Source organism: Bufo gargarizans, chromosome 3 (assembly GCF_014858855.1).
Source record: "Bufo gargarizans isolate SCDJY-AF-19 chromosome 3, ASM1485885v1, whole genome shotgun sequence".
Taxonomy (NCBI): Eukaryota; Metazoa; Chordata; class Amphibia; order Anura; family Bufonidae; genus Bufo; species Bufo gargarizans.
This window is the reverse complement of record NC_058082.1, coordinates 259,958,514-260,030,602: the sequence shown is the minus strand read 5'-3', so window position 1 is coordinate 260,030,602 and position 72,089 is coordinate 259,958,514. Positions and strand designations below refer to the sequence as shown.

Genomic DNA, 72,089 nt, shown 5'->3' with positions numbered 1-72,089 from the left:
CTGAGATGAGTCCTGTCCCGGAGATGAGTCCAGCATGAAGGAGCCCAGCACCGCCCCGCATCATCCGAATCTCCCCGACGTCAGAAAGCTAGAGCGCCGTAATCTTGCGATGCGCGAGCTAGCGCATGCGCAGTTCGTTCCCTGAGGCTGATGCTAGCACAGGGAAGGAACTCTATGCCGACACTACGTATGTGCTAGCTCGCGGATCGCAAGTTTACGGCACTTTAGCTTTGTGACGTCGGGGAGCAAGGAGGAAATGAGGAGGATGCGGGGCGGTGCTGGGCTCCTTCACGCTGGACTCCTCTCGGGGACAGTAACTTGTATACAAGGGTAAGACTGCAGCACTCATCCAAAAGGGCTTACGTGGGTGCACGTCCCAGGATGATTTTTTTCCACTCTAGAAATCTGTATAAGTCCTCAATATTTTCAGACGGCACACCAGATGATCTTTAAAAGATTGGTATTTTTTCTGTCACCGGAACTGCCTGCCGGATCTGGCAAAACGTATGCCGACTGATCAGGATCCTGGTCAGTCTTAAATGCCTGGTCAGTCATAAAAAGGCATTATAATGCCGTATTAGCCTTTCCAGTCTCATCCGGCATTTATTTATTTTTCACCTTTTCCGGCATCCCAGTATTTTGAATGCCAGCATTCACTAATACATTCCTATGGAAAAAAAATGCCAGCATTCAGACAAGTCTTCAGTTTTTTGGGGCTGGAGATATAAAACCGCAGCATGCTACGGTTTTCTTTTGCCTGATCAGTCAAAAAGACTGAACTGAAGACATCCTGATGCAAACTGAACGGATTGCTCTCCATTCAGAATGCATGAGGATAAAACTGATCAGTTCTCTTCCGGCATTGAGCCCTTTTGACGGAACTCTGTGCCGGAAAAGAAAAACGCAAGTGTGAAAGTACCCTTAGGCTGTCTAGCCCAACTTCACACTGTCTAAATCGGTAAATCTGCCCCTTTTAGCTCTTACTGTAAAACTTTAGTGAGCACAAGAAATAATTGTTTTATTCAAAGTTCTTTTTCTTATACCGCTGCTTGTATTTAAACTTAATTTGCAGGAAGGCAATATTTGATACACCAGATGAAGACCCAAACTACAACCCACTGCCAGAAGATCGTCCTGGTGGATTTGCTTGGGGAGAAGGACAACGACTTGGTGGTTAAATAAAAAGTTGCCAACAGGAGAAAGTGGCACACGGGAGAATGCACATTGCCCTGTTGCAGAGATAACTTGAAGTTCTCCAGAACAGGAAGCACTTTAAAATTCACTGACTGACACAAGGAGACATTTTCATTTTCCCACCAGTGCCTCCCAGTACAGGATTGTTTGCAATGGTACTTGAAGCTCTTGGGCCGTAAACTGGAAATATGGAAACCGATACTATTCAACCAGACCATGCAGACTTATCTGTTGCTTTTTTAACATTTGTGTGTGTTTTCTTTATTTTTGATACAGAAAAGAGATCAGTCTTTAAGGACACTGGCAATGTCCTGATTTTGGCAGTGTGCAACCACAGACTTTAAGCGCAGAGAAGCCTGTGCAAAAGCCAGTGGACTCCTTGCAAATTATGCACAAAATGGGGGGTCACGCGACAACAGCCATTCCTCTACTGTGTGACAGAACAAAAGATGCTTATTATATATACATGTGCTACAACCTTAGACCAACTTGTTCAAGCAGTGACACAAACCTGACTGTGCTGTCTGATTTCTTGGTTTGAATATCAAAATGGCAACTCATTTTGTTATTGCATTTAATTAGAATGATGGAGATCTTGGAAAAGATGGTGTATTATAATATATTTTATATGCACAATAAAGCCACTGAAGTTGTGCTTTTAACACAGCATTTTAAATGTACAGGCAACTATTAACAAAATCAAAAAGCCCCCCTAGACTAGAACAGGGATGCCCAACCTGCGCCCCTCCAGCTGTTGCCAAACTAAACACCCAGCAGGTCTGGGCAGCCTGCAACTATTAGGGCATGCTGGGAGTTGTAGTCTTGCAACAACTGGAAGGCCGTAGGTTAAGCATCCCTGGACTAGACCTTAGGCTAGATGGTCTAAAGATGTGCCGGATTTACCACAGTGGTTGATGCTGGATGATACATTTTCTGCATCATTAGACTGTCTAGTCCAAGTTTACCCCACTTATTGGCATACGTACACCGGAATCATGCGGCACTATACTGGAGCTTAAAGTCTCAATTAACTTTAAAAAAAAAAAAACTGTTGAAATGTCAGAGACCTATCAAAGAAATTGATCAGCGAGGATCTAAGGCTAGTTTCACACTAGCAGCAGGCTGTTCCGGCGAGTGAACAGCCTGCCGGATGCTTGCTGCCGCTAGCGCACGCATGCTGCCAAAGGTCCGCTCCAACCCCATTAACTGGAGTCGCCCGGAGTTTCGGCGGCAGCACGGCAAACATGCCGAGAGGCGGCTGAAATAAAACTACGACATGTCATAGTACTAGTCAAGGGGGCCAGAGCGCACCTCCGGCGGCACGCGTGCACTAGCGGCAGCATGGATCCGGCAGGCTGTTCACCTGCCGGAAAAGCCTGCTGGAGAAGGCTGCGGCTAGTGTGAAACTAGCCTTAGTGCTGAGAGAACTGCTGTTTGCTAGAGCAAGGATAGAGAAGTGCTACATAGCATGATCTATCCTCACTGCAGAGGATGGAATCAAGACTTTCTACTCAGCCAATCCCCTGCATCGAGGACAGGGAGCAAAATAGAAAGTCCTGATTCCATCTCCTGCAGGGAGGAGAGAGGACATGCTGTGAGCGCTTCTCTCTCCTTGTAGTGGCCAGTGGTGGTCTCAGCGCTAAAGCCCTCAGCGATCAAAATCAATGTTGCTGACATTAAAAGTTTTTTTTGAAAGTGCGGTGACACTTTAAGCCACGCCTCCATCTAACAAGTCCCAAAAATTCCTATAAAACCCTTCATAAATGTGATGCAAAATATGTACACCTTTTTTTTTTTTTTTTTTTTTTTTTTTTTTTTTTGTGTGAATTACACCAGAATCCTGGAACATTTTAATGATTAAATCTCCCTCTTGCATTTTTTTATGTTCAAACGTGATAGATTTCTTGTGGATTTTGGAGCAGATTCCACCCCAGTAATTTGCTACCGTGCACAGTACTGGTGAGTGGTGTTTTCTAAAATGTCCTTCGTGAATAATATCAAGTTTGCAAATTTTAGCACATGCTGCAGTTTTTCATATCCACAATGTGGCGCTCAACTTAAAACCACATCAATGAAATCCAGATAAAAAGCTGGTGTTTACTCACTTGCTTGTATGGGGGGTAGACTGTCAGGGGAAGCATATAACATGTGTCCCACAACTCCCACGCCAGATGTTTTATTCCCAAGGGTGGCTGGTGGGTAGAGGACCACACTTCTGTTTGTAGGAAATCTTTATTCGGTCAACACAATTACCGTATATCTTTCATCAGAAGTGGAAACGGTAATTATAATTTTCTGGATTTTAGTGCAGTGGTCGAGAGTCAAGTGACTCTAGCTATTTTTTTTTGTTTCTTAGGGCTCATGCATATGAACGTATTTTCTTTCCGTGTCCGTTTATTTTTTTATTTATTTTTTAGTTTTTTTGTGGACCATATGCGGAACCATTCATTTTAATGGGTCCACAAAAGAAAACTGAAGGTACTCCATATGCATTCCGTTTCCATATGTCTGTATTTCCATTCCGCAAAAAAATAGAACATGTTTCTATTATTGTCCGCTTTACGGACAAGGATAGTGCTGTTCTATTAGGGGGCCAGCTATTCCGTTCCGCAAAATACGGAATGCACACGGATGTCATCTGTATTTTTTGCGGTCTGCAAAATACATAGTCGTGTGCATGAGCCCCTTATACTTGGATGCATGACTCCTAAGACAACTGTTGGAACTGGAGTTGGGGGCTCTTTTGCTGCTGACTGTTATCACTACGAATGCTTGTTTGCAATTATCAGCCAGTGTAATACACCCTTAAGTGTCCCTTTACATGGCCAATATCAGTCCTGATCTCTGCCTGCTTGTTGGATACGTTTACATGCAAATATTATCTGGCCTGTAAGGGGACAAATGAACGTTACTGTGATCATTCCTATAGAGCAAGGATCAGCAACCTTCGGCACGCCAGCTGCTGTGAAACTACAACTCCTAGCATGCAAACGTGCTTGGCTGTTCTTGTAACTCCCACAGAAGTGAGTGAAGCATTCTGGGAGTTTTAGTTTCTGAACAGCTGGAGGGCCGGAGGTTGCTGATCCCTGGTCTAGAGTTTCATTATTTGGCAGCAGCCCGCCTGTTCAGTGTGAGGTGCTGTCGTCCATCCATGATTAATCAGATCACCTGCCAAACTAGTATTTTGCCTGTTTGCCGGGTGGTCCACAGCACATTTCACATGGGCCAATTCTAGGAAACCAGCATTTGTACAAATGTACACAACACACATGAACACACCCTAATTGGTTTTAAAAACTCTGCAGCTCTCTCCGCAATACTATACAATATGCCATCAGGGTAAGACTTTCTGGGCTGTGGATAGACAAGCGGATCCTTCAGCTTTGCAGAAGCAGTATCCAGAAGTTTTCATTAAACCCCTGCTTTTCCACTAGTATTCACTACTTCTATACTAATGCAGTCCCATTGACTGTAATAAGCAGTTTTTTTTTTTATAAGGAGAGCTCGCAGTGCATACAGATTTCTAGAAGATGGCAAATCTTGAAATTTGTGGCTAATATGCAAGAAAGGTCTGCCACCTGTACAAAAGCGGAAAAAAAGTTAAAGGGGTTATCCAACCCCCTATAATGCCTGGGCTCCCCATACAGGTTATACTTACCCTGCTATACTTGACCTATCGGACAGATGGATTTCACAGTGAAGAGCATTCTGATGGCTGCTGTGCATTGGAATATTAAAGGGGTTATCCAGGAAAATATATTTATGACTTATCCTCAGGATAGGTCATAAATATCAGATCTGCGGGGGTCCGAAACCCCTTGGGCCTCCACTGATCAGCTGTTAGATAAGGCCAGGCGCTCCGTGAGTTTCATGGCCTCTTCCTAGATCAATGATGTCACTGTGCTTGGTTCGCTGCCTGGAGGCCCCAGTACTCCCATGAGCTCCCGGTGTGCACCGTAGCTTCCTAAGGCCTGTTGGGGCAAAACCCCTACTTCTATGACCTGCTGGGGTCCAAATCAGGTAAAGATGCAAGTACTCGGAAGAGATAAACAATACAGACTCAAGGTTGTATCAGAATGATCTCATCTTTATTGCGCGGATACAAAATATTTATACCCATTTTCTAAAGCCAAACAGATATTGCCATCTTATGTAAGCATTGCGTGATTAATAATAATAATAATAATTAATTTTTTGATGTTTGCAAGTCAAGCATATTTAACCACTTCAGCCCCGCTAGGTGAAACCCCCTTCATGACCAGGCCACTTTTTACACTTCGGCACTACACTCCTTTCACCGTTTATCGCTCGGTCATGCAACTTACCACCCAAATGAATTTTACCTCCTTTTCTTCTCACTAATAGAGCTTTCATTTGGTGGTATTTTATTGCTGCTGACATTTTTACTTTTTTTGTTATTAATCAAAATGTGACATTTTTCACTTTCAGCTGTGAAATTTTGCAAAAAAAACGACATCCATATATAAATTTTTCGCTAAATTTATAGTTCTACATGTCTTTGATAAAAAAAAAATGTTTGGGCAAAAAAAAAATGGTTTGGGTAAAAGTTATAGCATTTACAAACTATGGTACAAAAATGTGAATTTCCGCTTTTTGAAACGGCTCTGACTTTCTGAGCACCTGTCATGTTTCCTGAGGTTCTACAATGCCCAGACAGTAGAAAACCCCCACAAATGACCCCATTTCGGAAAGTAGACACCCTAAGGTATTCGCTGATGGGCATAGTGAGTTCATAGAACTTTTTATTTTTTGTCACAAGTTAGCGGAAAATGATGATGATTTTTATTTATTTTTTTCTTACAAAGTCTCATATTGCACTAACTTGCGACAAAAAATAAAAAATTCTAGGAACTCACCATGCCCCTCACAGAATACCTTGGGATGTCTTCTTTCCAAAATGGGGTCACTTGTGGGGTAGTTATACTGCCCTGGCAATTTAGGGGCCCATATGTGTGAGAAGTACTTTGCAATCAAAATGTGTAAGAAATGACCGGTGAAATCCGAAAGGTGCGCTTTGGAATATGCGCCCCTTTGCCCACCTTGGCAGCAAAAAAGTGTCACACATGTGGTATCTTGGCAAAAGACAACTTTTCCCATTTTTTTATACAAAGTTGGCATTTGACCAAGATATTTTTCTCACCCAGCATGGGTATATGTAAAATGACACCCCAAAACACATTCCCCAACTTCTCCTGAGTACGGCGATACCACATGTGTGACACTTTATTGCAGCCTAGGTGGGCAAAGGGGCGCATATTCCAAAGTGCACCTTTCGGATTTCACCGGTCATTTTTTACAGATTTTGATTGCAAAGTACTTCTCACACATATGGGCCCCTAAATTGCCAGGGCAGTATAACTACCCCACAAGTGACCCCATTTTGGAAAGAAGACATCCCAAGGTATTCCGTGAGGGGCACTGCGAGTTCCTAGAATTTTTTTTTTTTTGTCACAAGTTAGCGGAAAATGATGATTATTTTTTCTTTTTTCTTACAAAGTCTCATATTCCACTAACTTGCGACAAAAAATAAAAAATTCTAGGAACTCACCATGCCCCTCACAGAATACCTTGGGGTGTCTTCTTTCCAAAATGGGGTCACTTGTGGGGTAGTTATACTGCCCTGGCAATTTAGGGGCCCAAATGTGTGAGAAGTACTTTGCAATCAAAATGTGTAAAAAATGGCCTGCAAAATCCGAAAGGTGCACTTTGGAATATGTGCCCCTTTGCCCACCTTGGCATCAAAAAAGTGTCACACATCTGGTATCGCCGTACTCAGGAGAAGTTGGGGAATGTGTTTTGGGGTGCCATTTTACATATACCCATGCTGGATGAGAGAAATATGTTGGCAAAAGACAACTTTTCCCATTTTTTTATACAAAGTTGGCATTTGACCAAGATATTTTTCTCACCCAGCATGGGTATATGTAAAATGACACCCCAAAACACATTCCCCAACTTCTTCTGAGTACGGCGATACCAGATGTGTCACACTTTTTTGCAGCCTAGATGCGCAAAGGTGCCCAAATTCTATTTAGGAGGGCATTTTTAGACATTTGGATCCCAGACTTCTTCTCACGCTTTAGGGCCCCTAAAAAGCCAGGGCAGTATAAATACCCCACATGTGACCCCACTTTGGAAAGAAGACACCCCAAGGTATCCAATGAGGGGCCTGGCAAGTTCATAGAATTTTTTTTTTTTTCGCATAAGTTAGCGGAAATTGATTTTTTTTTTGTTTTTTCTCACAAAGTCTCACTTTCCGCTAACTTAGGACAAAAATTTCAATCTTTCATGGACTCAATATGCCCCTCAGCAAATACCTTGGGGTGTCTTCTTTCCAAAATGGGGTCAGTTGTGGGGTGTTTGTACTGCCCTGGCATTTGAGGGTCTCCGCAATCATTACATGTATGGCCAGCATTAGGCTACTTTCACACTAGCGTTCGGGCGGATCCGTTCTGAACGGATCCGCTCATAATAATGCAGACGGAGGCTCCGTTCAGAACGGATCCGTCTGCATTATATTAGCAAAAAAAAGCTAAAGTGTGAAAATAGCCTGGGACGGATCCGTCCAGACTTTCAATGTAAAGTCAATGGGGGACGGATCCGCTTGAAGATTGAGCCACATTGTGGCATCTTCAAACGGATCCGTCCCCATTGACTTACATTGTAAGTCTGGACGGATCCGCACGCCTCCGCACGGCCAGGCGGACACCCGAACGCTGCAAGCAGCGTTCAGCTGTCCGCCTGTCCGTGCGGAGGCGAGCGGAGCGGAGGCTGAACGCCGCCAGACTGATGCAGTCTGAGCGGATCCGCTCCATTCAGACTGCATCAGGGCTGGACGGCTGCGTTCGGGTCCGCTCGTGAGCCCCTTCAAACGGAGCTCACGAGCGGACACCTGAACGCTAGTGTGAAAGCAGCCTTAGGAGTTTCTGCTATTCTCCTTATATTGAGCATACAGGTAATGAGATTTTTTTTTCCGTTCAGCCTCTGGGCTGAAAGAAAAAAAATGAACGGCACAGATTTCTTCATTCGCATCGATCAATGTGGATGAAAAAATCTCTGCCAAAAAAAAAAATGGAGGGGAAAGGCGTCTGCCAGGACATAGGAGCTCCGCCCTACATCCATACCCACTTAGCTCGTATGCCCTGGCAAACCAGATTTCTCCATTCGCATCAATCGATGTGGATGAATAAATCATTGCCTGGGATTTATTTATTTTTTTATATATATATAATATATATATAATAAATATATATATATATATATATATATATATACATACAAAGTGCTTGCCAAAGCATAGGAACGCCTCCTCGTCAGCTCGTATGCCTCGGCAAACGTATCTGTCACTGCAGAGGAGAAAATCCCGTCTTGCAGCGCCGCATACACCGACTTGCGTGTAATCTGACAGCAGCGCAATGCTTCTGTCAGAATGCACATCGGTGCTGCAGCTGGTCGATCGGTTGGTCCACCTGGAAGGTAAAAAAACAAAAAAAGAAAAAACCAGGCCACAACGCAATAATTTTATTAACTTTGGAACAGAACATGTAACTTTAACTTTTGGAACTAAACATTAACCTGTTTGCTTACCAGTTTTTTTTTTTTTTGTTTTGTTTTTTGTTTTTTTACCTTTATAGAACAAACCTCTCCTTCCCCATGGGACAATGTGCAAAGCGCAAATCGCCCAAAGATGTGGCGAAGTGCGTTATGCACTTTGTCCCATGTGAAAGGAGACGTTTGCAGCAGCTGTGAGTGAATGGGCCCTAATAGCCCTGTGTGCCTGTCCTGGTGAGATGATCCCTATGCTAGGTGTACTTGTGTGTGGTACTTCCGGAAACACTCTCCAAAGCATAGGGCAGGGTGGTCCGGACAGTCAGGACAGAAATAGCGGGTGTCACGCCTTATTCCACTCCTGCTACAGACACGACATTTTTTTCGGGGTGGCGGTCGGTTTGAGGTACCAGCAACGACACTGGGGAAGTGTCGCTCGTGTAGATGGCTAACTACACTGGTGGATGGGGCCACGGAACCTCCTGGATACAGGAGGTTCGCGATGATCTCTTCCTGAAATTTGAGGAAGGATCCAGTTCTCCCAGCCTTACTGTAGAGAACAAAACTATTGTACAGAGCCAATTGAATTAAATATACAGACACCTTCTTATACCAGCGTCTGGTGCGTCGGGAAACTAAATACGGAGACAACATCTGGTCATTGAAGTCGACCCCTCCCATGTGGAGGTTATAGTCGTGGACTGAGAGGGGCTTTTCAATGACACGGGTTGCTCGCTCAATTTGTATTGTCGTGTCTGCGTGAATGGAGGAGAGCATGTAAACGTCACGCTTGTCTCTCCATTTCACCGCGAGCAGTTCTTCGTTACACAGTGCGGCCCTCTGCCCCCTTGCAAGACGGGTGCTAACGAGCCGTTGGGGGAAGCCTGCGCGGTACCACAGGCGCCAATCCGTTCTAGAAACAAATGCCTAAAGAGGGGCACACTTGTGTAGAAATTGTCCACATAAAGATGGTACCCCTTGCCGAATAAGGGTGACACCAAGTCCCAAACTGTCTTCCCACTGCTCCCCAGGTAGTCAGGGCAACCGACCGGCTCCAGGGTCTGATCTTTTCCCTCATAGACCCGAAATTTGTGGGTATAGCCTGTGGCCCTTTCACAGAGCTTATACAATTTGACCCCATACCGGGCGTGCTTGCTTGGGATGTATTGTTTGAAGCCAAGGCGCCCGGTAAAATGTATAAGGGACTCGTCTACGCAGATGTTTTGCTCTGGGGTATAAATATCTGCAAATTTCAGGTTGAAATGGTCTATGAGGGGCCGAATTTTGTGGAGCCGGTCAAAAGCAGGGTGGCCCCTGGGACGGGAGGTGCTGTTATCACTAAAGTGCAGGAAACGCAGGATGGTCTCAAATCGTGTCCTGGACATAGCAGCAGAGAACATGGGCATGTGATGAATTGGGTTCGTGGACCAATATGACCACAATTCATGCTTTTTTGTCAGGCCCATGTTGAGGAGGAGGCCCAGAAAAGTTTTAATTTCGGAAACTTGGACTGGTTTCCACCGGAAAGGCTGGGCATAAGAGCTTCCCGGGTTAGCGGTTATAAATTGTGTGGCATATCTGTTTGTTTCGGCCACAACTAAGTCTAAAAGCTCCGCAGTCAAGAAGAGCTCAAAAAATCCCAGGGCCGAACCGATCTGAGCTGTCTCAACCCGAACTCCAGACTGGGCAGTGAAAGGGAAAACTACGGGTGCGGCTGAAGTTGGGGACTGCCAATCAGGGTTTGCCAGCACCTCTGGGATTCTAGGGGCTCTACGGGCACGTCTTTGCGGTGGCTGCGACGGGGTCACTACTGCACGTGCCACCGTACCAGCTTCAACTGCCCTTCTGGTGCTCGCTACTTCACCAGGTTGTACGGCAGTGCTGGTACTAGGTCCAGGAAGGGCTGGGCTGCTGGTGTATGCCTCACCACGTAATCCAACAGCACCAGCCCCACTCTGCTGCTCTTGAAGCGGATCCTGCGCAACCTGCGGTCTAGCGACACGGGGCCGGGTACGCCTGCTGCTATCAGGGACCTCAACCTCCTCGTCCGAACTTTGGGTCAGAGAGCCACTGCTTTCTACAGGTTCGTATTCTGACCCGCTGGATTCATCAGATGAGGGTTCCAACTCCTCATCCGACTGGGTCAGAAGCCTGTAGGCCTCTTCAGAGGAATACCCCCTGTTAGACATGTGGGCAACTAAATTTCGGGGTATTCCCTGAGACTACCCAAGAAAAAAAAGCAAGCCTGTCTTACAAAGGGGAGGCTAGCGAAGTACCGGAGGCCGCTGCGGTTGATAAAAAATATCAAAACTGATTTTTTTATCGCTGCAGTGCGTGTAAAGTGAATGTGCAGTGATCAAAAAAATATATATTTTTGGTCACTGCGGTGGGGCGGGCGTGGGCGAACGCACGTGTGGGCGACCGATCAGGCCTGATCGGGCAAACACTGCGTTTTGGGTGGAGGGCGAACTAAAGTGACACTAGTACTATTATAGATCTGACCGTGATCAGTTTTGATCACTTTCAGATACTATAAAAGTACAAATGCTGATTAGCGATACGCTAATCAGCGAATAACGGACTGCGGTGCGGTGGGCTGGGCGCTAACTGATCGCTAACTGCCTAACCAAGGGACCTAAACTATACCTAAAACCTAACGGTCAATACCAGTGAAAAAAAAAAAAAGTGACAGTTTGCACTGATCACTTTTTTTCCTTTTCACTAGTGATTGACAGGGGCAAGAAGGGGTGATCAAAGGGTTAATTGGGTGCTGGGAGGTGATCTGGGGGCTAAGTGTGGTATAGTAGGTACTCACAGTAATGATGTGCTCCTCTGCTCCTCTCCTGGAACCAACCGACCAAAAGAAGGAGCAGAGGAGCACAGCAGCCATATAACCCCATCATATTTACTAATATGTGGGGTTAAATGGCTGCTGATTGGATTTTTTGAAAATCATCAACCTGCCAGCCAATGATCGTGGCCGGCAGGTTGATGACGAACTTCTTCTTTGAATTTTGCCGGCCCGCGATGCGCATGCGCGGGCCGGCATACCCGGAAATCTCGCGTCTCGCGAGAGGACGCGCTGGCGCGTCCACTCAGAAGAGCACGACCGCCGCGAAGACGCAATCCTGCGTACGGCGGTCGTGAGGAAGTTAATTACACAAAAAAAAAATCCTTGAGTTGTTCATCCTTGAGAAGTATCTAGAACCAGTTGTACTCCCAGAACATCAGGCACACACAGTTCTGAGAACTAACAAGTAATTAACTTTGTCTCAAGTACACACAGCTCAGCAATTCTCCATTCTGACCTAAAATAAACCAGCAAAGTAAAATGGAATCCAAGATACAAAATGAAGGTGCAATCCCTCATGCACACGAATGTATTTTCATTCTGTGTACGTTTCCTTTTACGTATACGGGCCATTCATTTCAATGGGTCCGCAAAAAAAAAAGGTACTCCGTGTGCATTGCATTTCCGTTCTGCAAAAAAATAGAACAAGTCCTATTATTGTCTGCATTACGGACAATGATAAGACTGTTCTATTAGGGTCCAGCTGTTCCGTTCTGGAATCTGTATTTTTTGTGGATCCAGTTTTGCGGACCGCAAAATACATACGGTCGTGTGCATGAGGCCTAAAACAGCTGATCGGCGCAGGTGCCGGGACTCGGAACCCTATCCACCCTGGAGATAGGTTATCATTTTATTTTCCATCCTGCACACTGTGAGCATTATGTGTGGTGTTTCTGCCTGAATTGTTGCGCGGGAAAACCACAGTGTAATACAGTACCAGCAATGTATGCGATTATACAAATCTCATTACACTTTGTTTTTTTTTCTGTGTGAACATTGACCTGCCGTGCAGATTTTGGAATCCACAGCATGTCCATTTGTGTGATTTTTGGTGCAGATTTTAGCCTTTTCAATGGAAGGGTGAGATCTGCATAACATCCGCAAGTAACACATGCACCTAACAGCCTTCAGGATTCTGAATAAAAAATTCTTAAAAGCTTCCTAAGGCCTGTTAGGGCAAAACCCCTACTTCTATGACCTGCTGGGGTCATAGACAAAGTACACAAACTCTGACAAGAGTGTTCATAGTCTTTAAAGGGGATGTCCCACGAAAAATATTTAAAATTTTTCAATTGTATGTAATGAAACATTTAGTATAGTCACTGATATTTCTGTGTAGCGCCACCCGCTGTTTTCTCTTTTTCTAATTTCTCTGTCCTGCTGACTGAGATGGAAGCGCATGCTCAGTTACATCCTTCAACGGCCACCAGCTGCAGCAGAAAGTGCATGTCCCCTAAAGCCTCATGTAGACGTCTGTGGAACCCGGTCCGTGAGATACCGGACTGGCATTGCAGGAGCACACGGCGTCATAGCAACCAATGACGCAATGCGCTCCTGCAATGCCAGTCCGGTATCTCGCGGACCGCGTTCCATGGACATCTGCATGAGGCTTATGCTGTCAGCTTGAAATAAACCTAACAAAACAATTGGGGCAATGAATGGGGAGATCTCGGGATCCATGTGAGGTACAGGGCAGGTTCTAAGTTTGTTAGAGAGATATTGGCATGTACTATACGATATCTGGTTATTTTTTATAATAATCATAGGGTAACCTCTGTAAGGTACCTGTTGGTCAAGTGTGTCCACTGACTAACCCATAAACGTAAAGGCTCGGATGACAAGCCGTTCCCAGACCCCTTGTCATGCACTTATTTCCTGCCAGGAAAATGGATTGACCATGTTGAAATCCAAAATATTTGATACTTTTTTCCACGGACATCTACCGTGGAGGAGAGTGTAGTGATGTCCATTTTGGCTGCCATTTACCTAGTGTATATGGGCATAATAAGGTAGCAGCAAAATGTAAAAATAAAATCCATCATACAACTGTATGATAGACCACCTGTGGTTCACTATAGAACAGTGCTACCCAACCACTGGCCCGCGGACCAGGACTGGGCCTCAGGAGTTGAACAGTGGCTCCTGTGCCCTGTCGTACAGCCTGAAGTTTATGTGGCAGTGGAATGGTGCAAGATGGACGTGATGACATTTGCATCCACCAGTGCTGTGTGTGATACAGGCAGCCAGGGCTGCAGGTCAGAAGAGGCCATTGCGATTAAGGTATTTTTTTTAATGTTTTGTGGACACTTCTGGAGGCACTACAGGGGGGGGATGGGGGGGCAATACATATACATTGGGCATTAACTGTGAAGAGGCCACTACTGTGGGGCTTTCTATGTAAAGAAGGCATTATACGTACAGATGGCACCACTGGAGGCATTATACGTACAGATGGCACCACTGGGGGGCATTATACGTACAGATGGCACCACTGGGGGCATTATACGTACAGATGGCACCACTGGGGGCATTATACGTACAGATGGCACCACTGGGGGCATTATACGTACAGATGGCACCACTGAGGGCATTATACGTACAGATGGCACCACTGGGGGCATTATACGTACAGATGGCACCACTGGGGGCACTATATGTACAGATGGCACCACTGGGGACATTATATGTACAGATGGCACCACTTGGGGCATTATATGTACAGATGGCGCCATTGGGGCGATTATATGTACTGAAGTCTAAATGTAAAATACTACTGAGTGGAACCGGGGTCTAAATCGGGATAATTACTAGGTAGTGGCATAAAAGGAAGCATTATTACCAAGTAAGTTGTGATCAGGAGAAGTCATCAGAGTGGTCTGTGCAGGACGGAGAAAAAAAAGGAAAGAGAATGACTCCAGTCAGAGGAGACATCACCTGTAAGTAAAGACCAAAATGGGTATGGTCATGGTGGAGAGGTATTATTTGGCCTTTATATAGGGCTATTATTGGTAATGTTGGCCACTGAATCTATAATATGCACTTTATTGTGTTTTCTTATGTACGTCATTTCCCCCCCACCCTCTCCAGGTGAAAATTGTCTTGTCTTGAAACTGGTCCATGGTGCACAAATGGTTTTGAACCCCTGCTATAGAACATACCAGTGTGGATATCGCTTTAGCTGTACACAGTCATATTTTTCATCCATGTGTTATCAGCGTTTTTTGCAGCTAACACACCAACCCATTCATTTCTGTGGGGCCATGCACAAATCCATGTTTTTTTGCAGATCCATGTGGCCATTGCGCAGGGTCTAGAACATATTCTTGTCTGCACTGTGGATGAGAATAGGCCTTTCTATTGATGGGAATGAGAGAAACGACAGGGAAGGTGTCTGTATTTTGCAGATGGTTTGCAAACCTATATACTGATATGGCCATGAGCATGAAGCCATAGAGGAGATATGTCCACACGGAGAAGATACACTGAAGATTTTCAGTCAGAATTCTGCAGCAGCAAAAATTACATCAGATGTTGCCGAATTCATAGTGTAAATGCTGTGGTTCGCTGCTGTTTCCACCAGCTGCATTGTTAAGGGTTAAAACCATGCTGCAGATTTTAGAAGGACCGGCCCATAACAGAACAGTCCTATCTTTGGCCTCATGCACACGGCTGTTGTTTGGGTCCGCATCCGAGCCACCGTTTTGGCGGCTCGGATGCGGACCCATTCACTTCAATGGGGCCGCAAAAGATGCGGACAGAACTCCGTGTGCTGTCCGCATCCATTGCTCCGTTCCGAGGCCCCGCAAAAAAAATATAGCATGTCCTATTCTTGTCCGTTTTGCGGACAAGAATAGGCATTTATATTGAAAGCTGTCCGTGCCGTTCCGCAAATTGCAGAACGTGCACGGACGCCATCCGTGTTTTGCAGATCCGCGATTTGCGGACCGCAAAACACACCACGGTCGTGTGCATGCGGCCTTTGTCTGTAATACGGACAAGAATAGGACACATATTTTTTTTGTGGTACAGACATGTGCTGTCCGCATCTTTTGCGGCTCTATGGAAGACAATGGGTCCACATCCAACCTGCAAGAAATACGAATCTGATGTAGACTAAAACAACAGACGTTAGCCTGAGCCCTAAGGCATAAGTTATGTGCGGACTCTGTGTGTGGATACACTTTATTTAAATCACATCCATTTTTCTGCTACTGTAATAGGGCTCATGCACACAAACGTATTTTCTTTTTGTATCCGTTTCCGTTTTTTTTTGCGGACCATATGCGGAACCAGTCATTTCCATGGGTCCGCAAAAAAAGGGAAGTTATTACTCTGTGTGTTATTACTCCGCAAAAAAATAGAACATGTATTATTGTCCAGATTACGGACAAGGATAGGACTGTTCTATTAGGGGCCGGCTGTTCCGTTCTGCAAATACGGAATGCACACGGACGTCATCCGTATTTGTTGTGGAACCCATAATGTAGGGATGGCCAACCTTCGGCTCTCCAGCTGTTGCAAAACTACAACTCCCAGCATGCCCAGACTGCTTACAGCTATCAGCCCGCAGCAAGGCATGGTGGGAATTGTAGTTTTGCAACAGCTGTAGAGCCGCAGGTTGGCCATGTATGCCATAATGCATACGGTCGTGTGAATGAGCCCATATACTCAGGTTTTTCTGCAATATCCTCCCTGTGAACAGGGTTTTACGTCCTCACACACATGCAGCAGAAAATTTCCATACAGACATCTAACTGCATAGCGGAAAAATTCTGACGCGGAAATAAGCGCCTTTTTAAATATTTTGAGTAGAAAGCACCAAGGATTTGCCCCAGTCAATAACAATCTGCTGCGGATTTTAATCTGACGTGAACACACCCTAAAGAAAGCCTCTGGCTTTATTCCAGTCAGTGGCCATGTGTCTGGCTTTAAGAAAAAAAATAAATAAAAAAAAAAAGGAACTTCGCTAAAACACATGAAAAAACGTGGCGGACATGTAAAATTCTAAAGTTACATTTAGCATTGCGTATGACAATACCGAGACAGCATTCTATACAATGGACCACCTGATCATCCAGTGGTCTATATCTGTCCAGGATGGGCCAACAGCAGTGGCACCATACAGATGCCAAAGCTGCTGGGGTATGCATGTTATTTTGGTCATGGGCATCCATACTTCCGCAGTGTCCTGTCATATCTGTGATGGCCTGTGCGCCCTCTAGCGACCTCGTCTGGTAGTGCAGGGCTAGTCAGCGGAAGCACGTGTGGTGGTGAGCGGCTGCTCGGTGGTATGATCTCCCCGGGTGCCCGGTGCATTTCCCGGGGGCACGCCTGGTGTCGCACTGATTGAGCAGTGTTTGTACCCGTATATGATACTATGTCTCAGGACTCCTATCACCCGCCGGCCAAGAAGTTCAAGCCGGGCTCCCCTCATTCCAATCACAGCTGGAGAGGAGCCATGCAACCCGGCCCCAGAAAGCAGCCGGTGCCCATAGAGCAGCAGCGACGTAGTCTGCCCATCTACCAGGCCCGGGCGCAGCTGATAGGCCAGCTCCGGCAGCTGGAGAGCGCTGTCATCATCGGTGAGTGGGTCGGAGCTGCTGCCACCGCGGCCTTGTTCACAGACGTGGCCTGCCTGGACTATATAGCTATATACCATAGTGTCCTGCCTGCCTGGACTATATAGCTATATACCATAGTGTCCTGCCTGCCTGCACTATATAGCTATATACCATAGTGTCCTGCCTGCCTGCACTATATAGCTATATACCATAGTGTCCTGCCTGCCTGCACTATATAGCTATATACCATAGTGTCCTGCCTGCCTGCACTATATAGCTATATACCATAGTGTCCTGCCTGCCTGCACTATATAGCTATATACCATAGTGTCCTGCCTGCCTGGACTATATAGCTATATACTATAGTGTCCTGCCTGGACTATATAGCTATATACCGTAGTGTCCTGCCTGCCTGGACTATATAGCTATATACCATAGTGTCCTGCCTGCCTGGACTATATAGCTATATACTATAGTGTCCTGCCTGGACTATATAGCTATATACCGTAGTGTCCTGCCTGCCTGGACTATATAGCTATATACCATAGTGTCCTGCCTGCCTGCACTATATAGCTATATACCATAGTGTCCTGCCTGCCTGCACTATATAGCTATATACCATAGTGTCCTGCCTGCCTGCACTATATAGCTATATACCATAGTGTCCTGCCTGCCTGCACTATATAGCTATATACCATAGTGTCCTGCCTGCCTGCACTATATAGCTATATACCATAGTGTCCTGCCTGCCTGCACTATATAGCTATATACCATAGTGTCCTGCCTGCCTGCACTATATAGCTATATACCATAGTGTCCTGCCTGCCTGCAATATATAGCTATATACCATAGTGTCCTGCCTGGACTATATAGCTATATACCATAGTGTCCTGCATGCCTGGACTATATAGCTATATACTATACTATACTGCCTGCCTGGACTATATAGCTATATACTATAGTGTCCTGTCTGTCTGCACTATATAGCTATATACCATAGTGTCCTGCCTGGACTATATAGCTATATACCATAGTGTCCTGCCTGGACTATATAGCTATATACCATAGTGTCCTGCCTGCCTGGACTATATAGCTATATACCATAGTGTCCTGCCTGCCTGGACTATATAACTATATACCATAGTGTCCTGCATGCCTGGACTATATAGCTATATACTATAGTGTCCTGCCTGCCTGGACTATATAGCTATATACCATAGTGTCCTGCCTGGACTATATAGCTATATACTATACTATAGTGTCCTGCCTGGACTAAATAACTATATACTATACTATAGTGTCCTGCCTGGACTATATAGCTATATACTATACAACAGTGTCCTGCCTGGACTATATAGCTATATACTATAGTGTCCTGCCTGCCTAGACTATATAGCTATATACTATATTGTCCTGCCTGCCTATACTATATAGCTATATACTATACTGTCCTGCCTGCCTATACAGCTATATACTATACTATATTGTCCTGCCTGCCTATACAGCTATATACTATACTATATTGTCCTGCCTGCCTATACTATATAGCTATATACTATACTGTCCTGCCCATGCTATAGCCTATACTGTCCTGCCTGCCTATACCATAGCTATAGACTATACTGTCCTGCCTGCCTGCCTATACCATAGCTATAGACTATACTGCCCTGCATGCCTATACCATAGCTATAGACTATACTGTCCTGCATGCCTGTACCATAGCTATAGACTATACTGTCCTGCATGCCTGTACCATAGCTATAGACTATACTGTCCTGCATGCCTGTACCATAGCTATAGACTATACTGTCCTGCATGCCTGTACCATAGCTATAGACTATACTGTCCTGCATGCCTGTACCATAGCTATAGACTATACTGTCCTGCATGCCTGTACCATAGCTATAGACTATACTGTCCTGCATGCCTGTACCATAGCTATAGACTATACTGTCCTGCATGCCTGTACCATAGCTATAGACTATACTGTCCTGCATGCCTGTACCATAGCTATAGACTATACTGTCCTGCATGCCTGTACCATAGCTATAGACTATACTGTCCTGCATGCCTGTACCATAGCTATAGACTATACTGTCCTGCATGCCTGTACCATAGCTATAGACTATACTGTCCTGCATGCCTGTACCATAGCTATAGACTATACTGTCCTGCATGCCTGTACCATAGCTATAGACTATACTGTCCTGCATGCCTGTACCATAGCTATAGACTATACTGTCCTGCATGCCTGTACCATAGCTATAGACTATACTGTCCTGCATGCCTGTACCATAGCTATAGACTATACTGTCCTGCATGCCTGTACCATAGCTATAGACTATACTGTCCTGCATGCCTGTACCATAGCTATAGACTAGACTGTCCTGCATGCCTGTACCATAGCTATAGACTAGACTGTCCTGCATGCCTGTACCATAGCTATAGACTAGACTGTCCTGCATGCCTGTACCATAGCTATAGACTAGACTGTCCTGCATGCCTGTACCATAGCTATAGACTAGACTGTCCTGCATGCCTGTACCATAGCTATAGACTATACTGTCCTGCATGCCTGTACCATAGCTATAGACTAGACTATACTGTCCTGCATGCCTGTACCATAGCTATAGACTAGACTATACTGTCCTGCATGCCTGTACCATAGCTATAGACTAGACTATACTGTCCTGCATGCCTGTACCATAGCTATAGACTATACTGTCCTGCCTGCCTATACTGTGTGATGCATACTATAGTGCCCACTGACTATAGTGGGTGCTGTATACCACAGTGTCCTGCCTGTCCATACTGTGTACTATAATACTATAGTGCCATGTCTGCCTATACTGTGTGGTGCATACTACAGTATCCTCCCTGCATATACTGTGTCCTGTATACTATAGTGCCCAACCTGGGTGCTGCCTGCCCATAATATGTGCTATATACTATAGTGTGATACCTGCCTATCCTGGGTGCTGTATACCACAACATCCTTCCTGCCTGCCCCTACCATGTGCTATATACAGGTCCTTCTCAAATAATTAGCATATTGTGATAAAGTTCATTATTTTCTGTAATGTACTGATAAACATTAGACTTTCATATATTTTAGATTCATTACACACCAACTGAAGTAGTTCAAGCCTTTTATTGTTTTAATATTGATGATTTTGGCCTACAGCTCATGAAAACCCAAAATTCCTATCTCAAAAAATTAGCATATCATGAAAAGGTTCTCTAAATGAGCTATTAACCTAATCATCTGAATCAACGAATTAACTCTAAACACCTGCAAAAGATTCCTGAGGCTTTTAAAAACTCCCAGCCTGGTTCATTACTCAAAACCGCAATCATGGGTAAGACTGCCGACCTGACTGCTGTCCAGAAGGCCATCATTGACACCCTCAAGCAAGAGGGTAAGACACAGAAAGAAATTTCTGAACGAATAGGCTGTTCCCAGAGTGCTGTATCAAGGCACCTCAGTGGGAAGTCTGTGGGAAGGAAAAAGTGTGGCAGAAAACGCTGCACAACGAGAAGAGGTGACCGGACCCTGAGGAAGATTGTGGAGAAGGACCGATTCCAGACCCTGGGGGACCTGCGGAAGCAGTGGACTGAGTCTGGAGTAGAAACATCCAGAGCCACCGTGTACAGGCATGTGCAGGAAATGGGCTACAGGTGCCGCATTCCCCAGGTCAAGCCACTTTTGAACCAGAAACAGCGGCAGAAGCGCCTGACCGGGGCTACAGAGAAGCAGCACTGGACTGTTGCATGTCATTCAGAAATCAAGGTGCCAGAGTCTGGAGGAAGACTGGGGAGAGGGAAATGCCAAAATGCCTGAAGTCCAGTGTCAAGTACCCACAGTCAGTGATGGTCTGGGGTGCCATGTCAGCTGCTGGTGTTGGTCCACTGTGTTTTATCAAGGGCAGGGTCAATGCAGCTAGCTATCAGGAGATTTTGGAGCACTTCATGCTTCCATCTGCTGAAAAGCTTTATGGAGATGAAGATTTCATTTTTCAGCATGACCTGGCACCTGCTCACAGTGCCACAACCACTGGTAAATGGTTTACTGACCATGGTATTACTGTGCTCAATTGGCCTGCCAACTCTCCTGACCTGAACCCCATAGAGAATCTGTGGGATATTGGGAAGAGAAAGTTGAGAGATGCAAGACCCAACACTCTGGATGAGCTTAAGGCCGCTATCGAAGCATCCTGGGCCTCCATAACACCTCAGCAGTGCCACAGGCTGATTGCCTCCATGCCACGCCGCATTGAAGCAGTCATTTCTGCAAAAGGATTCCCGACCAAGTATTGAGTGCATAACTGAACATAATTATTTGAAAGGTTGACTTTTTTTGTATTAAAAACACTTTTCTTTTATTGGTCGGATGAAATATGCTAATTTTTTTAGATGGGAAATTTGGGTTTTCATGAGCTGTATGCCAAAATCCTCAATATTAAAACAATAAAAGGCTTGAACTACTTCAGTTGGTGTGTAATGAATCTAAAATATATGAAAGTCTAATGTTTATCAGTACATTACAGAAAATAATGAACTTTATCACAATATGCTAATTTTTTGAGAAGGACCTGTATACCATGTTCAACCTGTGTGCTGTATACCACAGTGTCCTGCCTGCCCGCCCGCCCACACTATGTGCTATATACCATATTCTGTCTTCAAATATATTGTGTACTGTACACCACAGCATCCTACCTGCCCATATTATGTGCTATTTACAATAGTGTACTGCCTGTCTATACTGGGTGCTGTATACCTCAGCATCCTGCCTGCCTGACTGTCCATACTATGTGCTATATACTATATTGTTGAGTGCTATATACCACAGCGTCCTGCCTGCCCACTCTATATGCTTTATACTATATAATCCTTCCTGCCTGTACTGTGTTCTGTATACCATAGGGTCCTGGCTGCCCATATTGTGTGCTGTATACCACAGCGTTCTACCTGCCTGACCATGCTGTATACCACAGCGTTCTACCTGCCTGACCATGCTGTATACCACAGCGTTCTACCTGCCTGACCATGCTGTATACCACAGCGTTCTACCTGCCTGACCATGCTGTATACCACAGCGTTCTACCTGCCTGACCATGCTGTATACCACAGCGTTCTACCTGCCTGACCGACCATACTGTGTATGTTATACCACAGTGTCTTGCCTGTATCACCCCAGAACATAGGTGTCCTCGTGTAGATGGATTACTAAAATGCTGCATTAGTACGCTCCAACGCATGGCATCTGCATGGCATAGTATGCCCACACTTGAAGACTGTAATGCTTCGGAATGTATCTGGCCACTGGGAATCCTGTGACTTGCCTAGCACAAGCCCCATAGATAGAGGTGATCACACTGAAACTCCACACTCCAGTGTGGTCATGTACTACAGTATTCTGGCACTCAGTGCTCCAGTGTGGTCATGTACTACAATATTCTGGCACACTCAGTACTCAGTGCTCCAGTGTGGTCATGTACTACAGTATTCTGGCACACTCAGTGCTCCAGTGTGGTCATGTACTACAGTATTCTGGCACACGCAGTGCTCCAGTGTGGTCATGTACTACAGTATTCTGGCACACGCAGTGCTCCAGTGTGGTCATGTACTACAGTATTCTGGCACACTCAGTGCTCCAGTGTGGTCATGTACTACAGTATTCTGGCACACTCAGTGCTCCAGTGTGGTCATGTACTACAGTATTCTGGCACACTCATTGCTCCAGTGTGGTCATGTACTACAGTATTCTGGCACACTCAGTGCTCCAGTGTGGTCATGTACTACAATATTCTGGCACACTCAGTACTCAGTGCTCCAGTGTGGTCATGTACTACAGTATTCTGGCACACTCAGTACTCAGTGCTCCAGTGTGGTCACCTTCTGCAGTATTCTGGCACTCAGTGCTCCAGTGTGGTCATGTACTACAATATTCTGGCACACTCAGTACTCAGTGCTCCAGTGTGGTCACCTTCTGCAGTATTCTGGCACTCAGTGCTCCAGTGTGGTCATGTACTACAATATTCTGGCACACTCAGTACTCAGTGCTCCAGTGTGGTCATGTACTACAGTATTCTGGCACACTCAGTGCTCCAGTGTGGTCACCTTCTGCAGTATTCTGGCACTTAGTGCTCCAGTGTGGTCATGTACTACAGTATTCTGGCACACTCAGTACTCAGTGCTCCTGTGTGGTCACCTTCTGCAGTATTCTGGCACTCAGTGCTCCAGTGTGGTCATGTACTACAATATTCTGGCACACTCAGTACTCAGTGCTCCAGTGTGGTCATGTACTACAGTATTCTGGCACACTCAGTACTCAGTGCTCCAGTGTGGTCATGTACTACAGTATTCTGGCACACTCAGTACTCAGTGCTCCAGTGTGGTCATGTACTACAGTATTCTGGCACACTCAGTACTCAGTGCTCCAGTGTGGTCATGTACTACAGTATTCTGGCACACTCAGTACTCAGTGCTCCAGTGTGGTCATGTACTACAGTATTCTGGCACACTCAGTACTCAGTGCTCCAGTGTGGTCACCTTCTGCAGTATTCTGGCACTCAGTGCTCCAGTGTGGTCATGTACTACAATATTCTGGCACACTCGGTACTCAGTGCTCCAGTGTGGTCATGTACTACAGTATTCTGGCACACTCAGTGCTCCAGTGTGGTCACCTTCTGCAGTATTCTGGCACTTAGTGCTCCAGTGTGGTCATGTACTACAGTATTCTGGCACACTCAGTACTCAGTGCTCCTGTGTGGTCACCTTCTGCAGTATTCTGGCACTCAGTGCTCCAGTGTGGTCATGTACTACAATATTCTGGCACACTCAGTACTCAGTGCTCCAGTGTGGTCATGTACTACAGTATTCTGGCACACTCAGTACTCAGTGCTTCCAGTGTGGTCATGTACTACAGTATTCTGGCACACTCAGTACTCAGTGCTCCAGTGTGGTCATGTACTACAGTATTCTGGCACACTCAGTACTCAGTGCTCCAGTGTGGTCATGTACTACAGTATTCTGGCACACTCAGTACTCAGTGCTCCAGTGTGGTCATGTACTACAGTATTCTGGCACACTCAGTACTCAGTGCTCCAGTGTGGTCATGTACTACAGTATTCTGGCACACTCAGTACTCAGTGCTCCAGTGTGGTCATGTACTACAGTATTCTGGCACACTCAGTACTCAGTGCTCCAGTGTGGTCATGTACTACAGTATTCTGGCACACTCAGTACTCAGTGCTCCAGTGTGGTCATGTACTACAGTATTCTGGCACACTCAGTACTCGGTGCTCCAGTGTGGTCATGTACTACAGTATTCTGGCACTCAGTGCTCCAGTGTGGTCATGTACTACAGTATTCTGGCACTCAGTGCTCCAGTGTGGTCATGTACTACAGTATTCTGGCACTCAGTGCTCCAGTGTGGTCATGTACTACAGTATTCTGGCACTCAGTGCTCCAGTGTGGTCATGTACTACAGTATTCTGGCACTCAGTGCTCCAGTGTGGTCATGTACTACAGTATTCTGGCACACTCAGTACTCAGTGCTCCAGTGTGGTCATGTACTACAGTATTCTGGCACACTCAGTACTCAGTGCTCCAGTGTGGTCATGTACTACAGTATTCTGGCACACTCAGTACTCAGTGCTCCTGTGTGGTCACCTTCTGCAGTATTCTGGCACTCAGTGCTCCAGTGTGGTCATGTACTACAATATTCTGGCACACTCAGTACTCAGTGCTCCAGTGTGGTCATGTACTACAGTATTCTGGCACACTCAGTACTCAGTGCTCCAGTGTGGTCATGTACTACAGTATTCTGGCACACTCAGTACTCAGTGCTCCAGTGTGGTCATGTACTACAGTATTCTGGCACACTCAGTACTCAGTGCTCCAGTGTGGTCATGTACTACAGTATTCTGGCACACTCAGTACTCAGTGCTCCAGTGTGGTCATGTACTACAGTATTCTGGCACACTCAGTACTCAGTGCTCCAGTGTGGTCATGTACTACAGTATTCTGGCACACTCAGTACTCAGTGCTCCAGTGTGGTCATGTACTACAGTATTCTGGCACACTCAGTACTCAGTGCTCCAGTGTGGTCATGTACTACAGTATTCTGGCACACTCAGTACTCAGTGCTCCAGTGTGGTCATGTACTACAGTATTCTGGCACACTCAGTACTCAGTGCTCCAGTGTGGTCATGTACTACAGTATTCTGGCACACTCAGTACTCGGTGCTCCAGTGTGGTCATGTACTACAGTATTCTGGCACTCAGTGCTCCAGTGTGGTCATGTACTACAGTATTCTGGCACTCAGTGCTCCAGTGTGGTCATGTACTACAGTATTCTGGCACTCAGTGCTCCAGTGTGGTCATGTACTACAGTATTCTGGCACTCAGTGCTCCAGTGTGGTCATGTACTACAGTATTCTGGCACTCAGTGCTCCAGTGTGGTCATGTACTACAGTATTCTGGCACACTCAGTACTCAGTGCTCCAGTGTGGTCATGTACTACAGTATTCTGGCACACTCAGTACTCAGTGCTCCAGTGTGGTCATGTACTACAGTATTCTGGCACACTCAGTACTCAGTGCTCCAGTGTGGTCATGTACTACAGTATTCTGGCACACTCAGTACTCAGTGCTCCAGTGTGGTCATGTACTACAGTATTCTGGCACACTCAGTGCTCCAGTGTGGTCATGTACTACAGTATTCTGGCACTCAGTGCTCCAGTGTGGTCATGTACTACAGTATTCTGGCACACTCAGTACTCAGTGCTCCAGTGTGGTCATGTACTACAGTATTCTGGCACACTCAGTACTCAGTGCTCCAGTGTGGTCATGTACTACAGTATTCTGGCACACTCAGTACTCAGTGCTCCAGTGTGGTCACCTTCTGCAGTATTCTGGCACTCAGTGCTCCAGTGTGGTCATGTACTACAGTATTCTGGCACTCAGTGCTCCAGTGTGGTCATGTACTACAGTATTCTGGCACACTCAGTACTCAGTGCTCCAGTGTGGTCATGTACTACAGTATTCTGGCACACTCAGTACTCAGTGCTCCAGTGTGGTCATGTACTACAGTATTCTGGCACACTCAGTACTCAGTGCTCCAGTGTGGTCATGTACTACAGTATTCTGGCACACTCAGTACTCAGTGCTCCTGTGTGGTCACCTTCTGCAGTATTCTGGCACTCAGTGCTCCAGTGTGGTCATGTACTACAATATTCTGGCACACTCGGTACTCAGTGCTCCAGTGTGGTCATGTACTACAGTATTCTGGCACACTCAGTACTCAGTGCTCCTGTGTGGTCACCTTCTGCAGTATTCTGGCACTCAGTGCTCCAGTGTGGTCATGTACTACAATATTCTGGCACACTCAGTACTCAGTGCTCCAGTGTGGTCATGTACTACAGTATTCTGGCACACTCAGTACTCAGTGCTCCAGTGTGGTCATGTACTACAGTATTCTGGCACACTCAGTACTCAGTGCTCCAGTGTGGTCATGTACTACAGTATTCTGGCACACTCAGTACTCAGTGCTCCAGTGTGGTCATGTACTACAGTATTCTGGCACACTCAGTACTCAGTGCTCCAGTGTGGTCATGTACTACAGTATTCTGGCACACTCAGTACTCAGTGCTCCAGTGTGGTCATGTACTACAGTATTCTGGCACACTCAGTACTCGGTGCTCCAGTGTGGTCATGTACTACAGTATTCTGGCACTCAGTGCTCCAGTGTGGTCATGTACTACAGTATTCTGGCACTCAGTGCTCCAGTGTGGTCATGTACTACAGTATTCTGGCACTCAGTGCTCCAGTGTGGTCATGTACTACAGTATTCTGGCACTCAGTGCTCCAGTGTGGTCATGTACTACAGTATTCTGGCACTCAGTGCTCCAGTGTGGTCATGTACTACAGTATTCTGGCACACTCAGTACTCAGTGCTCCAGTGTGGTCATGTACTACAGTATTCTGGCACACTCAGTACTCAGTGCTCCAGTGTGGTCATGTACTACAGTATTCTGGCACACTCAGTACTCAGTGCTCCAGTGTGGTCATGTACTACAGTATTCTGGCACACTCAGTACTCAGTGCTCCAGTGTGGTCATGTACTACAGTATTCTGGCACACTCAGTACTCAGTGCTCCAGTGTGGTCATGTACTACAGTATTCTGGCACACTCAGTACTCAGTGCTCCAGTGTGGTCACCTTCTGCAGTATTCTGGCACTCAGTGCTCCAGTGTGGTCATGTACTACAGTATTCTGGCACTCAGTGCTCCAGTGTGGTCATGTACTACAGTATTCTGGCACACTCAGTACTCAGTGCTCCAGTGTGGTCATGTACTACAGTATTCTGGCACACTCAGTACTCAGTGCTCCAGTGTGGTCACCTTCTGCAGTATTCTGGCACTCAGTGCTCCAGTGTGGTCATGTACTACAGTATTCTGGCACTCAGTGCTCCAGTGTGGTCATGTACTACAGTATTCTGGCACACTCAGTACTCAGTGCTCCAGTGTGGTCATGTACTACAGTATTCTGGCACACTCAGTACTCAGTGCTCCAGTGTGGTCATGTACTACAGTATTCTGGCACACTCAGTACTCAGTGCTCCAGTGTGGTCATGTACTACAGTATTCTGGCACACTCAGTACTCAGTGCTCCTGTGTGGTCACCTTCTGCAGTATTCTGGCACTCAGTGCTCCAGTGTGGTCATGTACTACAATATTCTGGCACACTCAGTACTCAGTGCTCCAGTGTGGTCATGTACTACAGTATTCTGGCACACTCAGTACTCAGTGCTCCAGTGTGGTCATGTACTACAGTATTCTGGCACACTCAGTACTCAGTGCTCCAGTGTGGTCATGTACTACAGTATTCTGGCACACTCAGTACTCAGTGCTCCAGTGTGGTCATGTACTACAGTATTCTGGCACACTCAGTACTCAGTGCTCCAGTGTGGTCATGTACTACAGTATTCTGGCACACTCAGTACTCAGTGCTCCAGTGTGGTCATGTACTACAGTATTCTGGCACACTCAGTACTCAGTGCTCCAGTGTGGTCATGTACTACAGTATTCTGGCACACTCAGTACTCAGTGCTCCAGTGTGGTCATGTACTACAGTATTCTGGCACACTCAGTACTCAGTGCTCCAGTGTGGTCATGTACTACAGTATTCTGGCACTCAGTGCTCCAATGTGGTCATGTACTACAGTATTCTGGCACTCAGTGCTCCAGTGTGGTCATGTACTACAGTATTCTGGCACTCAGTGCTCCAGTGTGGTCATGTACTACAGTATTCTGGCACTCAGTGCTCCAGTGTGGTCATGTACTACAGTATTCTGGCACTCAGTGCTCCAGTGTGGTCATGTACTACAGTATTCTGGCACTCAGTGCTCCAGTGTGGTCATGTACTACAGTATTCTGGCACACTCAGTACTCAGTGCTCCAGTGTGGTCATGTACTACAGTATTCTGGCACTCAGTGCTCCAGTGTGGTCATGTACTACAGTATTCTGGCACTCAGTGCTCCAGTGTGGTCATGTACTACAGTATTCTGGCACTCAGTGCTCCAGTGTGGTCATGTACTACAGTATTCTGGCACTCAGTGCTCCAGTGTGGTCATGTACTACAGTATTCTGGCACTCAGTGCTCCAGTGTGGTCATGTACTACAGTATTCTGGCACTCAGTGCTCCAGTGTGGTCATGTACTACAGTATTCTGGCACTCAGTGCTCCAGTGTGGTCATGTACTACAGTATTCTGGCACACTCAGTACTCAGTGCTCCAGTGTGGTCATGTACTACAGTATTCTGGCACACTCAGTACTCAGTGCTCCAGTGTGGTCATGTACTACAGTATTCTGGCACACTCAGTACTCAGTGCTCCAGTGTGGTCATGTACTACAGTATTCTGGCACTCAGTGCTCCAGTGTGGTCATGTACTACAGTATTCTGGCACTCAGTGCTCCAGTGTGGTCATGTACTACAGTATTCTGGCACTCAGTGCTCCAGTGTGGTCATGTACTACAGTATTCTGGCACTCAGTGCTCCAGTGTGGTCATGTACTACAGTATTCTGGCACTCAGTGCTCCAGTGTGGTCATGTACTACAGTATTCTGGCACACTCAGTACTCAGTGCTCCAGTGTGGTCATGTACTACAGTATTCTGGCACACTCAGTACTCAGTGCTCCAGTGTGGTCATGTACTACAGTATTCTGGCACTCAGTGCTCCAGTGTGGTCATGTACTACAGTATTCTGGCACTCAGTGCTCCAGTGTGGTCATGTACTACAGTATTCTGGCACTCAGTGCTCCAGTGTGGTCATGTACTACAGTATTCTGGCACTCAGTGCTCCAGTGTGGTCATGTACTACAGTATTCTGGCACTCAGTGCTCCAGTGTGGTCATGTACTACAGTATTCTGGCACACTCAGTACTCAGTGCTTCAGTGTGGTCATGTACTACAGTATTCTGGCACTCAGTGCTCCAGTGTGGTCATGTACTACAGTATTCTGGCACACTCAGTACTCAGTGCTCCAGTGTGGTCATGTACTACAGTATTCTGGCACACTCAGTACTCAGTGCTCCAGTGTGGTCATGTACTACAGTATTCTGGCACACTCAGTACTCAGTGCTCCAGTGTGGTCATGTACTACAGTATTCTGGCACACTCAGTACTCAGTGCTCCAGTGTGGTCATGTACTACAGTATTCTGGCACACTCAGTACTCAGTGCTCCAGTGTGGTCATGTACTACAGTATTCTGGCACACTCAGTACTCAGTGCTCCAGTGTGGTCATGTACTACAGTATTCTGGCACACTCAGTACTCAGTGCTCCAGTGTGGTCATGTACTACAGTATTCTGGCACACTCAGTACTCAGTGCTCCAGTGTGGTCATGTACTACAGTATTCTGGCACACTCAGTACTCAGTGCTCCAGTGTGGTCATGTACTACAGTATTCTGGCACACTCAGTACTCGGTGCTCCAGTGTGGTCATGTACTACAGTATTCTGGCACTCAGTGCTCCAGTGTGGTCATGTACTACAGTATTCTGGCACTCAGTGCTCCAGTGTGGTCATGTACTACAGTATTCTGGCACACTCAGTACTCAGTGCTCCAGTGTGGTCATGTACTACAGTATTCTGGCACACTCAGTACTCAGTGCTCCAGTGTGGTCATGTACTACAGTATTCTGGCACACTCAGTACTCAGTGCTCCAGTGTGGTCATGTACTACAGTATTCTGGCACTCAGTGCTCCAGTGTGGTCATGTACTACAGTATTCTGGCACTCAGTGCTCCAGTGTGGTCATGTACTACAGTATTCTGGCACTCAGTGCTCCAGTGTGGTCATGTACTACAGTATTCTGGCACTCAGTGCTCCAGTGTGGTCATGTACTACAGTATTCTGGCACACTCAGTACTCAGTGCTCCAGTGTGGTCATGTACTACAGTATTCTGGCACTCAGTGCTCCAGTGTGGTCATGTACTACAGTATTCTGGCACACTCAGTACTCAGTGCTCCAGTGTGGTCATGTACTACAGTATTCTGGCACTCAGTGCTCCAGTGTGGTCATGTACTACAGTATTCTGGCACTCAGTGCTCCTGTGTGGTCACCTTCTACAGTATGCTGGCACTCAATACTCATGTGTGGTCACCTTCTACAGTATGCTGGCACTCAATACTCATGTGTGGTCACCTTCTACAGTATGCTGGCACTCAATACTCATGTGTGGTCACCTTCTACAGTATGCTGGCACTCAATACTCATGTGTGGTCACCTTCTACAGTATGCTGGCACTCAATACTCATGTGTGGTCACCTTCTGCAGTATTCTGGCACTCAGTGCTCCTGTGTGGTCACCTTCTACAGTATGCTGGCACTCAATACTCATGTGTGGTCACCTTCTACAGTATGCTGGCACTCAATACTCATGTGTGGTCACCTTCTACAGTATGCTGGCACTCAATACTCATGTGTGGTCACCTTCTACAGTATGCTGGCACTCAATACTCATGTGTGGTCACCTTCTACAGTATGCTGTCTCTCCATCCCTCAGTGTGGTCACCTTCTACAGTATTCTGGCATACTCAGTGCGGTCACCTTCTACAGTATTCTGGCATACTCAGTGCGGTCACCTTCTACAGTATTCTGGCACACTCAGTGCGGTCACCTTCTACAGTATGCTGTCTCTCCATCCCTCAGTGTGGTCACCTTCTACAGTATTCTGGCACACTCAGTCCGGTCACATTCTACAGTATACTGGCACTCAATACTCATGTGTGGTCACCTTCTACAGTATGCTGTCTCTCCATGCTCCAGTCCGGTCACCTTCTACAGTATGCTGTCTCTCCATGCTCCTGTGTGGTCACCTTCTACAGTATGCTGGCACTCAATACTCATGTGTGGTCACCTTCTATAGTATGCTGGCACACCACGCTCCAGTGTGGTCACCTACTACAGTATTCTGGTACTCAATGCGCTGGTGTGGATATAATTTACAATGCGCCAGGTTAGGTATCAGGATTCGTGAGACGAGTATAATTAAAAAAAAAAAAAATAATTCTGATGCTTTTTGTTTTTTTTATTTGCCAAAAAGACTATTTTATGGTAGGTACTAGGTCTAATGACTGTGTATCTCCTGCCAAAGATGGGAGTAGATCCCATGAGAGGAGGTTGGCAACTTGGCAACCTCCTGCAGTGAGAATAGGCACTTGTGCATCACCTCTATTCTGTTGGTTGCTATATTTTGTTTTCTTATTGCACATATTGATGAAATTTCTGCTGGATAATCTCCATAATTTATGTGACAGGTGAAACTGGTTCTGGCAAGACGACTCAGATTCCACAGTACCTGTATGAAGCCAGCATAGGGCGCCAGGGCATCATTGGAGTGACCCAGCCTCGCAGAGTTGCTGCTATATCTCTGGCAACAAGAGTATCAGAAGAGAGAAAGACTGAGCTCAGTAAACTGGTAGGTACCTTCATTTACACTACATGTGACAGGTTACTATCAGAAGGGGAAGTCCTTTCTAGTTACTTTCTTAGTATAGGCATTATATCGGGCCATTCCTCCACCCTTCCTGACCTGACACTTTTCTGTTCTTCTAGTACAGGCATGCTCAACCTGCGGCCCTCCAGCTGTTGCGAAACTACAACTCCCAGCATGCCTTAACAGCCTACAGCAGGGCAGGGTGGGAGTTGTAGTTTTACAACAGCTGGAGGGCCGCAGGTTGAGCATCCCCGTTCTAGTACATGTATCTGTAAAAGCCATAGCTTTTTTATTCCATTAGGCTATGTAAATACTTTTTGAACCTCTTCTTAAGTAATACATTGGTCAACTAAAATAGTTTTGTCCCCTTTCCATAAAGGTCATTTTGATGTATGGGATGTATTAGTTATGTTCAGCAGGGTTGGGGCTAAAAGCTGCAGCGTGGCTTGCTGTGCCATTTTTTTTTTCTGATTGTGTTTTTTTTTTTTTTTATCTTTATTTTTTTATTATTCACTTTGTGTACCTTTTAGGGTCCATTCTCGCATACGTAGTGCATTGCGGATCCGCAATACACCCGGCCGGCATCCCCATAGAAATGCCTATTCTTGTCCTTAATTGCGGAAAAGAATAGAACATGTTCTATTTTTTTTTTTTTCTGGCGCCACGGACCGAAAGATCGGCGGCGCGCTCCAGAAATGCAGTTGCGGAGAGCACATAGTGTGCTCTCCGCATCCATTCCGTCCCCATAGAGAATGAATGGGTCCGCACCCGTTCCGCAATTTGCGGAACGGATGTGGACCCATTATTATGGACGTGTGAATGGAGCCTTCAGGTCATACAAGACCTTTGAGTGACATTTACCATCATATTTTTTGCTGACGTTTTAGCCCCAGTTACAGGAGGAATACAGCCCCCAGAGACATTGTACAAGGTTGTTCAACCTCACTGTAACTCTGAGCTGGTTCTGCAGGCACCTGGCCCCCGGTGATCACATGATAACTAGGATCAGAGCAAGAAGTGTCATGGCTGCTTCCTGATCTGTACATACAGCGCTCATTCAGTGCTGTGTATGCAGCCATGGAGAAGACAGGAATGGTAAAAAAAAAAATCTTTTCCTTCTGTATGGTGAACCCCGCTGCCACAGACAGTGGCCCATCTCTCCTACAGCTGAATGATTGAAGCTGCTAAGTCTGCATGGACATTCAGAAGCATCCTTGAAAAGTTAGGCCTCTTTCACATGTTCGTAGATTGCATGCGGATCCGTTGAATTTAATGTGATGGGTCATCAATATCTGATCGGCAAGGATCCGACACCCGGCACCCCTGCTGATCAGCTGTTTGAAGAGGAGGCAGCTCTACATGTGAGTGTCGTTTCCTGTTCATTACACTGCAATTCATCTCGGAAGTGCAATGTCATTACAAGTACTCGCTTCATTCACTTGAACAGAACGAGTACTTGTAATTACAAGTACTCGTTCTGTTCAAGTGAATGAAGCGAGTACTTGTGATGACATTGCACTTCCGAGATGAATTGCAGTGTAATGAACAGTATAATGAAATTACACTACACCGCCGCTCCATAGGATATGACGTGTAGTGTAATAACCAGGGAGCGCCACCTCCTCTTCATACAGCTGATTGGCAGGGGTGCCAGGTGTTGAACCTCCGCCGATCTATACTGATGACCTATTCTAATCATAGGTCATCAATATATATGGCAGGACAAACCTTGTAAATATGGACGTCCTGTACGTTTCTAGTCTATGGGTGTTCCAGAAGTGATTAAAGCAGGGACTGTATATAGACTTCTGTTATGCCTTTTTATTGTAATGCATTCTTGTTGTTCTGCTGAATGACCATGGTATCGGTCAGACGTCTTCTTCCGCACTGTCACTTCACAACAGCCAAGGTGGGGAGGTTGTGTTCATCCCAAGTTAGATCATTGTGTGTTTCTATTGGCAGGTGGGTTACACTGTACGTTTTGAAGATGTTACATCCGAAGAGACCAAAATAAAGTTCCTCACTGATGGTATGCTGCTTCGTGAGGCAATAGGAGACCCACTTCTGCGCAGGTATAGTGTGGTCATCCTGGATGAGGCTCATGAGAGGACAGTGCACACTGATGTTCTGTTTGGAGTTGTCAAAACGGCGCAAAAAAAGAGAAAGGAGCTTGGAAAGTTACCGTTAAAGGTAATCTCACAAATACTTGTTAAAAAATGGAAATTGCTAGTCATGTTCTCTGTAGATTTCCAAAATGTATATTACCCTAAGTCATGTTCTCTGTTGTGTTGGTCTGTGTATGCCCCATAGAAGTAAATAGAGTGGTGGATAGACATGCACATTACCACTCCATTCAGAGTGTGGGCCCCTAGTTTTCAGGATCGTAGGAGTCCCAATGGTCAGACCTCCCACGAACCAATATTCATCAAATATCCTGTGGATAGGTGTTGAATAATTTTCAGGGTCACTTACGATGGCTATCCCTGTGCCCTCTCTACTACAAAGAGACAAGATGGGCACCACAAGTACTGAAAGTGGAGTGCCAGTTAGCATGTCACAAGTCCATCTTATTTTGGGTACGTTTACACAAAATTTTATATTGCTATAAAATCTGGATGTTTCTTCCCAGTGTATTGCCCAGAGTGAAATTTGCATGAAAAATCTTGTGAAGAATTTACATGCTACAGATTAAGGCTAGGTCTTCACGACGACATTTGTTGCACTGATGTCGTGCAACAATTTTTATAATGATGGTCTTGCACCGCGACATGCGACCTACTGCGAAATGGACTGTCGCATGTCGCAGTGCGACACCATAGACTATCATTATAAAAATTGTAGCGCGACATTGGTGGGACATCAATGTCGCGCCACACATGTTGCAGTGTAGTTGTCCCCTATGTATCATGCGACACATGTCGTTGTGTAGACCTAGCCTTAAAATCCACACCGTATGTTAATTTTCATACTGATAATTTTTTCGCAGCATGTGAATACATAGTAACATAGTTTATAAGGCTGAAGAAAGACATCTGTCCATCCAGTTCAGCCTTTTATCTTGCAAGTTCATTCAGAGGAAGGGAAAAAAAACTGTAAGGTAGAGGCCAATTTTCCTCACACTATGGGGAAAAAAATCCTTCAAATCAGGCAATCAGAATAACTCCTTGGATCAACAACCCCTCTCTAGTAACTATAACATGCAATCGTGAAATGTGTCTGGCTAGCTTTACTCAGTGCTCACTGCAATGGAGAGATAGTGGCTTTACTAAAATTGGACTTTAACCACCTAACAGTTCTGCCCAAGCTCTGCTCGTGCTTTGAGAAAAGGACTTAACAGTTCAGCATGAGCAGAGCTTGGGCAAAAGGGTAAGGGGGGGGGGGGTGCTGTTTTAAATGCTCATATCACAGGATTGGTAGCAGATAGAAATGTAGCGTTTCAAGCTTTCAAACAAGACCAGAATCACAGCATTATCTCCACTACATCAGTAGATATAACTTTTAGAAATTGAGTCGGGAGTGAAAACAGTGAAGCCAGCTTTACTTTCTAACAACTATATCTTCCGATGTAGTGGAGCTAATGATGTGAATGCTTGGAATGTCCACTTTCAAACAAGACCATGCCCATACTTGTAGCTGCTACCAATCCTGTGATATGAACATCTAAAACAGCCCTCTCCTCTTCAGTCTGGAGAAGGGAGGGAGGGAGGGCAGTTGTGGAGCAGACAGCATGCTGTGGCAATATATGTAACATATCCAAACTTCCCCTCACTCCTGACAGGTTATCATCATGTCAGCCACAATGGATGTGGATCTCTTTTCTCAATATTTCAATGGAGCCCCAGTTCTTTACTTGGAAGGTCGACAGCATCCTATCCAGGTTTTCTATACCAAGCAACCTCAAAGTGATTATCTTCAAGCTGCCCTGGTTACAGTTTTTCAAATCCATCAGGTAATGTGCAAAGTGACAGAATGCTCCATAGGAAATATTTGACTACTTCTTGAGTAGAAAAAGGCTTTCTGATTCAGTTTTACTTAAAGGGTCACTGAGCGTTCACATAACTTTTGCTATCTCGTAGCGACATATCAAAGGATTTGATCAGTGGTGATCTGAGTGCTGAAACCCCCACTGATCTCTAGAACGAGGAAAGAGAAGCTCTTAGTGTGGTCTCTCTTTCCGCAGCAGAAGTGGAATCTTAGACTTTGTATTGAGCCTGTCCCCTGCAGTGAGGAGAGAGACGGCTCTGTGTGAATGATTCACACTCTTCGTTCTGGTGATCGGTGGGAGTCTCAGCACTCAGACGCCCACCAATGAAAACCTTTGATTTGTCGCTACACGTTAAAAGGTTTCTACCACCAGAAATACTGTTATGTAGCTGACTGACATGCGCCCATGTCAGTACTACATAACAGTATGTTTTTGACATTTCTCCCTGCAGCCGTTTTGGTAAAATACACACTTTGATAATATGCTAATGAGCCTCTAGGTGCTATGTGGGCGTAGATTCAGCTCCTAGAGGCTCCGTCTACTCTTTAACCCACCCAGGTCCTCTGTTCTGCCCGCCTTGCTCCTCTTGATTGATGTCCAAGTTCCATGCATCGTTGAGGAAATCACGCGCCTGCGCCGTTCACTTCTATATTTGGCGCAGGGACAGTGAGTGAAGGCCGCGCTCCTGGTGCCGGCTTCCTCGCGGTGACTTAGTCGGCGCAGACTAGGGGGGGAGCTGGCACCAGGAGCGCGGCCTTCACTCACTGCGCCTGCGCCGAATACAGAAGTGGAACTTGGACAGTGTTGGAAAATGTTAGCTCTAATGAGATGGTTTTCTTTCTCTGGAAATTGCTTTTTGCATACAGGTTTTACTGTAATCCATGCATTTTTTTTTTACTCTGTAGGAGGCACCAGCATCTCATGACATTCTAGTGTTCCTGACTGGTCAGGAAGAAATTGAGGCAATGACAAAGACATGCAGAGACATAGCAAAACACCTCCCAGATGGCTGTCCCCAGATGACTGTAATGCCACTTTATGCCTCTCTACCACATTTTCAACAGCTACGTGTATTCCAAAATGCCCCAAAGGTAAGTGTTGCAGAGAATTCTCTTACACCAGTGTCCCCAGTGCTTGAATAAAGAGTTACAGTATCATTGAGTAATTATAGATACTGTGTAAGCACATACAGTACTCTTTTCAGTGAACACCAGAAGAAGCATTATGTTTTTATTTTTCAGGATCATCGCAAGGTTATTCTTTCGACCAATATTGCTGAGACTTCCATCACCATAACAGGGATCAAATATGTAATAGATACTGGCATGGTGAAAGCAAAGAAGTATAACCCTGGTATGTGTTCGCTTTTATAAGTAGCATGCTAATTTGCTTAAAGGGATTCTGTCATCAGAATTTAGGCCTATAAGCTAAACATATGGCGAGGTCCCTACTAATACACAGAATCCTAAAGTGACCTTATCAAATGCGCCTGTGGCTCTATAATCATATAAAACAGGTTTATATAACCTGTCACTCATGTCACAAATGTGTCCAATGGGATGTCTCACGATGTAGGGTGCCCGGCTGCAGCCATCTCCTTTCGGTGCCCAGCGCCGCCCTCTGAATTGAAATCGCCTCCCTCCCTTTCATTAGAGCCGCCTACCTCAGTTCATCGCTGCCTCTCTGACGTCCGCTCTCCTCAGCCAGATCGCACGGGCGCATCAGGTTATACCTAGTGCGCACGCGTGGGGACTCCTGGCAGCGGCCTCGTTGTGCGCATGTGCCTGCCGGGCACCCTGCATCGTGAGACGTCCCCTTGGACACATTTGTGACGTGAGTAACAGGTTATATAAACCTGTTTTATATGATTATAGAGCCACAGGCGCATTTGATAAGGTCACTTTAGGATTCTGTGTATTAGTAGGGACCTTGCCATATGTTTAGCTTATAGGCCTAAATTCTGATGACAGAATCCCTTTAAGACTAAGTACCTTGTAGATTCCCTTAAAAAAAGCCATAGAAAACCCTCTGAAAAATATTTTCACTTCCAGGGAGCCTCTACTGCTATTCATGCTACAAGTAAGCTTGGTGTATGGGCAGGGAATTTTGCGATCCTTATTGTAGATGTCTTCTTGCTGTGTTCTGGAGAGCCCTTGATCAGAGCTCACGGAACCCTGGGGTTCTTGGGAACTCTGGGTAATACTGGTCCAGGTTCTCAACTTGTGCTACATGTACACCACTGGGTACATGCCATGTCTATAGGAAGTTCTCCCAGAGTGTTCAAGCTAGGACTTTAGCAGGTACAGCATTATCATTGCCATGGGGTTACTTGGCTCAGAGATATTAAGAAACACTGGTTTAGAGGACTTGGGGTTCATTTATTAATTATCTATAAATACTCCTATATTAGGTGTATTTCTGACACAGATTGCTGAGCAATCTGCAACTTATCCCCGCTCGCTCATGCCAGGTCTAAAAAAGTGGACGTGGCAGAGGAGGGGCCCGTCTCCTTCATCATTTTCTATGCCTGTTTTAGACGTAGAAAATGGTCTAGATGTAAGCCAGCTAGGAAGCATGTCTAGCCCTGTCAATCAAGGGTAGGGGGACTGTGCAGAGCACAGGGGGTGTTACAGAGCAGTGCTCAGAATATTCAGCCCGCCTCAAAGTACTTCACATTCTCAGTGGCATATGAATAAAAATGCAGATATCTCTGCCGCTGTTTATCGTACAGACAAAAGAAAGGTACAGTTTTAATCAGCATGATGAGTCCTACCAGGCAGTAATGGGATTGATCCTGGTGACAGAGCCTCTTTAAAGGGAACCTGTCACCGGGATTTTGTGTAGAGAGCGGAGGACATGGGTTGCTAGATGGCCGCTAGCACATCCGTAATACCCAGTTCCCATAGCTTTGTGTGCTTTTATTGTGTAAAAATTAAAAAAAATTGATACATGTGCAGGTGAGATAAGTCCTGTACGTGAGATGAGTCAGGGACAGGACTCATCTCGGGGTAATTTGCATATGTATCAAATCGTTTTTTTTTTTTACACAATAAAAGCACATAGAGCTATGGGGACTGGGTATTGCGGAAGTGCTAGCGGCCATCTAGCAACCCATGTCCTCGGCTCTATACCCAAAATCCCGGTGACAGGTTCCCTTTAAAGATTCATTCCTTTCTTTTCTTTTCTTTTCTAAAAACTATTGTTGCAGGAACTTCTGTCCCATCCCATATGGAGTAGAGTGCTGAGTGCTCCTTATCTGGTAATTTTCTGACATTCGGTTCATTGCAATTTCCCCTTAGAAAGTGGTCTTGAGGTTCTGGCAGTGCAGCGGGTATCCAAAGCCCAGGCATGGCAAAGAACTGGAAGAGCAGGTAGAGAAGATAGTGGCATATGTTACAGACTCTACACTGAGGATGAGTTTGAGAAGCTTGAGAAAATGACCATACCAGAGATACAGAGGTAAGTAGTAAAGTTTTTCAATGCCTAAAGGGCACTTTACATGGGAATTGAACAGATCATCGCTAACGCTCATAGTAACGTAATAAACAAGCAAAACGGTCTTTCATTAGGTAACTTAATAGTTTGTGGAACACAAAAAATCTTTGTTTCCCGGTAGAAGATCGTGCTATGTAAACACGATCTGCTGCCGTTAAACAACGAGGCTGTATCGGGAAGAGCGATGGATTAGTGATCGCTCTTCCCCATACTCTGGGGGAGCTGGAGGAGATCGGTGCATGTAAATACAGTGCTCTCCTCTGCTAGTGATAAGCAAATTGTTGCGAAGTAATGCTTCCTTCCCAACAATCTGCTGTACAGGGACCATTACACCCTAATTCTAATCTAAGTGATAACACAAAGTGAACATTTTTATAATTTTAACATCTCCTAAAACTTTAAGGCCAGCTGATGCAGACAATGATTAATCCCATGTCTTCTGTTTCTTCACATCTCATTGAGTTGGACTATGTTTTTGTGGTCTGGGTTCTAGTGGTTGGATTTCCACCAATTTCAATTTACACTTTTAATTGATTTACACTCATTGACAAAAAAAATGTGTGAGTGATTGCAATATTAGAGCGAAATGATAAGTTTATTGGGGAAAATTTTATAACTGAAAAGAGGCTCTAGTACTCTACTGGGTCGCCTCTAGCCTGGATACAAGATGATATGCGGTTGGAAATGGAGGCACACAAATGCTTTATGGTATCCTGCGGCACAAGATGTTCGCAGCAGATCAAGCATAATTGTAGGTTGCCGAAGCTGGTATCACGGCTGGTCCCATAAATGCTCGATGTGCAATAAATCTGGCAACCGGGGCAGGCCAAATAAGTGTTTCAGTCTGGCGGAGACATTCCTGACAAACTCTTGATGTGTGTGATCGAGCGCTGAAAAATGCCAGTTGGTAGCCCTGCCATGAGAGAAAACACATGTGGCTTCAGGATGTCCTGCACATATCACTGAGCTGTTGGTGCCCTCACATACCCTCTGCATCCAGCGCTTCCTAACTTCTTGGTCAGAACGTCCTAAATATGGGCAAGTCATTGAAATGACCATCCTGCTTCTCTCAGTCCATCGATGTGCCCCCTCTCAAAGTCTGTCATGAAGGCAGCGGGGAAGCACTTTTACACTCTCTTGTGGCGAGGCCCAGTGTCTAATCAGGCCACACATATAATCGGACATAAATGCATGACAAGTTTTGCTATGTTCACACCACCGGTAACCTGACACGACAGGTTGTTCCGGGAGAGAACAGCCTGCCGGAGGTCACTGATCCACATTGCCGGATACTGCTGTTCATCGTCAGACCCCATACACTATAATGGGATCCAGCCGTTTTCTGATATGAATGCCGGGTTTTGTCCAGACAAAAAGCTTTGCATACAATGCCATGGCAGAAAGCGGCCGGATCCAATTATAGTCTATTGGGTCTGCTAGTGAAGGGCAGTATTCAGTAATGGCGAATCCGGGAAACTCCAGCAGACTGTTCTCTTCGGGAACAACGTGTTGGATCAGATTACCGGTGATGTGAACATGGCCTTAATCAAATCGGTTGTAAAGAAATCCTCTCAGCATCTGGCTTTATATACCAAGTCATTTCTCTCTTACTGTATGTTTCAGTATTTCATGCTGTTAGTTACCATTTTTGTGACGTTTTGATTTATCTTTAAAGAGGACCTTTCACCTGGAAAAACAATGTGAACTAAGTATCCTGACATATACAGCGGCGCCCAGGGATCTCACTGCACTTACTATCATCCCCGGGCGGCGCTCCGTTCTCCCGTTATGCCATCCGGTATCTTCGCTCTGTAAGTTATTGTAGGCGGTGTCTGCCCTTGTCCTGTGGGCGTCTCCTTCTCCTAGGCTGCAGTGCTGGCCAATCGCAGCGCACAGCTCATAGCCTGGGAGGTTTTTTTCTCCCAGGCTGTGAGCTGTGCGCTGCGATTGGCCAGCGCTGCAGCCTAGGAGAAGGAGACGCCCACAGGACAAGGGCAGACACCGCCTACAATAACTTACAGAGCGAAGGTACCGGATGGCATAACGGGAGAACGGAGCGCCGCCCGGGGATGATAGTAAGTGCAGTGAGATCTCCGGGCGCCGCTCTACATGTCAGCATACTTAGTTCACATTGTTTTTACAAGTGAAAGGTCCTCTTTAAATCAATAAAAGATTAAACAACCTGTGCTACCTGCTAAAGAGCCGTTTATTTAAAAAAATAGCCTTGGTATTAAGATGTTATGTTACAATTTTACTGCTTTTATCTAACACGTAAGGTAGCTATTGAAAGTTACATGACAATGTTAAAAAATATATTAACCTATATTTTTTTTATATTATATTTTAAGTTACATTTGTGTTTTAAAAATGTTTCATGCAGGTGTAATCTGACCAGCGTGGTGCTGCAGCTTCTTGTCTTGAGAGTCCCTAACATCCTCACCTTTGATTTTGTATCAAAACCCTCACCAGGTATGGGCACATACTAACAGGTTTTAGAAAAGGTAAAACTGAATTTTCAGCATTCTTTAGTTTTCAACTCTCCTCAAAACTTGCTGTTTTAAAGTGACATCCTGGTATTGATGTTTTTTTTAGGATAGGGCATTAATTTGATCGGTGGGGATCCGACTCCCAAAACACCCACCAATTAGCAGAATGAAGGAACCTCAGTGCACAGCATAAAGGTGCATGAGGCCTTGCGTTTTATATTGTTTCTTTTGGATTCCGTATGAATCTGACAGAGGATGTAATTATGGCATGCTGTCTGTACCACTTCTTCTCAATCATTTTCTACCGGTGCCTCACCAGCTTAAACATAGAGAAGTCTCACCTTTTGTTTGTGGCAAAAGCTTAGAAAATTCCTTCAATTTGTAATAATTGTTGTATCCTGAATCCAGTAAAACATATAAAAAAAACACAAAAGGATTGAATTATGTTTCTAAACAATAGATTGGTGCAGCCAGAGAAAGATATGTGCGTCCTATACCCATTTCCTGCCAAACTACGTCTTCAGATGCTCCTCACTAGCCAAGCCCTCCTCACAGATTGAGAACCACGGGTGTATACAATTTGAAATGCATTAGGCTTACAGAATTTTACTTCTAATGCAACCCATATTTCTTCAGATTCCATACAGGCTGCCATTGAGCAGTTGGATCTGCTTGGTGCTGTGGAAAGAAAGGAAGATCAGATCATTCTTACACCGTTAGGGAAGAAAATGGCTGCTTTTCCTTTGGAGCCTAAGTTTTCAAAGGTAAATATTTGCTTCTTAAAAAGAGAATGTTACTATATTTGCATATATGGTATCACTAAAATGTGTTAGTAGCATGCATAGAATGCCTCACTTGGTTGCTCGTATCTTTCCTGGTGCCTTAGGCCCCTTTCACACGGGCGAGTATTCCGTGCGGGTGCAATGCGTGATGTGAACGCATTGCACCCGCACTGAATCCTGACCCATTCATTTCTATGGGGCTGTACACACGAGCGGTGATTTTCACGCATCACATGTGCGTTGCGTGAAAATCGCAGCATGCTCTATATTGTGCGTTTTCCACGCAACGCAGGCCCCATAGAAGTGAATGGGGCTGCGTGAAAATCGCAAGCATCCGCAAGCAAGTGCGGATGCGGTGTGCAATTTTCACACACGGTTGCTAGGTGACGATCGGGATGGAGACTCGATCATTATTATTTTCCGTTATAACATGGTATAAGGGAAAATAATAGCATTCTTAATACAGAATGCATAGTACAATAGCGCTGGAGGGGTTAAAAAAAATATATAATTAACTCGCCTTAATCCACTTGATCGCGCAGCCCGGCTTCTCTTCTGTCTTCTTCTTTGCTGTGTGCAGGAACAGGACCTGTGGTGACGTCACTCCGGTCATCACATGATCCATCAGAATGGTAAAAGATCATGTGATGACCGGAGTGACGTCACCAAAGGTCGAGCTGCGCGATCAAGTGGATTAAGGTGAGTTAAAAAAAATTTAACCCTCCAGCACTATTGTACTTTGCATTCTGTATTCAGAATGCTATTATTATTTTCCCTTATAACCATGTTATAAGGGAAAATAATACAATCTACAGAACACCGATCCCAAGCCCGAACTTCTGTGAAGAAGTTTGGGTACCAAACATGTCGATTTTTCTCACGCGCTTGCAAAACGCATTACAATGTTTTGCACTCGCGCTGAAAAATCGTGCATGTTCCTGCAACGCACCCGCACCTTTTCCCGCAATGCCCGTGTGAAAGAGGCCTTACACTGAATGTCCACACTTGATATTTTTTCTTTTCCTAATGTATCTTGTTAATGATTGGAGCAGTGTTTTTTCTAGGACAACCCCTTTAAAAACAAACTACATACTAGCATACAGTGACCTTGATGATAACACACTATGTAGATGGCTCCCAAAGAAATTAAGTCACAGAATTTCAGACCTAAAAACACCATAATGATGACAGGTGGAGATTCACTTTCAGCTGGCTATAGGCAGACAGTTAAATAAATGTTAGGATTTTGTTTCCAGTAAGTGTCACTTGTTTGTAAAGAGGCTTACATGAAAATATATTTCTCATGGAGAATCATTCATGTAGTAGGAAATAGACCTATATCCATTTAGTCAGTCCCTTGGTCTTTAAAGGGAGTCTTTCATATAAACTGACCATTATAGAACACTAACACCATGATCTGCATTATAGTCCCCATATTGGAATGCTACTTACCGTATAGAAGTCCGTCGATTATTTTTGCTAAAAAACACTATTATTCAAAATGTTAATTAGGTTCTGAAGGTGCCCAGTGGCAGCGTTCAAGCGGCCGGTGCCCAGGCCCCTCATCGCTTTTCATATGAAACCCCTCCCCTTTCACCCCTCTGGCCTGCCCTAGGTTCTTCTGAAATCCAGCGCCGTTCACAAGATTCGCCGCGCCTGCGCACTTTATTCCTTATTATGGGAAGAGGCACAAGGCCGGCTAGATGTACGGGGCGGCACATGCACATTAAACGCTCTTGTGCCTCTCCATCATAATTGGGAATGAAGTACGCAGGCGCGGCAAATCTTGTGAACGGTGCTGGATTTCTGAAGAACCTAGGGCGGGCCAGAGGAGTGAAAGGGGAGGGGTTTCATATGAAAAGCGACGGGGGGCCTGGGCACTGGCCGCTTGAACGCCGCCCCAGGGCACCTTCATAACCTAATTAACATATTAAATAAGTGTTTTGTAGCGAAAATAATCGACGGACAGCTATACGGTAAGTTGCATTTCAAAATGGGGACTATAATGCAGATCATGGTGTTAGTGTTCTATAATGGTCAGTTTAGGTGAAAGACTCCCTTTTAACTGTTCTCAAGTATTGGAGAACCAATGAGAAATTTAATTGGCCATTATTAAAATTACTTTTTTTTTTTTTCTTGCAGACTATCCTCATTTCCCCAAAATTCCACTGTACAGAGGAGATCCTGACTATTTTAGCACTGTTGTCTGTGGACAGTGTTCTTCATAATCCAGCTGCCAAACGAGATGAAGTACAAGCAGCACGCAAGAAGTTCATTTCTAGTGAGGGCGATCATATCACCTTACTCAACATCCACCGAGCATTCAAAAACCTGGGTAAAAATAAGGCAAGTTCTACTGATATTACTTTTGTGGCATGTCCTCAACCAGGGGGTCCACTTATTCTGGCTCCGAGAATGTGAGATAGGGTTCTAGGAAATCAGGATCTGCCATAAATGCTTGACAGGGTTTGTGTCCCTTTTCTAGTCCGTATACGTTTATACAAAGAGGACTACGTTTCAAGATATTTCTCATGGAAAAGGATTCATGTACTGGGAAGTTGACCCACATGTATTTTTCTGAGGCAGTTGTAAAGCTGTATGATGATAACTTCTGCCACTAATTTTTTTTTGAAGCAGGAATGATATAAAATACCCTGACAGATGGCAGATTTAAACAGGGTGGTGGTAAAAAGACAGACCATCAGGTCTCTTGGAGGAGTGTATGACTGATCACCTCCAATGACCAGCTGTTTGAAGAGGAGGCAGCGCTTGTGTGACTGCCTTTTCCTCTTCAACATTACACTGCACGTCATCTTGGCGGTGCGGGGTGATCGCTTGTACAGCTCCACTGCTCCACCGCTACATGCGAGACGATGTGCAGTGTAATGTTGAAGAGGAAGCATTGCTCGCACGAACACCGCCATCTCTTCAAACAGCTGATTGGCAGGGATGCCAGGAGTCAGACCCCCGCCGGTCTGGGGATAGGTCATCACTATCCACTGCACAACCCCTTTAAGGTCCTGGGGGACAGGATGAGGGGTTTGCAGTGTGGAAGAATATAATAGCAGATAGCGGTTGGTCGTTCTGGAGCAAAGCTTAAAAAAAAAAAGGCTGAAAATTTGTGCTAGAGCCTGCTTATGCTACTTTCACACTAGCGTTTTAGTTTCCTGGTATGAGATCCGTCATAGGGGCTCAGTACCGAAAAAAACGCTTCATTTTTGTCCCCCATTCATTGTCAATAGGGACAAAACTGAACAGAACGGAATGCTCCAAAATGCATTCCGTTACGTTCCCAGACCAGAGAGCAAACCACAACATGTTGTAGTTTGCGTTCCGTCCTGGGATGCGGAGCAAGACGGATCTGGCATGACCCCCAATGCAAGTCAATGGGGACAGATCCATTTTCTCTGACACAATTGAAAACTGATCCGTCCTCCATTGACTTTCAATGAAGTTCATAATGGATCCGTCTTGGCTATGTTAAAGATAATACAACCGGATGCGTCCATAACGGATACAGATAGTTGTATTATCGGTAACGGAAGCGTTTTTGCTGAACCCTGCTGGATCCAGTAAAAACGCTAGTGTGAAAGTAGCCTTATTTTGTGGAAAATACAGGATACAGGTAAGGATGCATTCACACAACGGAAAGTGCTTTGCGTTCTGCAAGTTACGCATCCGCAAAACAAGGATACTGGCCATGTGCGTTCTCCATTTTGCAGACCGCACATGGCCAGTGCTATATAGAGAAAGCCTATTCTTGTCTGTGATTGCGGATTGTTTGTGGGGCCACGGAATGGAACAACAGATGTGGACAGCACACCTTGTGCGATCTGCATCTTTTGCGGCCCTATTGAAATGATGGGTCCACACCCGTTCCGCAATTTTGCGGACTCATTTATACAGTTGTGTGAATGCACCCTAACATTGATATCAGGAATACAGTTATTGACCAGTACACACAGGTCTGGAGCGATAGATACACAGAGAAAATATATCTGCTTTATTTTGTTGCAGGAGTGGTGCAGAGAGAATTTTATTAACGGCAGAAATATGGTGCTGGTTTCAGAGGTCCGTGCTCAGCTCAGAGACATTTGTATAAAGGTATTGTTGTTCTTTTTCTTTTCTTTCCCCCCCCCCCCCCAACTTCTCTTAATAGGGTTTTCTGGGCTTCACATACTGATGTTCTATCCTCAGGATATATCATTTATACCAGATTGTGGGGTCCCAGGAGTTGGCTGTACAAAAAAGCCACGGTACTTCTAACCCTAACCCCTCTTCATAGGCGATATGGCATCACATTCATCGATCACGTGGCCTAGGCGCAGCTCAGCATCATTTAAGTGAAAAGTGTTGAGCTGCAGTACCAAGCACTGCCAGTATCAAATGTACGGCTCTGTGCTTGTTAAGCTGCGAGGAGGCTGCGGTTCTCACTGGAGCTGATCAGTAGGGGTGCCAGGAGTGGGACCTAACCAATCTTATTTTGATGACCTATCCTAAGGTCAGGTCATTAATATGTAAATCCTATAAAACCTGTTTAAAGCCCTCTGTTGTAAGATAGAAGTATTATAAACGTATAAATGGTTAAAGGGGTTGTCCCATGATGAACAGTTATTCCCTATCCACAGGACATGGGATAAGTGTCTGATCGTCTGGGAACCCCCAGTTTCGGACCTCTGCTGATCAGGTATAATTCCCTGTCCTATGATAGAGGATAAGGGTTTGTCATGAGACAATCCCTTTAGATTAGGGAGTTCTACGGTCTTGCTTTATTCCAGTTCCAGAACCAGATTTGGAAATGAATGACTGTATAATGTGCCTGGAAGGAACATTGTGAAGAATGCCCTCTCCGTCACCTGCTCTCAGCCAATCAGCTTTTTTAAGAAAATTCCTGGTAATGCTGATTAGCTGAGAAAAGCCCTAATGTATTTTTCAGCTGGATCCCATGCACAGTATGCATTATATCTCCCCTGGCAGTTCTGGAAGCTATATAGTCAGAACTCGTGTCACTTAGGCTACTTTAACACTGGCGTTTCTGGGTCCGCCTGTGAGATGCGTTTCAGGGCTCTCACAAGCAGCCCAAAATTGGATCAGTTCAGCCCCAATGCATTCTGAATGTATAAGGATCCATTCAGAATGCATCAGTTTGGCTGTGTTTGGTCTCTATTGCGTTTTTTAGACTGTCACTTAAACGCAGCTTGCAGCGTTTTGGTGACCGTCTGACTATGCGGAGCCAAACGGATCCATCCTGACTTACAATGTAAGTCAATAGGGACGGATCAGTTTTTCTCTGACACAATATGGTGCAATTGAAAACGGATCCGCCTCCCATTGACTTTCAATGGAAGTCAAGATCCGTTTGACTTAGACTTTTTTTTTTTATGAATAATGCAAACGGATCTGTTATGAACGGATACAAGCATTTGCATTATTGGTGCGGATCCGTCTGTGCAGATACAAGACGGATCTGCACCAAACGCGATTTGTGAAAGTAGCTTTACTAGTTTATCCCTTTATGGCCTTATAAATGCTTTTCTTTAAAACCTGTTTGTCTAATGATGTGACCTGCCTTGTTACACAGCATCCATCTAATATCAGTTTGTATATATTTCTAAAACAGATGTCAATGCCAATAGAGTCCTCAAGAACAGATACGCGCAATATCCGGCAGTGCTTAGCTCATGGCCTGTTTATGAATGCAGCAGAGCTTCAACCCGATGGAACGTACACCACTGTTGAGACGCACCAACCTGTGTCTATACACCCCTCATCCGTTCTTTTCCACTGCAAGCCAGCGTGTGTCATTTACAATGAACTTCTTCATACTTCCAAGTGCTATATGAGAGACTTGTGTGTTGTGGATGCCGACTGGCTGTTTGAGGCAGCACCAGAATATTTCAGGAGGAAATTAAAATCTGCAAAGAACTGAAAAGCAACTCTATTGCGTTTTATTGTGTGCTAAATGGGATTTTGCTACAGTGGTCTACCACTGCTTAATTATGTACCTATTCCTATAGGAACTGGACTGACAGATTATGTTATAAAAATGTTTTTTATATTCTTATTCTAAAGGGTTAACATTCAACTTTCAGGTTAATCTTATCTTTTTGGCTGCTGGACAAATCATCCATATAGCTGACCTCAACCTTTGGACATTTTTGGGCTAGGACCACATGCTGATACTGGCTGGCATGCCTGTCATTGACTAGAGATTGCTGTGTACCAGTGCAGAGATTGGATTGAAAGGTGCTTTGACTCCAAAATAACAAAAAATTCCAATACTGCAGGATTTTTTGCGTTTTTTGGACTCAGTCAGGCTACCTTATCACTTGCGCTGTTATCCAATTCAGTGGCTGAACTGTTACACAATGATGTTTTGTCGTGCGATGTGTCATTCCCAAGAGCACCATGTATTCCCAGTCTTACTTTACACCTCATTTAGATCTATGTAATGTTGAGTGTAGCTGACCATACACATTAGATGAATAAGGACAAGCCAACCATCTAATGTGTATGGGGTGTTTTGGATTCTCAAACCTTGTTCATCAGATGGTTTAACCTTGTGTACACTTTGTGCTGATGCTTTAGTTTGCTCTTCTCTTGGTGACATGTTCCTTCAGTTGCTGAGACCCAAGTGATCAACCTTGGCGATGAGCATCCCTTAATTTCTATATGGATGTATTTGTTACTATCTGCAATGTACAGTCAGAGGGAGAAGTGTTGCCATCCTTTAGAAGAAATAAAATCCAAGAGGGAGATGGCACTTCATTGTCCCGGTGGGATCTGCTATCAGTAAACACCTCTCACATAGAGCCATAATCTGCAGGATGAAACAACTTGCCTTTATTATATTGTCTCTGTAAATATAGTTTTATGTCTGATACAATTTCTCAGAACATGTCTCTTATAGTTAAAGGGATATGCCTTGTACAGGGTCGGAAGAGGTTGGTGCATGACTTCTGCCTTTGGAGTTTGGCTCATGAAGAAGGCATAACATAGAGTATTTTTTCCAGGAGGATTAATTTTAAGAACTCCAGTAAAGAAGCTGAAGCCATAGATTAGGCAGAATTAAGGGACTGATGAGTGCCTGAAACTCATGCTTGGATAAAGTAGAGTTCCCCTTCCACCTCTCTTTCCTGTAGTATTTTTGTCTTTATCATGCTGTTATCCATAGTAGAATACTGAATATTAGCAGGCATAAGTATTAAAGCCAATAGCCAATACAAACTGCAAATATAAAGTCAGCACTGCATGGCATGTTAGAGTAGAAGATATAATGAGGATGCTGTGATAGGCAATACGTCATAGCATGTAATATGCCTTATAACTTCTTTTCCACATTCTTCAGTATCCATCAGGTTCAAAGGCCTGCCTTCCACCATGGCAGGTATACAGCCACCCTTTTACGTCTGGGCAATACAATAGACTATTTTTAAGAAGTGTTTGTAAAGTGAGAATGTGTGCCTTTTAATGATCAAGCCGATGATTTTAACAAAGGTTGCTCAGGGATGTGCACCATGGGATTCTCTGAGGGTCTTAAAACACAGGAGTCTCATTTGTAGGTTTCCGTTTGTCAGCTGATGGTTTCACACGCGTTTTTTGTTTTTTTAAAAAGAAAAATGCCCTTTTTTTCCTGACAGTTTTTCATGCAGTCTTTAGAGCAAAAGTCAAAGTGGATTCAAAAGGAAATATAAAGAAAGGATTTATACGTCTCCTTCTTGAAGATTGGAGTTGATGCAGTGTACTTCTTCTTGCCAGATCCATTTGTGGCTTTGACTCAAAAAACTACATCAAAACTGCAGAGGTTTGAAAAAAACTGTGAAACCACCCATCTGACATTTGTAATTGACATGATGTCAGCCTTGGATTATGCCAAGCTTCATATTTTTTAATATTTTTTTTAAATTGATGGCCTATCCAATTGGCGGGGCGGGCAAACTCCTGGCACCCATGCCGATAAGCTTTTTTGAAGAGACCACATCACTCATACAAGTACTGGCTTCTTTTAATTGTTTGCAACAGCAGCGTCATTCACCTCAATGGGACAGAGAAGTTCCATTGAAGTGAATGGGACAGAGAAGTTCCATTGAAGTGAATGGGACAGAGAAGTTCCATTGAAGTGAATGGGACAGAGAAGTTCCATTGAAGTGAATGGGACAGAGAAGTTCCATTGAAGTGAATGGGACAGAGAAGTTCCATTGAAGTGAATGGGACAGAGAAGTTCCATTGAAGTGAATGGGACAGAGAAGCTGCAGTTGCGACAGCCAGCAGATAAACAATTAAGAGAAGGTTGCCTCATATAAGCGCTGCAATCTTTTCAAACGGCTGATCGCGGGGGGGAAGCCTGGAGTAGGCCCCCCCCCCCCCCCCTACTTTTGAGGATAGGTCGTAGATATGGAAAAAAAAAAAGGGAATTCCTCACATTGAACAAGGTGTCTGAGCTGCAGGCAGCATGTTATAGAGCAGGAGGAGCTGAGCAGACAGATATATAGTTTTATGGGAAAAGAGTCATCATAACTTGTATTTTATTCATTTGAATTCCTGCTCATTCTGGGCTTTGAAGTCTAGGAGGCGGTCCTACCAGTGACTGACAGCTATCTCTGTATACACAGTCATAGAGGGAAGGCAGTCAGTGACTGACAGCTATCTCTGTGTACACAGTCATGGAGGGAAGGCTGTCAGTCACTGATGGGACCAAATCCTTTCTTCAGTCAGTGACTGACAGCTATCTCTGTATACACAGTCATAGAGGGAAGGCTGTCATCACTGATAGGACCGAATCCTTGTCTTCAGTCAGTGACTGACAGCTATCTCTGTATACACAGTCATAGAGGGAAGGCTGTCAGTCACTGATGGGACCGAATCCTTGTCTTCAGTCAGTGACTGACAGCTATCTCTGTATACACAGTCATAGAGGGAAGGCGGTCAGTCACTGATAGGACCGAATCCTTGTCTTCAGTCAGTGATTGATAGCTATCTCTGTATACACAATCATAGAGGGAAGGCTGTCAGTCACTGATAGGACCGAATCCTTGTCTTCAGTCAGTGAGTGACAGCTATCTCTGTATACACAGTTATAGAGGGAAGGCGGTCAGTCACTGATAGGACCGAATCCTTGTCTTCAGTCAGTGACTGACAGCTATCTCTGTGTACACAGTCATAGAGGGAAGGCTGTCATCACTGATAGGACCGAATCCTTGTCTTCAGTCAGTGATTGACAGCTATCTCTGTATACACAATCATAGAGGGAAGGCGATCAGTCACTGATAAGACCGAATCCTTGTCTTCAGTCAGTGACTGACAGCTATCTCTGTGTACACAGTCATAGAGTGAAGGCCGTCTGTCACTGATAGGACCGAATCCTTGTCTTCAGTCAGTGATTGACAGCTATCTCTGTATACACAGTCATAGAGGGAAGGCTGTCAGTCACTGATAGGACCGAATCCTTGTCTTCAGTCAGTGATTGACAGCTATCTCTGTATACACAATCATAGAGGGAAGGCGATCAGTCACTGATAAGACCGAATCCTTGTCTTCAGTCAGTGACTGACAGCTATCTCTGTGTACACAGTCATAGAGTGAAGGCCGTCTGTCACTGATAGGACCGAATCCTTGTCTTCAAAGCCCAGAATGAGCAGTATGCTGCCTGCCACTCAGGGACCATGTTTAACATGACCGGTTCCCTTTAAAGTTGGGCACCAACAATTTTGTTGTTTGTATAAATGCACTTTTTTTGTAGATTGGTGCTGCAAGGGGATTGTTGTTTTCATTATGTTCTATTAATACCAACTAGAACCAACTGCAGTATAGATTTTTGTGTGCATTTTAATTAAATTTGTATACAAATACACGTGTGTGTGTGTGTGTGTGTGTATATATATATATATATATATATATATATATATATATATATATATATATATATATATATAATGTGTGTGAGAGAGTCTGAACTTTAAACACTCTTTATGACACCTTGCTAATGTACTAGATGCTAAGTACCAAACATATCTCTGTACAGTATGTTGTAATGTAATTTAGCTACAACAGATTATACAAGCACAATAATAATTTCGGTTGATACGATTGTAGTATGTTTGGAGGGAAAAGGCATATATGTATATAGGTACAAGTTTTAACTTAGGAACTATTTCCCTGAAATAAATAAAAGAATCAAACCCTGGTACATACAAGTTCTTCAGATATTTTGTATTTATTTTTTGGCACCACCTTTAGCAGTAATGATTGCCTAAGAATAATTTGGCATCTATGTACTGTGCTACTTTGGTGTTGTTTTTATGGCTGAACTACTTTTTAGTTTCTCCACCCCATGTACAGTGAGTTCTGTCATTATTCTGTAGAAGTGTTTTTTTTTTTGTTTTTTTTTTCCAATCGGATTATGCCTCTGGATAACCCATATACTGTGATGTAGTTGAGGACAGCCAGGAAAGTTCTGACCATTGCCTTCTTGCATTGTATGGATGGGGAGACAGCGGCCCTGGAAGGTTTATATAGCCCATAAAGGAGCAGCCAAGGGTCTTCTAAGCATTTGGGGTAAAATATGATGAGATTCGGAGATTTATGTGCCACAACAATACAGTTTAGGACCTGGCTGGGCTGGAGAGAGGAGTAGGTTAGAGTAAGTGACTGCCTAGGATACAACAAGCAGGAATGGGAGTGGAATTTAATTGGACCCATGTCCCAGCTCTATAACTACCAACCTGCCATAAGCACTGCTGGGCTTGAGACCACCATGCCAGTTGCAGGCATAGGATCAGCAGCATAAGGGGCCACCCCCTTACCTAGTAATACAATAACCGACCAACAGCACTCATTGGTTGTTAGACTGACCAATACATATTGACATTAGTGAAGAGCTTACTGGTCAAGGAGAGTCATCATTTATCTGTTTTTATTAGAAATTAGATATACCGGTATACAATAAAAATACAATTCTTCAATAAATGAATTTCTGTTTTTCTTTAATTATCCTCTTCCTAACCCCGAGGAGTAATTCCTACCCATACCCCCCAACCCATTCTCTCTAGACAGTGAAGAAATGTAATAAATATAAAATCTCCTTTTCCTATTCAAACATAATAAATAATCCTTTTCCCTTTTATCCCCCTTTTAATAACAAAACCTTTTTACACTTAGAGATTATAAAGTTCTCCTAGACCTTCCATAATACCTTTTATGTTTCTGCCTTTTATTTTGTCTATTATTCCAACACTTCTCCATAGATCTATTCATATTTATAACAGATATCCATTCCTGAATAGTTCGAATCTCAGGGCACGTCCATCTTCTTGTCGTAAGCAAGCGTTCATAGAAAGAACATTTATATATCATTTGTGCTTTCATCCCTTCAAGGTCTTTAAGATATCACTGGGCCTCGCAGCAAAACATATTTATAGCTCCCAGTGAGATTTCTGACAAATTTGAAACATTTTTTTCTTTTGAGTGAAATGTTACTGCCTCACCCTCTTTACCTGATTTCCATGCTGGGCAAAGTGGAACCAATGCTTTATTAACCACTTCCTGACCGCCCATTGACTATAAACATCCTGGGCGGTAGGGTTTATCGCTGAATGGACATTCTGGAACCTCTATTCAGAAATCAGTCAGTGACCACAGTGCACCCCAGAGAAAAGGCAGGAACTGTTCCTGGGTGCCCCTGCCTTCTGGATCGCTGTATACACAGCAGTGAACGAGCGCTATGTATGCAGGTCAGGAAGCGATGTTCCGTGTCGTGTGGTGGCCCAGTGATCGCCAGCCTGGAACAACGCAGGAGCTGTTGGGTCTTCCACAGACCACGATCAGCCCTGCAGTGAGGCTGTACAGCACTGTATATGTGGTACAGCCTCTCTGGGGGCTGTATTCCACCTGTAACTGGGGCAATTATGTCAGCCCCAGTTACAGGAGAAATCAAAAGTAAGAAATAAAAATGTTAAGTTGAATGTCCCCCAGAGGGCCAACAAGTGCTAAGCATCTCTGGGAACTCCTTCAAGACTGTTGGAAGACCATTTCAGGTGACTACCTCTTGAAGCTTATCAAGAGAATGCCAAGAGTGTGCAAAGCAGTAATCAAAGTAAAAGGTGGCTACTTTGAAGAACCTAGAATATGACATATTTTCAGTTGTTTCACACTTTTTTGTTATGTATATAATTCCACATGTGTTAATTCATAGTTTTGATGCCTTCAGTGTGAATCTACAATTTTCATAGTCATGAAAATAAAGAAAACTCTTTAAATATCTCGGCAAAAGACAACTTTTCCCTTTTTTTTTTTATACAAAGTTGGCATTTGACCAAGATATTTATCTCACCCAGCATGGGTATATGTAAAATGACACCCCAAAACACATTCCACAACTTCCTGAGTACGGCGATACCACATGTGTGACACTTTTTTGCAGCCTAGTTGGGCAAAGGGGCCCACATTCCAAAGAGCACCTTTCGGATTTCACGGGCCATTTTTTACAGATTTTGATTTCAAACTACTTCGCACGCATTTGGGCCCCTAAAATGCCAGGGCAGTATAACTACCCCACAAGTGACCCCATTTTGGAAAGAAGACACCCCAAGGTATTTCGTGATGGGCATAGTGAGTTCATGGAAGTTTTTATTTTTTGTCACAAGTTAGTGGAATATGAGACTTTGTAAGAAATATTTTTTTTCATTTTCCGCTAACTTGTGACAAAAAATAAAAACTTCCATGAACTCACTATTCCCATCACGAAATACCTTGGGGTGTCTTCTTTCCAAAATGGGGTCACTTGTGGGGTAGTTATGTTAGTTTGAAATCAAAATCTGTAAAAAATGCCCTGGAATGTGGGCCCATTTTGCCACCTAGGCTGCAAAAAAGTGTCACACATGTGGTATCGCCGTACTCCGAAGAAGTAGGGCAATGTGTTTTGGGGTGTCTTTTTACATATACCCATGCTGGATGAGAGAAATATCTCGGCAAAAGACAACTTTTCCCATTTTTTTTTTTTATACAAAGTTGGCATTTGACCAAGATATTTATCTTTTTATTTTTTGTCACAAGTTAGTGGATTATGAGACTTTGTAAGAAAAAATAAAAATAAAAAAATCATCATTTTCCGCTAACTTGTGACAAAAAATAAAAAATTCGAGGAACTCTCCATGCCCCTCACGGAATACCTTGGGGTGTCTTCTTTCCAAAATGGGGTCGCTTGTGGGGTAGTTATACTGCCCTGGCATTTTAGGGGCCCTGATGCGTGAGAAGTAGTTTGAAATCAAAATCTGTAAAAAATGCAGTGAAATCCGAAAGGTGCTCTTTGGAATGTGGGTACATTTGCCCACCTAGGCTGCAAAAAAGTGTCACACATGTGGTATCGTCGTACTCAGAAGAAGTAGGGCAATGTGTTTTAGGGTGTCTTTTTACATATACCCATGCTGGGTGAGAGATCTCTTTCTGAAATTTGAGGAAGGAATCCTGTTCTCCCAGCCTTACTGTAGAGAACAAAACTATTATATGCAGCCAATTGAATTAAATATACAGACACCTTCTTATACCAGCGTCTGGTGCGCCGGGAAACTAAATAGGGAGCCAACATCTGGTCATTGAAGTCCACCCCTCCCATGAGCGAATTATAGTCGTGGACACAGGGGCTTTTCAATGACACTGGTTGCTCGTTCAATTTGTATTGTCGTGTCTGCGTGAATGGAGGAGAGCATGTAAACGTCACGCTTGTCTCTCCATTTCACCGCGAGCAGTTCTTCATTACACAAGGCAGCCCTCTCCCCCCTTGCAAGACGGGTGGTAACGAGCTGTTGGGGGAAGGCCCGGGCGTTCTAGGAACAAATGCCTGAAGAGGGGCACACTTGTGTAGAAATTGTCCACATAAAGATGGTACCCCTTGCCAAATAAGGGTGACACCAAGTCCCAGACTGTCTTCCCACTGCTCCCCAGGTAGTCAGGGCAACCGACCGGCTCCAGGGTCTGATCTTTACCCTCATAGATCCGAAATTTGTGGGTATAGCCTGTGGCCCTTTCACAGAGCTTATACAATTTGACCCCATACACAGCATGCCATTACTAGGCATGGCTGTGATGGCTTCTGCAGCCTTTCAACAAGCTTTATTAACCACCTCAGCTCCCCTAGCTTAAACCCCCTTTATGACCTGACCATTTTTTACAATTCTGCACTACACTACTTTCACAGGTTTATTGCTCGGTCATACAACTTACCACCCAAATGAATTTTACTTCCTTTTTTTCTCACTAATAGAGCTTTCATTTGGTGGTATTTCATTGCTGCTGACGTTTTTACTTTTTTTGCTATTAATCGAAATTTACAGATTTTTTTGCAAAAAAGATGACATTTTTCACTTTCAGTTGTAATATTTTTCAAATAAAACTACATTTCTACATAAACTTTTCTCTAAATTTATTGTTCTACATGTCTTTGATAAAAAAATGCAATAAGTGTATATTTATTGGTTTGCGCAAAAGTTATAGCATTTACAAACTATGGTACAAAAATTAGAATTTCCGCATTTTGAAGCAACTCTGACTTTCTGAGCACCTGTCATGTTTCCTGAGGTTCTACAATGCCCAGACAGTAGAAACACCCCACAAATGACCCCATTTCGGAAAGTAGACATCCTAAGGTATTCGCTGATGGGCATAGTGAGTTCATAGAAGTTTTTATTTTTTGTCACAAGTTAGCGGAAAATGATGATGATTTATTTATTTATTTTTTCTTACAAAGTCTCATATTCCACTAACTTGTGACAAAAAATAAAAACTTCCATGAACTCACTATGCCCATCACGAAATACCTTGGGGTGTCTTCTTTCCAAAATGGGGTCACTTGTGGGGTATTTATACTGCCCTGGCATTTTAGGGTCCCTAATGCGTGAGAAGTAGTTTGAAATCCAAATGTGTCAAAAATGCCCTGTGAAATCCTAAAGGTGCTCTTTAGAATTTGGGCCCCTTTGCCCACCTTGGCTGCAAAAAAGTGTCACACATGTGGTATCGACGTACTCAGAAGAAGTAGAGCAATGTGTTTTGGGGTGTATTTTTACATATACCCATGCTGGGGGAGAGAAATATCTCTCTAAAAGTCAACTTTTCCCATGTGTGACACTTTTTTGCAGTCTAGGTGGGCAAAGGGGCCCAAATTCTAAAGAGTACCTTTAGGATTTCACAGGGCATTTTTTACACATTCGGATTTCAAACTACTTCTCACGCATTAGGGCCCCTAAAATGCCAGGGCAGTATGAATACCCCACAAGTGACCCCATTTTGGAAAGAAAACACCTTAAGGTATTCGCTGATGGGCATAGTGAGTTCATGGAAGTTTTTATTTTTTGTCACAAGTTAGTGGAATATGAGACTTTGCAAGAAAAAAAAAACCCCAAAAAAACATAATTTTCCGCTAACTTGTGACAAAAAATAAAAAATTCTATGAACTCACTATGCCCATAAGCGAATAACTTAGGGTGTCTTCTTTACAAAATGGGGTCATTTGTGGGGTGTTTGTACTGCCCTGGCATTTGAGGGTCTCCGCAATCATTACATGTATGGCCAGCATTAGGAGTTTCTGCTATTCCCCTTATATTGAGCATACGGGTAATGAGATTTTTTTTTTCCGTTCAGCCTCTGGGCTGAAAGAAAAAATGAATGGCACAGATTTCTTCATTCGCATCGATCAATGTGGATAAAAAAAATCTCTGCCAAAAAAAAAAAAGGAGGACATAGGAGCTCCGCCCAACATCCAAACCCACTCAGCCCGTATGCCCTGGCAAACCCGATTTCTCCATTCACATCAATCGATGTGGATGAATAAATCATTGCCCTTTTTTTGTTTTTTTTTATATACAAAGTGTTTGCCAAAGCATATGAACACCGCCTCTCAGCTCATAAGCCTCGGCAAACGTATCTTTTTTACTGCAGAGGAGAAATCTCATCTTGCAGCGCCGCATCCACCGACTTTTGTGTAATCTGACAGCAGCGCAATGCTTCTGTCAGAATGCACATCAGTGCTACAGCTGGTTCATCTAGAAGCTAAAAAAAAAGAAAAAACCAGGCCGCAACGCAATAAATGTATTAACATGAACTTTATAATAACATTTGAACAGAACATTAACTTTTATAAACTTTATTGAACTTTTGGAACAGAACATTAACTTTTTTGCTTACCGGTGATTTTTTTTGTTTGTTTAGCTTTTTTGACCTTTTTATAGGACAAACCTCTCCTTCCCCATGGGACAATGTGCAAAGCGCAAATCGCCCAGAGATGTGGCGAAGTACATTATGCACTTTGTCCCAGGTGAAAGGAGAGGTTTGCAGCAGCTCTGTGTGAAAGGGCCCTAAGAGCCCTGTGTGCCTGTCCTGTGTGATGCAATCCCTATGCTAATAGTGTACCTGTGTGTGGTACTTCCGGAAACACTCCCCTAAGCATAGGGCAGGGCGGTCAGGGCAGTCAGGACAGTCAAGACAGAAATAGTGTCACGCCTTATAACACTCCTGCTACAGAGACAACATCTTTTTCGGGGTGGCGCTTGGGTTGAGGTACCAGCAATGACATTGGGGAAATGTCGCTCGTGTAGACGGTTCACTACACTGGTGGATGGGGCCACGGAACCTCCTGGATACAGGAGGTTCTCGATGATCTCTTCCTGAAATTTGAGGAAGGATCCTGTTCTCCCAGCCTTACTGTAGAGAACAAAACTATTATATGCAGCCAATTGAATTAAATATACAGACACCCTCTTATACCAGCGTCTGGTGCGGCGGGACACTAAATAAGGAGCCAACATCTGGTCATTGAAGTCCACCCCTCCCATGAGCAAATTATAGTCATGGACCGAGAGGGGGTTTTAAATGACACTGGTTGCTCGTTCAATTTGTATTGTCGTGTCTGCGTGAATGGAGGAGAGCATGTAAACGTCACGCTTGTCTCTCCATTTCACCGCGAGCAGTTCTTCATTACACAAGGCAGCCCTCTTCCCCCCTTGCAAGACGAGTGGTAACGAGCCCCGGCGACTAGGTTGCGCGGTGCCACAGCAGCCAATCTGTTCTAGGAACAAATGCCTGAAGAGGGACACACTTGTGTAGAAATTGTCCACATAAAGATGGTACCCCTTGCCAAATAAGGGTGACACCAAGTCCCAGACTGTCTTCCCACTGCTTCCCAGGTAGTCAGGGCAACCGACCGGCTCAAGGGTCTGATCTTTACCCTCATAGATCCGAAATTTGTGGGTATAGCCTGTGGCCCTTTCACAGAGCTTATACAATTTGAACCCATACCAGGCGCGCTTCCTTGGGATGTATTGTTTGAAGCCAAGGCGCCCGGTAAAATGTATAAGGGACTTGTCTACACAGATGTTTTGCTCAGGGGTATACAAATCTGCTAATTTGTTGTTGAAGTGGTCTATGAGGGGCCAAATTTTGTGGAGGCGGTCAAAAGCTGGGTGGCCTCTGGGACGGGAGGTGGTGTTATCGCTAAAGTGCAGGAAACGCAGGATGGCCTCAAATCATGCCCTGGACATGGCAGCAGAAAACATGGGCATGTGATGAATTGGGTTCGTGGACCAATATGACCGCAACTCATGCTTTTTGGTTAGACCCATGTTGAGAAGAAGGCCCAGAATTTTTTTTAATTCGGAAACTTGGACGGGTTTCCACCAGAAAGGCTGGGCATAATAGCTTCCCGGGTTGGCGGCTATAAATTAAGTGGCATACCGATTTGTTTCTGCCACGACTATGTCCAAGAGCTCCGCAGTCAAGAACAGCTCAAAAAATCCCAGGGCCGAACCGATCTGAGCTGTCTCAACCCGAACTCCAGACTGGGCGGTGAAAGGGGGAACTAATGGTGCGGCTGAAGTTGGGGACTGCCAATCAGGGTTTGCCAGCACCTCAGGGACTCTAGGGGGTCTACGGGCCTGTCTGTGTGGTGGCTGCGACGGGATAACTATTGCACGTGCCACCGTACCAGCTTCAACTGCCCTTCTGGTGCTCGCCACTTCACCATGTTGTACGGAAGTGCTGGTACTAGGTCCAGGGTGGGCTGCGCTGCTGGTGTATGCCTTACCACGTAATCCGACAGCGCCAGCCCCACTCTGCTGCCCTTGAAGCGGATCCTGCGCAACCTGTGGTGTAGCAACACGGGGCCGGGTACACCTGTTGGTATCAGGGACCTCAACCTCCTCATCCGAACTTTGGGTCAGACTGCCACTGCTTTCTACAGGTTCATATTCTGACCCGCTGGATTCGTCAGATGAGGGTTCCCATTCCTCATCCGACTGGGTCAGAATCCTGTAGGCCTCTTCAGAAGAATACCCCTTGTTTGACATTTGGACTACTAAATTTAGGGGGTATTCCCTGAGACTACCCAAGAAAAAAAGCAAGCCTGTCTTACAAATGGGAGGCTAGCGAAGTACCGGAGGCCGCTGCGATTGATAAAAAATATCAAAACAGATTTTTTTTATCGCCACAGCGCTTGGAAAGTTATTGTGCAGTGATAAAAAATTATAAAAAATTTTGTCACTGCAGGCGGGGCGGGCGTGGGTGAACGCACGTGTGGCAACCGATCAGGCCTGATCGGGCAAACACTGCGTTTTGGGTGGAGGGCGAGCTAAGGTGACACTAATACTATTATAGATCTGACTGTGATCAGTTTTGGTCACTTACAGATACTATAAAAGTACAAATGCTGATTAGCAATACGCTAATCAGCGAATCAGTGACTGCGGTGCGGTGGGCTGGGCGCTAATTGATCGCTAACTACCTAACCAAGGCGCCTAAACTATCCTAAAACCTATCAGTCAATACCTGTGGAAAAAAAAGTGACAGTTTACACTGATCACTTTTTTTCCCTTTCACTAGGTGATTGACAGGGGCGATCAAGGGGTTAATTGGGGTGATGGGGGGTGATCTGGGGGCTAAGTGTTGTGTCTTGTGTACTCACTGTGAACTGTGCTCCTCTGCTGAGACCAACCGACTAAAAGAATCAGTAGAGGAGCACAGCAGCCATTTAACACCTTATATTTATAAATATAAAGTGTTAAATGGCCTGTGATTCATTTTTTTAAATCATCAGCCTGCCAGCGATGATCATTGGCTGGCAGGCTGATGATGTAACCCCCCTCGAACTTTTGCCGGCCTGCGATGCGCATGCACGTGCCGGCTGTGAGCGTCATCTCGCGTCTCGCGAGATGACGCGTATATGCGTGACTCTGCCTGAGACTGCCGCCTCCAGACCGCGATCCTGCGTTAGGCGGTCCGGAGACGGTTAAACTAATACTTTGTTGAAGCACCTTTTGATTTTGTTACAGCACTCAGTCTTTTTGGGTATGACTCTATCAGCATGGCACATTTTGACTTGGCAAGGTTTGCCCACTGTTCTTTGCAAAAACACTCCAAATCTGTCAGATTGCGAGGGCATCTCCTGTGCACAGCCCTTTTCAGATCACCCCACAGATTTTCAATCGGATTCAGGTCTGGGCTCTGGCTGGGCCATTCCAAAACTTTAATCTTCTGGTGAAGCCATTCCTTTGTTGATTTAGATGTATGCTTTGGGTCATTGTCATGCTGAAAGATAAAGTTCCTCTTCATGTTCAGCTTTCTAGCAGAAGCCTGAAGGTTTTATGCCAATATTGACTGGTATTTGGAACTGTTCATAGTTCGCTTTAGCTTAACTAAGGCCCCAGTTCCAGCTGAAGAAAAACAGCCCCAAAGCATGATGCTGCCACCACCATGTGGGTATGGTGTTCTTTTGGTGATGTGCAGTGTTGTTTTTGCGCCAAACATATCTTTTGGAATTATGGCCAAAAAGTTCAACCTTGGTTTCATCAGAACATAACACCTTTTCTCACATGCTTTTGGGGGACTTCAGATGTGTTTTTGCAGAATGTAGCCTGGCTTGGATGTTTTTCTTCGTAAGAAAAGGCTTTCGTCTTGTCACTCTACCCCATAACCCAGACATATGAAGAATACGGGAGATTGTTGTCACATGTACCACACAGCCAGTACTTGCCAGATATTCCTGCAGCTCCTTTAATGTTGCTGTAGGCCTCTTGGTAGCCTCCCAGACCAGTTTTCTTCTCGTCTTTTCATCAATTTTTGAGGGACGTCCAGTTCTTGGTAATGTCACCATGGTGCCATATTTTCTCCACTTGATGATGACAGTTTTCACTGTGTTCCATGGTATATCTAATGCCTTAGAAATTCTTTTGTACCCTTCTCCTGACTGAAACCTTTTAACAATGAGATCCCTCTGATGCTTTGGAAGCTCTCTGTGGACCATGGCTTTTGCTGTGGGATGCGACTAAGAACATTTCAGGAAAGACCAACTAGAGCAGCTGAACTTTATTTGGGGTTAATCAGAGGCACTTTAAATGATGGCAGGTGTATGCTGACTCCTATTTAACATGATTTTGACTGTGTTGCTTAATTCTGAACGCAGCTACATCCCCAGTTATAAGAGGGTGTTCAAACTTATGCAACCACATTATTTATTTATTATTTTTTCATCCCTTCACCTAAAAGATTTCAGTTTGTTTTTCACTTGAGTGGTACAGTTTATAGGTCACATTAAAGGTTGAAAAAGTTCTGAAATAAATGATCTTTGTCTAAATTTTTTACATCACAGAAACCTGACATTCTAACAGGGGTGTGTAGACTTTTTATATCCACTGTATGTACTCAGCTTCAGGTATTATAAAGTCCTTATATGTATTCAGCTTTGGGGCCAATTGTATTTTGTATGTATTCAGTACTATATATTCAGCTAGAAGCTAAGTAGAGTATATGTAGCTTTGTGCAATATTCATGCACTCAGCCTCAGGTATTATTAAGTCCTTGTATGTACTCAGCTTTATATATTTAGTCTGATATACTACTTCATGCCCCTATCTTTTGTTACCCTGGTGGAGCGCTTGCTATATCTAGCCCTCTATATTTATCTGGGGTTTGTATTTTTTGCTGCCCTGGTGGAGTGCAATAATTGGGGCTTTTTGTTATCTTCTATGTACTTAGCTTTACTATGTAGCTTGATATAAGAGCTTTGGGCTCGTTTCCCAATATGACATCTGTGACATAAGTGCTATTCTGATTTATGTACCCCATGTATTTTTTCTGGATCATTTTCTATCATGCTTCTTTCTCCCTATAATTGGATTTAAATAATATATTCGGATTAATAAGGATTGTTACATATTTTAGTTATAGTCCCACTGATCTCTCCTTTGGTTAACAAAACAAGGAGATCAGTTTGTCTCTTTATCTCAAAAGGCAAATCCCACATCATCCACATTTTCTAAATAATGTTTTTCTTTCACACACAAAAATTGAAGAAATGACTCGGAGACGGTAAAGTGTGTTAAATAATGTAAAGTTTATTATCTGTATATGTGTATTGAATATGTGCTGGTTACCTCCCATCACTCACGAAGAGCGTACAGCAGCACGCAGGACAGGAAAAACCCCCAGTGGAGGAAACCTGTGGGAAGCCATGGCTGCTGTACTGCCCTTCCTCCAGGCATACTAAGGGAGGTTACCGCTATAACATACGTTTTGGTGTGTGTGTGTGTGTGTGTGTGTGTGTGTGTGTGCGCGTGTATGTGTTGTGATTGTGTGCAATGATTAAAAGGGTTTTCTGAGATTTAAATACTGATGACCTATCCACTGGATAGGTCATCAGTATATGATAAGTAGGGATCCGACACCCTGACCTGTGCCGATCGGCTGTTTGAGGAGGCACCAGCGTTCCTGTGAGCGACATGGCCTTCTCGCAGCTTACCAAGCACAGCGTTGTACATTGTATAGCGGCTATGCTTGGTATTGCAGTGCTACTGCAAGCGCTGCTACCTTCTCAAACAGCAGATCAGCTGGGGTCCCGAGTGTTGGAGACCTGCCGGTCACACACTGATGACCTAGCCAAAGAATAGATCATCAGTATTTAAGTCTCGGAAAACCCCTTTAAGTGTGTGCATTTATGTGTGTTTTTGTGAGTGCGGGACTATGAATGATACATACCATCATCCAGGTCTTCATCCATCCTGTCCTCACGATCTTCTCCTTGTAGGTCCAGCAGCCATGTTCTCCATCCTGGCAGCAGCACATCTAAGTTATAAATAGAAACCACAGTAGAAAACAATATAAAAATGTTCATTATGGTTATAAACATAAAAATGTTATAATGCTCTTCTATAAAGGTCACATTACTTAGAGAAACTAAGAACTCCCCCCTTCCTGACCTAATACACGTACAAAGTTTTTTGTCACAATAAAATTACACTTACCACAGATGTTTGTCCGTCTGCTGTACTGCGTTCCTATGTGTCTGTCTGGCAGTAGATGTCCTCCTCCTCAATGGGCAATGCGGTTACAAAGAGAGCAGGGTTCAGGTCTGATCCATGGGCCTTTGATGGAGAATTCTGTGTCTTTCCTCCTGAATTGGCGTATGGCCCAGCTGTGATGGACTTTCCTCTCTCTCTTCCATGCCCAATGTCCAGGGTCTTGTGCCATGATCTGGAGTTAAATATCGTATACATTATTATAATCACTACTGGCTTCTAATCCCAGTTTATAGCTTTAATGTTACTAACCAGATCACAGGTGGCCCGGTCCACCCAAGCTCTGAATCCCATCCGGATGAACAATAGGTTACGCAGTTGGTGAAGCTGCTCCTGCTGTACGGTCCACGTCCATCCAAAGGCCCAGGGGTAGATCTCCTCTCGAAATGGCTCGTCCTCTTCAAATTGGTTGGCCAAAAACCTGGAAGAAAGAGTATGTCAGAAGACAATGAGAAGAACCAGTACTGATATCACTAATAGTAATATTATATGCATGATAATTTGTAGGGTTTTTACACAATGAATATTAAATATATACATATTGGTTCATGATAAAAGAAACTCACAGAGATGGAAAGAAATATTTTCTATATTCTTCAGTAGGCAGTCCTGCTCTTCTGAAGTAGGTGAGGACCATGGCCAGGAGATACTAGTGGGGTGAGAAGCAGAGTTAGAGGCTGGTGATACATTTCCTATGTAAATATATTATACAGTACATATATGTGTTCAGTATGTTCCTTATATTCCTGTCCACAATCGTACTGCAGATATAAGGGCTGCAGCATCTACTGATGACTATAATATCACCAGGTCATGCAGTGCAGTGTATTCCCAGCCTGTCTTCTGAAATCTAGAAGAATTTATGTCCCTCAATATAATAATACCTTGTCCGAGATCTTCAAGCAGCTGTCGCTGATAAGAAATAACTGGATGTTCTCGTCTTCTACAAAATAATAAAAACAGGATTATTTCACTACTTCACTTTGTAATTGATACCTTCTGATCTATAACAGTATCACCTCCATATACAGTACAGAAACATGCTGATAAACCTCAGTGAGACATCATATTAGAATCAGCACCTGAGCAGTGAATTCACCAGTGACCAGTGCGGCACAGTTACTTAAGCTATATGGCAGTTTTCTGGCGTATAAAAGTCTCAGTGTTTTGAGTAAACCATAGTTTGCCCTAAAATTAATTTTATTTCATGATTTTCCAATGCCCATGAAAATGGTCAGGGATTAGTGGAAGAAGATGAGGCATTTTTATAATTTATGCCAGAAAACTGGTGTAAATGAATGAAGTCTATGGCAGCCTGTACATGATGTAGATTACAGTTTATGGTGCACTGATGGCACAAGATGTAGCACATTTTTTAAGAGTCCTGTGCCTCAATAAATTCAGTGCATCTTACTACAAAGGACCTCTTATTAGGACTGGCATATAAAGTACCAGTCTTTAGTAAATGTGTCCATAGTGTCTGGTTGGCATGCTTGGAAGGTGCATTCAGTCTTACCAAGGAGTGTGAAGAACGCGGCCCGCTCTTCTGGATGAAGGATGTAATCATCCATCTTCCTCTTCTTCATGGATTCTTCCTGGGTGGCAGACAGTGAACTGTGATAGAAGAGAGATATTACAGAATTAGGCCTCATGCACAATAAGCATTACTTCTGATCTGCTGGGAGCTGTATTATGGCACCAGGAGATGTCGGCCTATGCTGCACCTCAGTTCTTCTATATTTCATAACAGTGGTGTCCTCCCCATGTAGGTGGATCATGTCACTGCTAAGGGGCCCAGCATTGAGCTGCTTCCTATGTTCTCAACAGGACACCATGGCATTTTTCTGCACCTACACTAGAGGGCACTCAGTGTATAAACATTTTACAGCTTCTATTGAGTTCAATAGTAACTGTATAAACTCCTATCCACTGAGCTCCGCTTAGTGGTTGCTGCAGATGACAGTTTTATCATGTATTATATGAGAGAAGCAGGAGACACAAGCTGTATGGGGAAGATTTATCTATGTCTAGTATTTAAGCCATACATTGAGAAATATGGTTTACAGAATTGGTGACAATTTTTTAAATTACCAGTTTCACTTTTTCAAACTTTTTTTCAATTCTTCTACTTAAAAAAATCCTAAATTTGGAACAAATCTTATTGTGGGGAGGGCCCTTAGTAATTGTTGCTATGGGGGCCCTATGTGTACACCCCTGTTTCCCAGACCCACAGAAGCATTTCCTTACTCATATCTGATTAGAATATATGTAGTGATGTTGTGTAATGTTCAGTATGGATTTGCTGGTGTAAGGGTATAAGCTATGGTGCCTGTAGGGATAGAAACTCCTCCACTTACTCCTCTCTCCTCCTCTTCTTCATGGTCGCTTCTCCCGTTCTTCCTGGGAAGCTTTAAAAGAACAAAAATAAATTCATAATATGCAGTGTGAATGAGACCAAGGCCAATTTTTTATTTTGTTTTTCCTAAAGGGGTTGTCCAGTCTTTAATAATTAAAATCCTATCTTCAGGTTAGGCTGTCAATCACAGATCAGGAGGGGGTCTAACGCCGCACACCTTCATAGAACAACTGTTCTGGTGTAGCTGTTTCAAGAAATTTGGCACCAGTATGACACAGCAATGACAAACTTGTAGTGGACCTAGATTTGCCAAATTGTTACAAATTGTGCCATATTTTTGTGTCCTTTATGCCAGAATCTAGGTGCACACACATCAGTATATCCTGTCTTTGGCTTTCTAGTAAATGACCCCCAAAGTATACTTCATAGTACCACTGAGATACATCGTAAAAGCATGTTACCACCTGTATGTATTTTCTACAAGTATTATATACAGCATAGTAATGTACATGTCTATATCATATTTTATTTTCTATGAAGAATTTGAAAAACAAGGTCCTCTATATTGTTCCATATTTATTGAAAATTTTCCATATTAATGAAGATTGGCACCCAAGTTTCTCCATATTTCTACACGAAAACCTCAGTTTCTCCATATTTAACATGACATCTAAGTTTGTTAAATTTTATTGAAAAATGTCCATGTTAATAAAAGTTTGCACCCAAGTTTCTCCATATTTTTACACAATAACTTTCATTTCTCCATATTTTATACAACAACCTCAGTTTCTCAGTATTTTTACATAATAACCTCTGATTCTCAGTGTTTTGGGTATTTATATTGAAACCTTTGTGTTTTATCAATAAAGTCCAATAGATTTTGGTTTCCCAACGGTCAGTTTCGGGGATGACATAAATCAGCAATTCCACTGATCAGATAACGTTTTTTACCTCCGTTGAATCGCACTTAGCAGGTGGTTCTTCAGTGCGCAGATCCCCATCTTCGTTTTTCTCCCAAAAAATTGTCGCTTTGTCTCTTCTGCTCGCAGAAGTAAGGAGCCTGTCGTATCTCTAACAGAGAAATCGCAGACTGGCACCAACTGTCAGTTTTCTTCCTCCTTTGAATTCAAATCCTGCAATTCTATTGGTTGATGCTAAGGAGATTCATGCACAATTTAAAGGGACAGTGCATTCTTATAACACTAAGCATCCAAACAATACAAGTACTTTTCAGGTCATCCTTATAATTATTATCCTTATTCCTTCTGGTGTCATTTATGAACGCTGCCATGTTGTTTCATAGCCTCTAACCCCTATTTGTCAATGCAAATTTGTGCATATCTACATTTTATTCTATGAAAGTTACAAAATGAGCCAAACTTGTGTACAGTTGGAACTATGTCTGCTATAATTGGATGTACTACAACTCCCATTTTGCACTTAGGTAAAAAACAAATTTGTTCTACTATATATGGCCAGATTTTCTGACTCCAGCACCATATGCCAATCATTGTCCTCTACATCTCCCACCTTGCACTCATACAAGCACTTAAGAACCTAGGCACCCCAACTACCATCAGGCAGGAGCCTCAGAACTGGGTTGTGCCCCGAGGAAAGAAAAGGTGTGCCCTCCTTTCACTGCACGGCCCTAGGGAACAATTGTATGAGGAAAGTAACTGTAATTGCCTGAGACAGCCAGAGCCACAACCACTCCCATCCTCCACTCCCGCTACTCCTTTGCTCATTGCATTTGTATTTCTTAGGCCTCCTGCACACGACAGTATTTTTTAACGGGCCGCAAAAAGTGGTTCCGTTGTTCCGTGATCCGTGCCCGTTTTTTTGGCGGACCGTCAGAAAACTTGGCATGGTGAAAAAAATTTAATTTTAATAACTCCACCCTGGATACTGGTATAAATGAAGAGCACCTGAGTATGCATTTGTGGCCATTTTCTGTAGTCTTTTCAGAGTACAGAGGTTATTTTGGCTGCTCTCTTTGCTGTATCACCATGTCTGGTTCAGAGGAAGAGGTCTTACTGCATTGGCTCGTTTCTCGGCAATGGGGTCCGCGCCCTCCTTTGTTGACTGAGGAACCGAGTAGAAGGCGACGATTTTGGGTCCATCCGATAGTTTCCCAACGGTACCGGAAAGGACACTTCCATACCCTCTATGAAGATCTGCTCCTGCATCCTGCGAAGTTCTATTCCTTCTGTCGGATGTCAGTGCCTACATTTGATTGCTTGCTGTCGTCTCTACGTACTGTCCTTACCTTCATGGACACCAATATGAGGCGCAGCATTACTCCTGAGGAAAGGCTCATCGTCACATTGAGGTAAGCAGTATAGTACTTTTAAAGTTAAAACAGTAATGTGCACTGTTTGTGTCAGGAGGAACATGTGCTAGAAAATGGCTGCTGTTAGACATGTGCTAATGTTTGCAGAACTTATGTTTCTTTCTCCTTTTTTTTCCCCTTTCATTTGTTTGTGGGCGTTTTTTTATCCTGTTAATCCCTGGCACCTAACATGCCTAAATTTTTGTTTTGGGTTTGCTTTTGTGCAAGTTTCAAACTTGTGTTTAGCTATCGGCCTCCAGACAATCCATGAAGCCTCTGCCCTCGCCAGTAGTTTGTTTAAAATGTTGTTTGATTGCGTCAGTCAGCCATGTTACAGCAAGCTGTGACCTGCCTGTCTGAGTGAATAATTTCCTATCTTTCTTGAATTACTGGCAAGTGTTTTTTTTTTTTTTATCATAAAGAATTAGGTCCCTCAGTCAGGATCTCTATCTGCGTGCCCCACCCTGAGCAAAGTCTATATACCGTTCTGTACCCTATTTCGTAGGATTGTGCTGCTGCGAACCCCTGAGATTTCCAGCTAACCTCTTCATCATGCCTAATGTTCACAATATTTCGAACCGGCACAACACTCTCCACATTTATAAAGGGGCTAAACACAGTTTATGTAACTTAGTTGTGGTAGTACTGCCCACAGCCCAATAGGTGTTAGTGTTTAGCTCAGATACACCTTTTTTTTTTTTCAGTTTAATCAACCAAGGACATAGGGCAGTGATGGCGAGGCGTTATCAGACTGAGTTGGCAATGTTCTAGCCAGATCCGTAGCATTTTTTTCCAATTTTCTACTCAGCAAATTTGCATGAATAATGTACTACAATATAGTTTAACGTCATTGCAGTTTAGCATTTTACTTTAATTTCAGGCTTCCAATCAGTGCTGCCGGTAGTAAGCATAGTGTGCCCTGTTCTGATGAATGCTTTTTAAACTCAAGGGTGTATATTTGTAAACCATAGTCTTTTCAATGGGTGTGGGTGCCCACACAGTGGGCCTTGAGTACCGCCTCTGGCACCCGTCCCATAGGTTCACCACCACTAGACATAGGGTGTTTACAATCATGGTGTGTATAGAACATTATGCTTGAATCTTGAATCTGTTTTCCCTTATATTCGCAGTTTACTGTTTTGTTTTTTTTTTCTCAACAAATTCCTTGCAACTGGGAACTCGTTTGCATCACTGCATTTTGAGTTTCTGTTAGGAACCTCGACGATCTTGGGTATTGTACGACACACTTGCCATGTCATGTGGCAGCAACTCCGAGAGACGGTGATGCCGCAGCCCAAGGTGGACGATTGGGTTCGGATCGCAGAGGGCTTCCAAAATTCAGCGCAGTTTCCAAACTACATCGGGGCAATGGATGGCAAGCACATCCGTGTGAAGAAGCCGCCACACTCAGGGAGCCGTTTCTTCAATTCTAAACAATATTTTTCGGTAGTGCTGATGGCTGTTGCTGACAGTAACTACCGGTTTATAATGGTTGATATCGGGGCCTATGGAAGCACTGCGGATGCTCGCATCATTAGTGCTTCTAGAATGGGTGAGCGGCTTCGTGCCAACCAGCTTGCCCTGCCCGAGTCCAGAAGACTGCCTGGATATGCAGGTCCGCTGGCGCCATTTGTCATCGTGGCGGATGAAGGGTTTGCATTGACTCCACATGTTATGCGGCCCTTTCCAAAGCGTGGTTTGGATGTCAGGAGGCGTATATTCAACTACCGGTTGACTCGTGCCCGTCGGTATGTTGAGTGCGCTTTCGGAATACTCTCTAGCAAGTGGAGGGTGTTTTTGTCATCCATACAGATGGCTCCGGAGAATGCTACCCTGGTGATTCAAGCTTGTGTTGTTCTACACACCTTCACCAGGATTCACGAGGCTTCCTCTTCTGTTGACATGGAAGATCTTCCTACGTCTTCAGATTTGGGTTTGGAAAGGACCCTGCATAGACGACCTGGGACTGCAGACATTGCAGTTCGGGAACTCTATGCAGACTACTTTTCAAGTCCAGAGGGGTCCGTGCCGTGGCAGAGGAACGCTATTCGTGGCAGTTTTTGAAATCTTCTGGGCTCTTTAGTTTTTTTTTTATTTTCTAGATAGATTCCTGAAATTTAGTGTTGTAGTTGAGTGTAGGG

General features: G+C 44.3%; 3 protein-coding genes across 3 annotated transcripts in view; 2 read left to right on the top strand and 1 right to left on the bottom strand.

Moving 5' to 3' along the window:
* Positions 1–1,856, top strand: part of DERL2 (derlin 2) — a 15,361-nt gene extending 13,505 nt beyond the window's left edge. Inside the window, exon 7 of the mRNA XM_044285659.1 lies at positions 1,073–1,856. Within this exon, the coding sequence (XP_044141594.1) occupies positions 1,073–1,178 (106 nt within the window). The 3' untranslated portion in view covers positions 1,179–1,856. The remainder of the gene's footprint in view (positions 1–1,072) is intronic.
* A 15,008-nt stretch (positions 1,857–16,864) lies between these two features.
* Positions 16,865–51,312, top strand: DHX33 (DEAH-box helicase 33). The gene is made up of 12 exons (XM_044284788.1): positions 16,865–17,196; positions 32,006–32,166; positions 34,147–34,374; positions 35,963–36,133; positions 37,075–37,260; positions 37,411–37,522; positions 39,469–39,628; positions 42,045–42,133; positions 42,787–42,914; positions 45,075–45,278; positions 46,950–47,036; positions 48,553–51,312. The coding sequence occupies exons 1-12, from the start codon at positions 16,992–16,994 to the stop codon at positions 48,859–48,861; spliced, it is 2,040 nt and encodes a 679-aa protein (XP_044140723.1). The 5' UTR covers positions 16,865–16,991; the 3' UTR covers positions 48,862–51,312.
* A 13,598-nt stretch (positions 51,313–64,910) lies between these two features.
* LOC122930320 (speedy protein 1-A-like) lies at positions 64,911–66,871 on the bottom strand. The gene is made up of 6 exons (XM_044283601.1): positions 66,780–66,871; positions 66,148–66,206; positions 65,830–65,912; positions 65,516–65,684; positions 65,210–65,438; positions 64,911–65,030 (listed from the first exon to the last, which is right to left on the bottom strand). The coding sequence occupies exons 1-5, from the start codon at positions 66,847–66,849 to the stop codon at positions 65,277–65,279; spliced, it is 543 nt and encodes a 180-aa protein (XP_044139536.1). The 5' UTR covers positions 66,850–66,871; the 3' UTR covers positions 64,911–65,030; positions 65,210–65,276.
* Positions 66,872–72,089: the final 5,218 nt, after the last annotated feature.

Excerpts from the sequence above, each read along its gene's own strand:
- LOC122930320 (XM_044283601.1), bottom strand. The coding sequence starts at position 66,849 with ATGAAGAAGAGGAAGATGGATGATTACATCCTTCATCCAGAAGAGCGG. Across the intron at positions 66,207-66,779 it reads CGCGTTCTTCACACTCCTTG|AAGACGAGAACATCCAGTTA; the intron begins GTAAGACTGAAT and ends ATTATTTTGTAG. Across the intron at positions 65,439-65,515 it reads ACCGGGCCACCTGTGATCTG|ATCATGGCACAAGACCCTGG; the intron begins GTTAGTAACATT and ends ATTTAACTCCAG.
- DHX33 (XM_044284788.1), top strand. The coding sequence starts at position 16,992 with ATGTCTCAGGACTCCTATCACCCGCCGGCCAAGAAGTTCAAGCCGGGC. Across the intron at positions 36,134-37,074 it reads CAGTTTTTCAAATCCATCAG|GAGGCACCAGCATCTCATGA; the intron begins GTAATGTGCAAA and ends TTTACTCTGTAG. Across the intron at positions 42,915-45,074 it reads TGGAGCCTAAGTTTTCAAAG|ACTATCCTCATTTCCCCAAA; the intron begins GTAAATATTTGC and ends TTTTTCTTGCAG.